Below are 72,089 nucleotides of genomic sequence, written 5' to 3'. Positions count from 1 at the left end.
GAAGTGGGCTTCATCTTTTCCACTGGATGTAAACCTGGAAGGATGTAGCCCCAAGAAGTGTTGGCAGTAATTTGTGGGAACATGAAGGGAAACTTTGTTTAAAAATAGACCTTGGAGCCCCCGGGTGGCTCAGTCGGTTGAACGTCTGATTTTTTATTTCGGTTCAGGTCATGATCTCAGGGTCGTGAAATCGATTCCTGAGTTGGGCTGCACGCTCAGCAGGGAATCTTTCCCTCTCCCCCTGCCCCTCCCCCCACTCTCTCTCTCTAAAATAAGTAAATAAATCTTTTTTAAAAAATAGACCCCTATGAAAGTGCAAATTAAAAAAAAAAAATAGAGAACTTGTATTCTGGTACTGTTTGAGCCCTGTATCAAGCTTCACCTGAAGCCAGACATTCTCTGACATGAACCAATAAATTCTTTGTGCTTAAGTAGTCTGGTACGGACTTTCCACTAAAAGAATCCTAGCTGAAAATGTCTGAATTCATGAATCCAAAGAGCGAATTTTGCACCCTCTAACTCTGGCCAAACTGGCCTTGGTATCACTGACAAGAGCCCCACAGAAACAGGACGTCTGCATGAGACCATGAGATGCTCAGTGTGCATTCCGAATTCCATCTCCGTGCTTCCCCCACGCACGTCACACACACATAGTGGGACTGGGGAAAGGAAACAAGTTATTACCATGCTTACCAAGACTTCCCCTTCCAAGTGAGTGGTCTCATCAAAGCAGTTAACCGGCGAGGGAGGCTGTGGATTTATTTCTTAATGTCAAAAACACTTCCAGTACTCTTTTTTGAAGTTGTGCAGATATAGTTTGCAAAACCCCCGATGAGAACACTGCAGATGGAAATGGCAACAAACCTTCGTTGACCACCCAGTAGGTGTAAGGGGTTATGACAAGCGCTGGGAGATGAGAAACAACCACGAAAACTTCCAGGGCTTCAGAGCATTTATCATTTAGAGGGAAAAAATAAGACAGATGCCCAATCCATCCAAACTTTGCACTCCTGCTGGCTCCTAAGAACAGTTTTCAAGCATTAAGTGGTTTTCTATGCAAACCCTCCCGGCTTTTCTCTCCTCCATCCCATTTTGGATCCTATGTGCTCTGATGAATACCAGTGAGGCACCTCTTTTCTAAGAATAGTCCCTTCCCATGTCTATATGGTCACCATGGAAGTCATCCCAGAAGAATGTGACACCCCCCATTCCCCTGGCAAAGGTTGATGGCCTAGGGCTAGACACCTAGCCAACCTGAGCTGATCACAGAACCCATTGCCCAGCAACAGCCAGCTGGCGCAGAGGCGAGCCCCTGACCCAAGCAGACTTGTCCGAGCCCTTCAGTGGGAGTTTGAGGACAAGGAGGAAAGGAGCCAGGCTTTTTGTGGCTGCCTACATTCTAAGATGTAAAAATAAGAGGGTTTTTGTTTTTTGTTTTTTGGGTTTTTGGTAGTTGTGTTTCTCTTCCTGTGGATCAGAGGAAAAGAAGTTTCATCCTGTGAAAAGAAACGAAGATGAGATATGGTATTTGAGGATTTATCCAAAGGGTCTGGAACCCCTGCTTCCACTAGCTACTGGAGCCCACGTAGCATACCAGGTTTTGAACTGTTTACTATACTCAACTAGCTTACAATAAATTCCTGTTTTTTGTTGAAGCCAGCTGCAGCTGGTTTTCTATCAGCTAGAACAAAGGGTCCTTACAAACCATGTGGCCTGATGGGCCTGATACCTGGTTTCAGTTTAAGTCTGTCCAGCCGGCCAGATTTGGTCCCCTCTCTAATTCCTGCATGTGGACTTTCGTGGTTGTAAGTATTTGTGTCCCCTTCCAACTCGAGCCCTCCAGTCTGTCAACTAGGGCTTCCCCACCCTCATCCCAGCCCGTAAAACACCACCACTTTGATCCTCCTACGAAGGACAGGTGGAGGAGAAGGGGAATAAGACAAGGAATTCCCAAGAAACTACCACACCCAGCCGCAGGTGTGGGCGGCGCTCGAGCCGCGTCTGAGGTGTGCTGGGAGCGCTGAGCAAGGAAAAGGCAAGTCTGGCTGCAAGGCCAGGGGCAGGGCGGGCTATGGCAGAGTTCCTACAGGGACTTAGCCAACCCCTAAAGGCTGAGTGGGATTTTAATAGGTGGAGAAGATTGGGATTATTAGGGGGAAGGCAGTTTGGAAAGAGTATTTCTAGCGAATGGAACAAAATGGGCCAAAAAGTTTGTGGAAAAATGGGTGAGTACAACTTTAATGGAGCTCCAAATAAAAAACCTCCCATCTTGACTCCAGATTTGGGTCCAATTGACTCTGTCCTTCCAAAAAAAAAAAAAAAATTTTTTTTAGGAGAGGAGGACAGTTAATTACACATCTATTGTTTTAAAAAGGGGGGGAAGTTTTTAGGAAATAGAGGAAATGATGAAACCACCTGTAATCCCTCCACCTCCTCAGATACAACCCCAGCTAATATATTTGTATATATGTTTAGCACGTCTTTTTAAATCACCTACACATTTGTATATGTATTGTAAAAGCAGACTTTAATTATTTGTACAGTCTGGCATCCTGGTTTTTTTCACTTTCAATATTTTCTGGAAAGATTATTCATTAAATATATACTACATCATGACTTTCCATCACTGTCCTTTCAATGGCTGCATTGCCTTCTCTGAATGCTTTCAGCACTTCCCTATTAGCAGACACTCAGGATGCTTCCAACTAGGTGTGAGTGTGTGTATGTCAACTTGATTTTATATCAAAACTGTGATGAACAGCTCTTTGTGCATTTGTCTCTTGTTACCTTAAGGTAAATTCCAAGAAGTGGAATTCCTATATTAAAGAATACACGTTTTCAAGTCTCTTGACACCTGCTGTCAGACACACTTGAGAAATGTGCCAATTTACATTCCTACCAACCTGTATGAGATGATCAGTTTTCCCTCAGCCTTTCCAGGCTTTTCAGACCTAGTTTTACTCCTTTCTATCTGCCCAAAAGGGAAAAACTAGATATCATTGTTGTGTAATTTACAGTTACTGCTACACAAATTTGTATATGATTATTGATCATCTGTGTATTTTATTTAAGATTTCACCATTCATGTTCTTTTCACATTTTTTATTTGGATGTCATTCCTCTTTTCCTAGTTGATCCATAAGGATTTTTAAAAATATCTAGAGTATTCATTATCTATGATTCATGTAAGTTGAAAATGTTTGTAATATGTCCTTTGTGTTTTAACTTGATAATGTAGGAAGTTTTGTTATAAGTTCTACAATTTTGTTTGTATTCACACTTGTTTCTTTTATGATTTTCGGTGTTGGTTGGTAAAAAGAATTTCCCTAACCCTAAAGAGCTGAAAACATGTACCTATATTTTCTTCTAGTATTTTTATGATTTAGATATTTACATTTAAGCTTCTAATTTATCTGGAGTGTATAATTTATGTAAGGTGAGAAGTAAGGCTCTAACTTAATTTTTTTCCAAATATTCCAAATTGACACCATTTGTGAAAAATGGAAATGTCACCTTTATTACATATTAATTTTCATGCATAGTTGGATCTGGTTTTAGATAATCTGTTCTATTCTGATGATCTGCCAGCCTAACCCTCTGCCAGTCACAATGTCAAGCATTTTAATCGAGTAGGGCAATTCTCTGCACATAACCTTCCTTTTTCCAAATTTTCTTGGCTATTCTTAAGCATTTATTCTTCCAAAAGCTCTTTGGAATCATTTGTTAAGTTCCCTCCAAATCTCATTGATATCTTTTTTATGTAATTGCCTTAAATTAATAAACTGTGGGATACTGACATCATTATACTACTTTCAGAAGCATAATATATCTTCCCATTTATTCAAGTCCTCTTTCATGCTGCTCACTGAAGTTTTGTCATTTTCTCCATAGAGGTTCTGTACATTTCTTGTTAAAGTTATTTCTGATATTACATACTCAGTTACTATTGTGATCGAGATCTTTTTTCTATTATATTTTATAGCAAGTTCATGCTGGCATATAGCAAGCCATTGATATGTGTGTGTATAATATATATACATACATATTTATATATTTATGCTATTGGATCTGTCTGGTGGGGCAGGAGCCATGGAAGTAACAAACCTCAACCAGGAATAGCCCCCAAGAAAGACAGAATAAGATGTCCTAACTTCTCCTATTTCTCTCCCTGCTGCCATGCCCCCTACTGACCAAACCCAGCTGGAAGCAAAGGAGATGGCAAGGGAGCCTGGGAACTATAGCCTGGAGGATGGGGCATCAGCCCCCAGCCTTATAAAACAGCACAGGGGAAGCCATGGAAGGATCTGAGACAGACCAGGAGTAGATACCTTCTTAGGACTATCAATTCTAAAAATCACATCTGCTCTCAGATAATGAGTGTTTGACTCCGCCATGTTGGAGGCAAGAATGTGCATTGGTTTGAGAACAATATTGAAAGAGGAGGAAAAAGTAGTTTTAATTGGATTACTGAAACAAGTTTATTGCCTGCTGAGGATACTACTCTGAAGGAGAAAACCTACGTGTGGATGTACTGCTATTTTTTTGAAGTAAGCACATTAATGTAGATTTATTTACTATGTAAACTGTGTGTGCTATTCCAACAAGCTCCCAAGGAGTGGAGACGGAAGATGGCTCACTCTCTACAACAACCCAGTCAAATCTTATTTTTCTCCCCTCTGCCTTAGAGCACTGTGCTCGCCTTCCTCGGAGAGAAAAGTGAGGACACGTCTCAGCAGGTGCACCCCTCCTGCCTCCAGGACCAGCCAAATAGGCTAAATAGAATCCCGATAGGAGCAATACTCTAAAAATAAACAAAGACTTGCTAAACACCCACGTGAACTGGTGAACCTGCCATAAGATGTAATTTCAGCTCTGTAACATTAGACTGTCTTAAAATCATCCAGATGTTACCTTGTAAAAAATTCCAAAACTTTTCAGAAGCTTCTTTAGGGATTTCATGTTCATTTCAGCTTTCCTTAGCATCTAGCAGATGCTAAAAGAATGAAATGAAATTGAACCTACTTTTTTTTTTCTTTTTTGGACTGGCAGTGTGATTTTTGTATTGACACTTAGTTCTTATAATAACATCCAAAACGTGTTCTGTTCTTTTTTTTTTTTTTAAGATTTTATTTATTTATTTATCAGAGAGAGAGTGCACAAGCAGGGGGAGCAGAGGGAGAGGAAGAGGGAGAAACAGGCTTCCCGCTGAGCAAGGAGCCCAATGTGGGACTTGATCCCAGGACCGTGAGATCGTGACCTGAGCTGAAGGCAGACACTTAACCAACGGAGCCACCCAGGTGTCCCACGTGTTCTGTTCTTATTGCACTGCCACTGGGACTGCATCAGGTCAGGGTCGATGATGTCGGAGTCTCCCTTGAGAAGTGTGGGGAAGCTGGTGGTGAGAGAGACACAGTGGTTTCTCTTTGGGACCTCTGTGCAGCCAGGTGGAGAGCTGCAGCAGGTGCCCTGGCTCTGACAGGGGGTGGGGAGGCAATCCCAGACCGCCTGCAAACACATGGGCACAGTCCCTTGTCCCCAGCCCCAAGGAACACATGAACCTATTTAAATACAAACAACTGGCAGGCTAACTCTTGAAGCCCTTCCACACTTTACCAACCCACCCTGGTGACAAGTCTCCGTCCCACAGCTTATTTCCTTTGCTTAGTCAATAGCATCGTGGAGGGCAGAGTCTGTGCTCTTTCCATGTTTGTGTTCCCCACACGATCGAACATAGCCTGGCACCAAGCTCAGCCAACATTCATGAAATCAACAAAGAAGCAGATGGATTGGACCTCAACATCCCCATCTATAAAATGGGAGCCTTGAACATCTGCCTTTTAAACAGTCTGTGTGATGGAGCAGTTCCTCTCGGGCTCTCTGCTCGTGGGAGGTGAGAGTGGGGGTTTTCCTTCCTTTTGTGCCACCCACACGTGTCTGTTCCCCTCCCGATGAGTCATCTGGGAGCCAGACACCATTGCTTTTGGACAGAACATGTCAGGTACTTGCTCAGGAACAGCAGGGCCATAAATCTGTGCTGCGTCCCCTGTGGTTACCTAGGGAACACTGGGGCACAGCCAGGAAGAGGGATGCTGCAGACAGAGAGGGCTCTGGCCACTGTCCCAGCCCTCTCGGCGACAGCCCAGCAGGCACTTCCCAGTCTCTAGTCTGGAACCAATGTCCTGTCCCCTGCAGAGAGTAGAGCTGGCCCCAGCCAAGAGGCCCGGAACAGCACCGAGATCCCCCTACCCAATGGTCAAAGAAGCAGAAGGGATCAGTCAGCAAAACGACTGTGACAGGAATCAGAGCAGCTGGAATCCGGTCCCACATCTCAGTCCTTCACTGTTACCCAAGCAATCACACACAGCAGATCCCCCCTTCCATTCTCTGTGGGTGTGAAGATTAAATGAAACAATATATTAAACTGCTTGGCATAAGTCCTGACCACAGCAAACAATTAACAGAGGCAGCTGTAAATTTAATCATCATTATTGCTACTGGTAGTATTAGTGGTAGTATTTTATCCTCACTGTAGTCTCCCAAGTATTATCCCATTTTACAGAGGCAGAAACTGGGTGCAGAAAGATCAAGTGACTCATTCAAAAGTCCTACTAAGAATTGGATCCACTGATAATAGCCAACTAGCTGCTCGAATGCATGGGAATTATTCTTGCGACTCCCGTGGGAATGTGTGAGGACAGATGACATCACTGAGTTCCATTCATGTCCACACCCAGACGGGCACCCTCCCTGTGGTCACATGATGGATGGAGCACCCCCACACCTTACTTCAAAACCGTATCCCCTCATCTCCAAATCCCTTGCCAGAAGGGTCCTTGAGCTCTCTCTGGCTCTGATGGGGTCAGGATCTCCACCCCTACAGCCACAGGGGATGAGCAGCCTGGATCTGGGAGGTGGGGAACTTGGGGGACAACTGTAGGTATAAGGGGAAGTTGAACAGAGGCCAGGGGCCCAAACAAGATACACTAATATATGTGTGCGGGCGTGCATGGGGGGGGGGAGCGTGTGCATGTGTGCATACTTGCACGTGTGTGTGAGTATGTGTGAGTATGAATGTAAAGTCTAGAAAACATTTGCCAAAACATTTACATTGATGTTCTCTCTGGATAATGGAATAAAGGGTTATTTCCTTTTTGTTCTCTGTACCTTTCCATAGCTTTACCAGAGGAACAATTTACTTTGATAATTTTTTTAAAAGCTATTTCCTTCTGTTTAGTGATTAATGCAAATAATATATAGGTATATTAAGTATGTTTCTTTTTAAGAGTCTTGGGCTAGACATGAGAGGACTCAGGCCTGGTTCTGGCTCTGAGTGAGACCATGGTCACATCATTTGTTTGGCCTTGGTTTCCCCATCTGTGAAATGAGGGAAGGGCCACACGACCTCTCCAAGCCCTCAGCTTTGATTCTGAATGCCTCGCTTCTTCTGAATAAGCCCAGCGAGGGAATCAGCTGGGTTCAAGGGGACCAGCTTGAACACAAAGAGAATAATTGTTTCTAAATAGATACCCATTCTGAAAGCAAATGGGTACATTTAGGGAGTTGAAAAAATGTCTTCACAAGTTGAATACACTCCCCAGAGCCCCAAAGAGTGCACCCCTCTTCAGCAGAAACCAGCTAACCTACTCAGCCATGGAAAAGGCTTCCTTCCCCTAGAAGGAAGAATTGACATTACTGAGTGGACCTACTATGTGTCAGACTCAATACAAAGTGCAATGCACACACAGTCTAATTTAAACTTGTAACACTCACTGTTGGTGGGAGTGCAAGTTGGTGCAGCCACTTTGGAGAGCAGTGTGGCAGTTCCTCAGAAAGTTAAAAATAGAGCTACCTTATGACCCAGCAATTGAGCTATTGGGTATTTACTCCAAAATACAGACGTAGGGAAGAAAAGGGCCATATGCATCCCAATGTTCATAGCAGCATTGTCCACAATAGCCAAACTGTGGAAGGAGCCAAGATACCCATCAGCAGACGAATGGATAAAGAAGATGTGGTCCATATATACAATGGAATATTACTCCGCCATAGGAAAGGATAAATACCCAACATTTGCATCAACATGGACGGGACTGGAGGGGATTATGCTAAGTGAAATAAGTCAAGCAGAGAAAGACAATTATCATATGGTCTCACTTATTTGTGAAACAAAAACAATAGCAGGGAGATCGTTAGGAGAAGGAAGGGAAAAATGAAGGGGGGGCGGGGTGGGGGGAACAGAGGGCGAGATGAACCACAAAAGACTATGAACTCCGGGAAACAAACTGAGGGTTTTAGAAATAAAAAATAAAATAAAATAAAAATAACTCATAACACTTGTGGTTACCATCGTTTGCATGACAAATAACTACATACTGAAGATTCTTAAAGTGTTATTTATTGCCACACTGTTCTTAAAGGCTAGTTTATGACCCACCTCCCTATAAAGATCCTTGAGCAGAAGAAATGCTCTTTATTCATCCTGGACCTCACTTCAGACCTACTGGATCAAAATCTCTGTGGCTGGGACCCAGGAATCTGCCTTGTCTAAGCAAAACTTTGCCTGCTCAGTGGCTCCATACTTCTTCCTTCCTAAATCCCTAGGCTTCCCACAGAGCAGCACCAGGAAGGGGTAAAGTGGGCAGTCCCCTAGACCTAGCAAAAGAACATTCTAAAGTTTTCAGGTGACAATAAACGACTGAACTTTTATACCTGGAGCTGGTCCGGCTGTTTTAAGGATAAGTTCTCCAGCTTAACTTGAGAGAAAACAGCTCTAGACGGAATACCGTTTTTTTTTTCTTTTCACTGCTTCATTCAATTGCTGGAATTTAATTGAGAATACGTATTCACTGGAGTTTCTTCCCTGCCCTTTTCCCCACCTTCTCTTCTTCCCCTTCTCATGGATCTGGTCCTTTCCGCAGCATCGGGAGCAGGGGCAGATTCAGATGGGTCCCCCTTCCTGCCCAGCCTTTCTAGGGCACAAATGGTCAGCCCCCGATGTGAGATGTGATGGTTTATAGTCTGTGAGCCTCCTCAGCCCGATACACGAGCAAAATTCCTGTTGAAACTAATTGTACCAGTGGCCAAGAATTACAGGCCAAGAGCCTGTCTCCCTGCCTACTGGACCAAGCTGGTTCCCTTTCCTTCTGCACAGCAAGCTCATGGTGCCAATGGCCTTCCACACCCCATGCCCTGAGCTTACCAGTACCCACTCCGTCTCCGGCTCCAACATTGCTAAGGGTTCTCTAAGGGTTCTCTGCATGAAGAAATACTTCCAGCAAGCCGTGGACTCATCACTTTCAGAAGTTGCATGTCAAAGACCAGATAGATATCTCCTCCTACCTGATAGGATTCTTGTGTTAAAATGAGATGGGGCATGTAAAGCCCATAACACAAGCCTAGCACACAGCAATTTCTCAACAAGTGATAGCGACTGTGGTTTATATGATTGTTATTTTTCCAGCCACTGTTTTTTCAGGGCTATTTGTATCAGAAAAAAACCAAAAAGGAATCAGTTACATCAACTGGCAAGTGAAGAGTTGAAAGTATCACTGAGAGATCAGGTAGGAAAATCTGTGCCGAAATACTCCAGATACTGAGGAATCTGGTGTGTGTTTTTAAGACAATACAAAATATTGACAATAACTAATATTTACTGGGAGCTTTCTAGGTGCCAAAGCCTCACTGAATCCTTATAACGACTTGTTGGGATAAATACTAAATAAAATCCCCATTGTACAGATAAACAGTTGGGAGCTTAAATAAATGAAATAACTTTGCCCAAGGCCACAAAGCTAGGAAGTGGCAGGAACTGGAATTTGATCTGATGTTTAATAAGCTACTTCCTGAGGTCCAGCTGGCATCTCTCATGCTTTTTGGAGGCTATATATATGATTGTGCTCTCTCTCTCTCTCTCTCTCTCTTTCACACACAGTTGGTTGTCATCATGGGATCAGTAACATAACCTCTGCAGTCCTTAAAGACAATTATTGGATCAGGTCTCCCACCCTTCCACTTGGGAGAATTGAGACTCAAGCCTGAGCTCACTTGAGGCTCCAAGGACGAGATAGCATTAGAGATGTAGTGCTTGGATCCAATTCCAGAGAGGGACTCATGTTCGTATTCTGTGTAACACACAGCCCAAAATGACTTCTGCCTCTCTACATCTCTGTCCCCAGCCCACTGAGGTTTGCCCAGAAATTCCTGTAGCTTTGTTGAGTGGTGAGGTCAGCTTGCAGCCAAATTTGGGTCATCTGGGGGATGAAAAGCATCAACTTTGAGTCAAACTGCTTCTGTTCTAATCCCATCTCTGGGCAAACCTAAGCAAGTTTATTGACGTCTCTTATCCTCAGTTTTCTCATCGGTAAATTGGAGCCAACAATGTCTGCCCCAAAAGTTCTGTTTGGAGAATTAAATAAGGTGATGCCTGTGACTTAGCTTGGCACATCTTGGTGCAGAATTGTACTCATAGTTAATTAAAATAGGGCCATGGGAAGAAGCCAATGCTTACCTTTAAACGGAGAGCACTCCAAAGGGCTGGGAGATATTTGGAAACCCCTCTAGAAACTTGCAATTCATACCATGTGGTTAATAGCCATTATAACAGGTGCTCCTGTCTAGAAGTCTCCACAAAATCTTCCCTGTATCCCCTACCCACATGCACTTACCAGAGAAGTCCCACAAAAGTCAAGGAAAAAAACAAAAACAAAAACAAACAAGACTCCTCCTCCTTCTCCCTTCATCTTTTCAGGACTCCTGAGGCAACCTTCCAAATTTGTCGGGTTGGCGTCCAATAAATAGCTGAGAAACCCTGGGCATTTCCTGTCCCGGCATCCTTCAGGGCATGGCAGAGATAGGCAAAGAAAACTGCCTCTTTCTCACACTCCTCCCTCCTTTGCCATGCCCACCGGACCCACAGGGATGCCACATTCTTTCCCAAGCATGCCCACCCTCACCCCAGGGCCCTACGCTGTCATCTCTGTCAGAGAATGGAAATGAAAAGGCAGAAATCGTCCTCTGACATCACTTCCTCGCCTTGCTCCCCAGGGGCCCAGTCTGTCCTCTCCAAAGCTGGGCTCTGATACCAGATACAATTTTTAGATGCCCCCAAGGAAAAAGGTTCCCACCACTTCCTTTAGACCTTTCTGAACTTGGTGGCCATCGCAAGTGAAAAGCCCCCAAAAAAGGTTGGATGGTTTGGTTCAGAGAGCACAGAAAAGGAAGAAGAGGAAGGATGGAGAAATTTGAGACCTATGTCATGTATTTATTTGTTTCCTTATTTAAGTCACATTCATGTTCAATGTCAGACACATTTCTCTATGCATCCTCAGATACACATTCCCGTTATTCATCCCAGACCACGAGCTCCGGGAAGACAGGATAAGGCCAGCATCCACTCACTTTACTCCGTTCAAGTGTTGCCCCATGATGAAAGGGAAAACACTGGATTCCATCTGCTGTCCAAGAGTGAAAGAGGTTACACCGAGACAGGGTTAGTGGGAGAGAGGCTCAGCAAACAAAAATAAGAAGTAACAGGCTGGAGATCAATTGGTCGAGGGGCCCTGCCAGGAACTTGGCACTGAGGAAACTCCTGTAAGGAATTCGGAAAAAGCATGGAGTATAGCAATGTGTCCACAGCGTTCAGTAGATCCTCAGCAAGGTCCAGGACCCAAAAAGTTAAAGAACCAGTGGTAAGGGGCAGCCCTTTTCTTTATGAAATGGGGGGGGGGTAAGATTAATACATGTAAAATCACAGAGGACGTCAATAATAATAACACATGGTTTTGATTGTGTTTTTTATGAGCCAGGTCCCATCCTAAAGGTTACAAACTGTAGGTCCTTTAATTCTCACAACCACCTAGTATGGGCCTTATCTCAAGAAATAGGATGCATGGGGCGCCTGGGTGGCACAGCGGTTAAGCGTCTGCCTTCAGCTCAGGGCGTGATCCCGGCGTTTTGGGATCGAGCCCCACATCAGGCTCCTCCGCTATGAGCCTGCTTCTTCCTCTCCCACTCCCCCTGCTTGTGTTCTCTCTTTCGCTGCCTGTCTCTATCCCTGTCAAATAAATAAATAAAATCTTTAAAAAAAAAAAAGAAAGAAAGAAAGAAATAGGATGCATGATCCACAGGTCTCAGCTGAAAAAAATGGAGGCTGAAAGAGGTTATGGAGCTCGCCCAAGGTTGCACATCTCATCGGCTATCTCTGGGATTCAAACTCAGAGCTTGCCCAGGCTGCACAAACAGAGGCAAAAAACAAAACAAAAAACAGTGGCAAAAAATAGTCATGGGGATGGGGTCAAATCTCTGGGCCTCTAACCCTGGCTCTGTCTTAAGCAAACTCCTTCTCCATTCTGGGCCTTTGTGTTCCCACATGTAAAATAAGAGGGTTGAACTACATCAAGGGTCAACAGACATTTTCTATAAAGTGTCGGAGAGTAAATATTTTAGGTTTTGCAGGGCAGACCGTCCTATTGCCACTCCTCTGTCATTGTAGTGTGACAGTACCCACAGACCAAACATAAGCGAATGAGCGTGGCTGTGTTCCAATAAAACTTTATTTACAAAAATAGGCACGGGCCGGGTTTGTGTCACCGGCTATAGTTTGCTGACCCCTGAACTAGATGATCTCTAGGGTCCTTCTGACTCTGACATCTCAGAAGCGGGTGATCCTGACTATAACAGAAGAGCCCAGAGAGGCCAGTGACTTGAAAGGCAGCTGTAAGGAGCCAACGGCCATAAATTTTGTTTTGTGATGTTGGGCGTGAACCTTTGATGGTGTCAACGAATGTGGCTGGAAAGTGGCAATACACAGGCACCTTGGGAGAGCTTCAGCCCCAGTAAAACCTGCAACAGCTCCCTGCCCTAGGTCTTTGTTATGGACAATGACATCGGTCTTGGGGAGAGCACGGGGCAAACACAGCCACCCACCTCCAAACCAGTTCACGACTTAAAGGCTCTTTCTAGAGAAATCTTGGGACCACCATGGATTCCTGGGCAAAATGATGGGCAAACCCCACAGCCACAAAGGGACAGGCAGAATCATTTGAGAAAACAGCACACACTCCCCATGGCCCTTGGGTCTGCAACACTGCGAGTTGGTGTTGGCAACCTGTTTACCTTGTCCCACCAGAGCTGCTGCTTGGGGCATAGGAAGAAGAGACCAGTTCCTGGGTTCCAGAGTCAGCAGGTTTTCTCACAGTCCATGCTCTGACACCCTGTGCCCTCCCACCCCAGCCCCCAATTCAGGGTTCCCAGGCTCTCCCTGAGCACGCGCTATGAATTCAGCCCCTGGATGACTTGGCAGTTCGTCTTTACCAGTCTGCTGCAAAAAGGAGTGCTACGGAGCTCTCTCTACCTTACCGGGAAATGCTGTGTTACTAGAAGTTCCGGGCCGGGGAACCGCACCAAAGATTGACAAATTGTAAGTACCAGAGAGGACAAGTGTGCCCAGAGGGAGCTGAACTCTCTCAGTCCTGGGATCCTCTGACCTGCTGCCTTTGGAGGCAGGGGAAATGCCTCTGCTGTAGCCAGCGTCCCCTGCCCGGGAGAAAGGGTGCTTCTCATCTCTCCCATCTGGGCTGCCTCAAGGGCAAAAATTCTCCTTCAAGTCCCCAAGACCTCAGTCTGCCTCATGAAGCAGGTGCCTCGCACGTCCAATTCTTTTTTATTTTTAACCCCATTCCCTACGTGCGTTGTATTTCAGCTCCGCCACCCTGCCGCCTTGGGCAACCACTCTGAGACTCAGTTTCCTCATCTGTAAAATGTCAATCATAGTGGCATCCACCTCACAATATTAATACCAGGATTAAATCAGATAATGTATATAAGGCCTTTTGGGCACGATGCCTAGCACCTAGTAAGCCCTTGATAACTCTTGGCTAATACTATTACTATTACTCTGCACTAGGCACTTGACACACATTATCACATTTAATCATCACTTCAGCCCGATCTGAGTTAAGGACTATCATGAACTTCATTTCACAGATGAGGAAACTGGGGCTGAGAGTGGTTAAGTGACTTGCCCAAGGACACACAGCCAATAAATTAGTTCAGCTGGCACATAACCCGGGTCTGTTTGATGCTTGAGTTCACTTTATTATCTTGCCCAAGGTCACATTAATAGCTATTAAGTGAAGGAAGCAGGGGTGTCTGGGGGGCTCAGTCGGGTAAGCATCTGCCTTTGGCTCAGGTCATGATCCTGGGGTCCTGGGATCGAGCCCCTGCATCACTGGGAGCAGGAAGCCTGCTTCTCCCTCTCCCCATGTTGCTCCCCCTTGCTTGTGCTCTCTCGCACTCTCTCTGTCAAATAAATAAATAAAATCTTTTTTTAAAAAATGAGGGAAGCAGAATTAGAATCCAAGTCGGCTCTCAAACCCCCAGCAGACCGAGTGCTGGCCTGGAAGGCAAGGAAGCCTGGCCTAAGGAGTCCCTCTGCAGAACTCTCTCTCCGGGACAGCTTTGCCTTGCCGTCCCCTCCCTGACCTCTGCTTTGCTCAGGACCCTGATCACATTCTGTTTTCTGCTGTAATTTCCTTCAGGACTAACACTGAACCTTCTGCCACCTTTTTTTTTTTTTTTTTTTTTTAATCTCAGTCTGGTACAGAGAGAAGGATGCGAGCTTTGGAGCCAGACAACAATGTTTCGAATACCAATGCTGCTTACTCAGTGAATGAACCTCTCTGGACTTCAGTTTCCTCATTTGTAAAATGAGGAACCTTGCACTGTTGTGAAGATTTGAGTAAGTGCATGGAGTACACAGCACAGGGCGTGGCCCATAGCAGGGATGCTCTGAAGGGCGCTTTACCATCGTCACCCTCTCCCACAGTACCTCGCTCAGCACTAGCTCAGCGCTTGCCTAATTTAACTCATCTTTGACTCACCCACAGCACCTAGCATGGTGCCTTACACGGGGCAGATGTTCCTGTACGTGGCTGGTTGAGAGAGCTAGAGAGGGAATACCGTGCAAAACTGCCTGGTCACAGGTGAGAGCCCTCCTCCCATCAAGTCTCTAAACTGATCTCGGAACCTCTCAGAGCCTTGGTCTCCCCACAGGTCAAACTCAGTGACAGCTTCTCCTAGATGGCTCATGGAAATGGGAGTTTGCAACATCAGAGGTTTCTAATGTAATCAGATGGATAATGAAAAGGTTCTTCTTCCCCAAGCCTGGAGTGAGTCAGAGCTCTATGCTTGGCTTTGCCCCAGGGAGTGCCGAGAAAATGAAATATCTTCTGTATCCTCATGACACCTAAACAAATGGTCAATTCCATGGGTCAAATATCAGCCAGAGGGGTTAAGAGGCATCTCCAGCGAAGGGAGGGGAGGAGCAGGAAGGAAAGGACCATTAGCAAAGGTTGCTTAGTGGGTCCTGGTACCTGACTGCTATTAAGGCTAATACCTGTTTGCCTTATGGTGGGATGTTTGTTTTGCCTTTATGAAAGACACCAGTAAATGACAATGTGTCTGAAATCTACATGGGTTTTGAACCTTTTGATCCAGCTCAATAATCTCTTCCACATTCTGATACCTGAACCAAGCTATGAGTGGCTATCATGGTGGCTTCCTTCTGGGGCAGAGGAAGAAGCACCGCTCTGTGGTCTGGAGAAACGGAGTTTGATAACCAAATCCACACATGACTATCTATGGGAGTTTACCACTTCCCTCTGCCTCCTAGACCACCTCCAAAATGGGAAGATGGGCAAGTGAAGGTTCTGAAAGCTCTGGAAGAGCTAAATCACTATAAACCAGTGAATCTCTTATTTTTGAATTTTCAGATACAACTTAAGCAAATTTAATTGAAATAGGAAAAAAATCTGTTTTCAGGGCTGTCTCTACCACATGTTTCTTAATCTCAGGGAACCCCTTGAAATTATATATATTTTGGGAATCTCTGCATTTTGGTGGAAGAAGATTAAAGCCTTAGATTAAAACCTTAGATAGGTGTGTGATAACCACCTGCCCCCCAAATACATACATAAATGTATTTATATTTTGTATTGTATGTTTATATAATAAAAAAGAGGTCAAGAACCTACCTCTAGGTTGAGGAGTTTAAATGTCAATCATCCTGAATGACTTCCTGGTTCCCCACCCCTGCATATCAGGTTATAGTGATTATCAAGGGCAGACAGTGGGAAGCCTTAGACACAGGCTTCTGGACGAGAGAAAAAAAGGCGTCAAGCTTTACCTGTCAATCTACAGCTGTCACTAGGTTGCTCTGCCACATATCTACTAGCCACATGACCTCAGGAATGTACTAACTCTCTTGGAACTATGGCTTTCTCATCTGTCAATGGACAATGGCTATGCCCCTCTCAAAGCATTGTTGTGAAGAATAAAAGAAAATCAGTAAAAGCTTGCCTCTCAGTAGGAGCTCAGTAAATGTGAGTTCCCTCCTAGCACTAGTCACTCAGGTCCCAAAATTTACTACTTGGAAGACAGCTCCCTCTTCAACAATCAATCCACTCACTTCCTCAAATGTAAATTGGTAGAGTCACTTTGGAAAACAGTGTGGAGCCTCCCCCAAAAATTAAAAATAGAATTACCATATGATCCAACAATTCCACTTTTAGTTATACAGCCAGAGCCAATGAAAATACGATCTCAAAAAGATACCCGCACATCCATGTTCACTGCAGCATTATTCACAAGAGCCAAGATATGGAAACACGTAAGTGTCCATCAGCTGGTGGACGGATAAAAAAGATATAGTATACATATACCATGGAATATTATTCAGTCAAGAGAAAGAAGGAAATCCGGCCACTTGCTACAACATGGATGAAACTTGAGGGCATTATGCTAAGTGAAGTAAGATAGACAGAGAGAAAGAAATACTATATATTATCGCTTATATGTGGAATCTAAAAGCCAAACTCATAGAAACAGAGTTGAGTGGTGGTTGCCAGGGACTGGGAGCAGTGGAATGGGAAGATGTTTGATCAAAGGGTACAAACTTCCAGTTATAAGATGAGTAAGTTCTGGGGGTCTAATGTACAGCATGGTAATTATAGTTAATAATACTGTGTTATATACTTGAAAGTTGCTAAGAGGATAGATCTTAAATGTTCTCACCACAGAAAAGAAATGATATTTATGTGCCATGACGAAGATGTTTGCTAACACTATGATGGTAATCATTTTGCAATATATATCAGATCAGCACTTCGTATACCTTCAACTCACACACTATTATATGTCAGTTAAATCTCAATAAATCTGGGGGAAAAAATCTACCCCCTCCAGTGCTTCCAGGGGAAAAGTGTGACACAGCTGCTCCATGCTCAACTCTGGATAGACCTGCAGTTGGAGTAAGTTCCTAGCTTCTCTCCATGATGGCTGTGTGGACTTGGGTAAAGAGTTAAATTTCACTGTACCTTGTCCCATTCACAAAATGGAAATAATGATGAGAATAGTCCTTCTTTCTTAGGATTATGAGAAAATGCAAAATGTACTTAGTGCGCCGTTTGGGACATAACAAGTGTTGAATAAATGTCAACTAACATAAGGCTCTCTCTCTGCAGCCCTTATCTTCTCTCCTAAGTACCATATGCCCACCTTTGGGAGTGCGTCCCTGTAACTCAATGTCTGACATGAGTATCAGACAGAAAAGGAAAAAAAACAATAAATAATCCAGATTTCACTAGTCCCTTCCCCAGATGCCTGGAGGTCTCTTCCACGGCCACCACCACTGCCGCCCTCAACCCCAGAGAGTCCAGTAGCTTCTTCCTCATTTCTTTCAGGTCTTGACTCAAACATCACTTCGGTGACCTCGCGAGAACCCATTTAAAATTTCAAATACCCCTCCCCACAACACACACACACACACACACACCATTCCATTTCCCCCCTTGCTTTATCTTCTGTTACACCTGCCAGCATAGGACACACTTCATAATTTGCCTGCTTATTTGTTTGTTGTCTGTCTCCTCCCAGTAGAATGTAAGCCCCTGGAAGGCAGGGGTCTTTGTCTCCTTGGTTCAGTTGCTATGCCCCCAGCGCAGGCAGTGGGGACGTTAACAATTTGGTGAATGAATGAGTGAGTGAGTAAACGAATGAATGAAGAGAAGCCTCTGGACTTTGTTAGAGACCAGAGAGGTTTCATAAAGGCGGGAGGCCGGGGGGAATGTCTCAGATCTGACTCCAATCCCTCTCACCTGCCTGACCTTGAGATCCTACTTTTAGGCGCCACACAAGTTGCATATCCCCCTAAATCTGGGTGCTGACTCAGACGCCCCCCATTAGCGGCAAGCAGCCCACGCCACTTTTGAGACCGAAGGGAGACTAGAAGGGGCAAGAATCCCAGCGAGCCACCTCAGGGTGGGGGACCGGGGTCCCCACGCTCAGGTCGCTCCTCCCCCACCCCAGCCCGAGGCTCGAGTTGGTGGGGGGGGGTGGGGGGAGGACGGAGTTGGGGGGGGGCGCGTCCGGCCCCGGGGCTGCCCAGGGTGGCGACGTCGGGGCTGCGGGAGCCTTCGCTGGACCCGCATTGCCCCCTAGTGCCGCGCGGAGTCAGGGCGCCGGGCTCCCCGCCTGATGTCACCGCCGTGCAGTCAGCCCAGAGGCGGCTGGTTGCAAGCAGACCCTCTTCGGCGCTGGCTGGGCTGGGCGCCGCTGCGCGCACCCCAGCCGCGGACCGGCCCGAGCCCGGCGCCCCCCGCCCGCCGCCCCTCCCCCGCCGCTCCCCGCCCGCCCGGCCCGGCGCGCCTGACGTGGACCATTAAACTTGGAGCCGCCGCCTCGGCCCCTCGCTCCGCCGCCTCCCTCTGACAGCCGGCGAGCGGGCGGCTCGGTGCAGGCAGGCAGGAGACGCGCGGCCGGGCCGGGCTGCCCGGGGGAGATGAGTCCGCGCCGGGAGGGCGCCTCCGGGAAGAAGACCGCGGGCGAGGCAAAGTTGCAGGGCAGCTGAGGCACTCGGCCGCAGCCCTTCCAGCCCGCTCAGCCCAGGCTATGGAGGGCCGACTCTAAAATGAATCCCGACCTGGACGCCGGCCACAACACATCAGCACCTGCCCACTGGGGAGAGTTGAAAAATGCCAACTTCACCGGCCCCAACCAGACCTCGAGCAACTCCACACTGCCCCAGCTGGACATCACCAGGGCCATCTCCGTGGGCCTGGTGCTGGGCGCCTTCATCCTCTTTGCCATCGTGGGCAACATCGTCGTCATCTTGTCGGTGGCCTGCAACCGTCACCTGCGGACGCCCACCAACTACTTCATCGTCAACCTGGCCATTGCCGACCTGCTGCTGAGCTTCACCGTGCTGCCCTTCTCGGCCGCCCTGGAGGTGCTCGGCTACTGGGTGCTGGGACGCATCTTCTGTGACATCTGGGCCGCCGTGGACGTCCTGTGCTGCACGGCCTCCATTCTGAGCCTGTGCGCCATCTCCATCGATCGCTACATTGGGGTGCGCTACTCTCTGCAGTACCCCACGCTGGTCACCCGGAGGAAGGCCATCTTGGCGCTCCTCAGTGTCTGGGTCTTGTCCACGGTCATCTCCATCGGGCCTCTCCTCGGGTGGAAGGAGCCGGCGCCCAACGATGACAAGGAATGTGGGGTCACTGAAGAACCCTTCTATGCCCTCTTCTCTTCGCTGGGCTCCTTCTACATCCCTCTGGCGGTCATTCTGGTCATGTACTGTCGTGTCTACATCGTTGCCAAGAGGACCACCAAGAACCTGGAGGCCGGAGTCATGAAAGAGATGTCCAACTCCAAGGAGCTGACTCTGAGGATCCACTCCAAGAACTTTCATGAGGACACCCTCAGCAGTACCAAGGCCAAGGGCCACAACCCCAGGAGTTCCATAGCTGTCAAACTTTTTAAGTTCTCCAGGGAAAAGAAAGCAGCCAAGACCTTGGGCATTGTGGTCGGTATGTTCATCCTGTGCTGGCTACCGTTCTTCATCGCTCTGCCGCTTGGTAAGTTGGGGACTGGCGGAGGGGAACTGCGTGTTTTCAGATCTCGGGTTTGCTGATGACCCTACTGTAAAGTTTGCTGTGGGTTTTGTGTTTTATGCGGTCTGTGTGTGTTTGGAGACTGGAGAATGTTCTGCAAAGGCTTTGCAGACCGGCTAGCTGGCTAAGAACCCACTCAGGTGTTAGTGGAACACACGAAGTAAGGTGCTAGGCACTTGAAATAGAACCACAGGAGGAAAACCTGGTATGTGGAATGACTCATTCAGCAGCGTCAGTTTAATAATTAAAAAGGACCCTGGACGGGACCATCCCAGCAGCGCTATCTCGGTAGTAACGGTGTGCCGGCTGAGGCAGCGTCACTAATGCAGCATACAAAGTGGTTTGTAGTTACCGCAGACGCGGCATTTGGGAGCAGGCAGGCAGCTCGTACGCAGAAAGGCGGTTTTCATTCAGCATTTCCAGGGCTCTTGCAGAGACCCACGCTCCCCATGAGCTTTGCAGAGGCTGCGTTCTCCCCTCCTCCCTTCACCGCTTGCTCTCACCTCAATGCACTCCCTTCGTTAGGAGTTAATAAGAACATTTTAACAGCCGCACCGCCCCGATCAGCCTTTGAGTTATCTAAAGCTTGAGATTTGAAAGAGAACGAAGACAGAGGGTCACATGTTTTCAATTCTTACCCGAAAATGTTCCTAACTCTGGTGATTCATGGAATACCCAGATTTAAATGACAGTGGTCCCTCACCTGAAGGCTGCCAGACACCAAAGCCTGCGGGATGAAATTGAGTTCTTCCTCTCCTACAAATATGTCCATCTTCTTTTGTTTCGTGGTCTTACTAAGTTGTTCAAAAAGCTTCCTGATTTTTCCTAAGAAGACGAGGTCTGGTTAGGAGGTAAAGCTAGAGGAGGGTACCGTGACATGCTGTCCACATGGCTTGGGAAACACTGGTCCCTTCTCTAAGGCACTGATCTGCTGTGGTTTCCTCTCCCATCCCAGGGGACACTCCAGAAAATGAATGGAGGGAGGTGATCATTGCAAAGTCATGTGCCATGATATCAGAAGAGGTAGCAGCTGCTACATGCCATGGACCATATAAGCCTGCAATCACACCCGGGGCTCTGGTGGAACCGAACACAACCAGATCCCTCAAATAACTAAAATTCTGTAGACACACTGCTTTCACCAGAAAAGGGTAAATGGAAAGAAAGCAAATTGACATCAGGAATGTCCATTTTAAAAAGATAAAGAAAAAAGGTGTTTAACCTACTGTCCATGTTGTCATTTCGGAGGCAGGCTTGCAAGTTAATGCCTTTTGGAAATATTTTTAGTGTGTTATGTGGGAAGCGTTTGAAGCTATACCACCACCACCCCCCACCCCCCCCGCCAAGAGTGGTCACATCTCACTGCAGAGAAGCTTTCTTTTTTTCCCAAGGTCTTAGAGTCCTTTTGCAGGCTTGTTGGGTTAAAGTGGGTAACAGTTCACACTGCTTTGGGCTATATAAAGATCATGGTTGTATGTCAAAGTGATTTGGTCTTGGTCATGCATTAGCTGTGGACCTTGGGCAAATGACCACTGTCTATGAACCTCAGTTTCTCCATCTGCAAAATAAGGCCAATTACTGTTTGCTCCATTGGGTTTGCACAAATGCGTGGAAAGGACTTAATGCCGTGTCTGGTGCAGAGCAAAAGCTCAATGAAAGTTAGCTTCGTACTACAAACCAAATCCCAACCTCCCCTCAGCCATAACTGGGTTTCTCCTTCTCTACTCACTGGCCAATCCCACACCTGTTATTAAAAGCTCAGAACTGAGTCTTTCTCCTTTCTTCCTTCTGCCTCTGCCCCTCAGCCTGCAGAGGCTATGACCAGAGCATCCTCAGGAAGCAGGTTGCAGGGAATGGATCAAAGGTGCAAGCTTTCATTTCAGGGGGCAATGGAAACAGGTCCATATAGGTGAAGAGGCACCTACATGCTGAAATGGAAAGAGCACTGCCCTGGGGGGTCAAATACAATAGAGTTCTCATGTGAGCTTTGCCATCAATGAGCTCTGTTACCCCAGGTGCGTTGCTTTACCTCTCTGGACTTCAGAGCTCACTCCAGGGAACAAGGGGGTTGGACTAAATCAAGGGCTCTCAAACTTTAATAAAGATCAGAATCATCTGTGAAACTTGGTAAACATTCAGCTTCTTAGACATAATCCACAGATTCGGTAAATCGGATGGGTCCCAGGAATCCTCATGTTTAACCAGCCCACCAGGTATTCTGAAGAGGTGGTCCACAGACCAGGCTTCGAGAATCACTGGCCAGAGGATCTCTCGGCTCCCTTCGGGCTCCAGCCTTCTGGACACCAACGTTTTAAATGCCGCAGAGCTTAGCCCTTCCCTAGGCACGTGGGGGTGCAGGATGATGTGGCTCCTCTGTGGGTCCCGCTCTTCAGACTCACCCTCGGTTTCTCCTCCCTCACCCTAGCTCCGCTTTTCCTCCCTTTCTGTTCATGACTTTCTGAGACCGTAACCCCCTAACATCTCAGGTCCTTGGTTTCCATGGCCTGCTCTCAGAGCTTGTTTCTCCTCTGCTTGCCATGAAACCTTTCTCAACACCCCTGCCACTGTCTCCTGGAGATCTCCTGAGGTGCTGTCCCTAAGCTACTCTGCCTGCATCCTCTCCCTTGGCTGCCCAAGCCTTGGCAGGTAAGAAATATGGACTCCAGGCCTTGGGTTTGGGATGGACTTTGAAAGGTACTCAAGAGTTTCAGACAGAGAAGGTGCTCAGTTAGCATGTTCTTGATAACTTAGGAAGACCATCCCAGCAAAATGGGGATGTGGGTTTCTACTTCCCCTGAGTTCGAATAACACCCAAACAGCAGGAGTATGATGTAGAACAGTAAGTCTTTTGGAATCTGAACAAGGTTCCAAATTCGAAATTTTCCATGAAATGCTTTTCGCTCGCAAGGAGAGAAAGCAGATCTAGGGGGAGACAGTCATTGGCAAACAGGGAAGTGCAGGTAGGAGGAACTTGCAATTAGCCACAGACTTGCAGTGCCTAGATGGCATGAGATTTCTGTAGCTGTGTTTGTCTTCTCTGTGGGAGAGGAGGGTTGGGATCCCTCCTGGGAAGGAGGGAAAATAGCCAGGCCCTCTGCAGGGTCCTGGTCAGAGGCCCCATTTGTTTTCCTTCCTCCCTTATTTTTATTTTTGGGGAGCAGGGTTGGGCTGCCTGTGGGGCAGGGCCCCTCATCTCCTGTGGAGCTCTCCCCACCTGTAACACCCTCCCTACCTCCTCCCCACCCTTCCCCTGTGGCCTCAGACCAAGTTGGGCCAGGGACCAGCTCTCACTTACTCAGGAGCAGGGATGGACTCCACCAAACAAGACCTCTTTATTCAGCCCCTGGAATTGGGCCATGGAGGGACAGGAAATAATTGGAATATAATACAGCAGCATTTCTACTCAACGGGCCATATGCAGGATGTCCAAGGAATCCTCAGCTGCCAGGCATTAGAGTGAAGGCTAGCTCCCACCCACCTGGGGAAGACCTGGTCAGGGTCTCGAGGAGTGGCTGGGCTGCTGAGGGATGTGCATTGTATTGCAGGGATAGATTGGGGGGTGGGGGGTAGCAGGAAGTGATGGGCAGCCAACTGGTAGCTGGGTTTAGTGCGTTGTTTAGAAAACACTGGAACCTTGCCTCGCTCCAGATCTTTCTTCCGTCTTTTAAAATGCTGAAAGGCACCAGGAAGCCATTATTGAACTAACTGCTTTCCCCTCCAAATAAATGAAGGTCAATTTCAAAGAAACAGTTGTGTTCTCATAGTACTGGGACCAAACAGGAATCCCTTTCTCCGTTGATTTGTTTCTCTAGTCCTCTCATTGGGGCTGATGAATTCCTGCACAGGGGAGGGCGAGGGTCTCAGAAATGACTCAGGACAGAGCCACCCCCACAAATATACACACTAACCCTTCAGCTCTGAGGTTTTGAAACATGGGGATTTGAGGTGCTCACAAAGAAAACAATTGGTTTGAGTGAAGGAGAAATTTTTATACACAGGAAGTCCTTCCTGGAAAAGGAAAGTCCTTCTGAAGGAAAGAAAAGAACCTTTTATGAAATCATTAATAAAGACTTCCTGACACACCTACTACGTGCTACATGGCCTCTGCCTGCAGGATATTTACAGCCTCGTGAGATCGTATTTTTATGAAGCAGGTACTATGTGCCAGACATTCTTCTAGGCTCTTCAGACATTATCTCATTAATCCTCACAGCTACCCTGACAGGGGAGAGTAATTGCTCCCCCTCTAAAGATGGATACGCAGGAGCTCAGAGAGGTTAGTCTTCTTGCCCCAGGTCACACAGCAAGTCAATGATAGAGCCAAGGGCTGAATCCCAGTCTGTCAGGACAGGCACATACCTGTTCCACTGACTGCGGCTAGATGTCTGGCCTTCTTGCTCCCCGGTCCCAGTCTGCTCTCATAGCAAATGGGTATTGTGCTTCTGTTACAAAGCCCTGTCTTTCTTCCACTTCCCGCTTCCCCCTGCAAAAAGACTCACCCAGAAAACATCAGGGAAGGTCATCCACATTCTGGCTCAGGGCTAGATTTGCTCCACGCCTCCGGCACTGTGTAGGATGTGGGTCTCCCGACGCTGGGCCTTCTATCGCCCCAGCCAGAGGAAAAAGTGGAACCTTGTCCTCCATCTGAGAATCTAGCTCTACGTCTCGAATCATGCATTCACTCATTCATTCATTGAATAAGTACGTATTTACTGGATGCCTACTCTGTCCAGGTACTGTGCTGGCGATACAGTGGTGAGCAAAACAGCTGTGTTCCATGTCTTCGTAAGATTTAGTTCTAGTGGGAAACAGATCATTTGAAAGACACATGCACACGAATAAACACAACCACAAACTGTAAATGTGACCTGAAAGTAAAGGGGTGAGATGCTATTAGAAGTAAATATAACAAGAGGCAGCATGTCACAGGGGTCCCTGAGTGACATGCCGTGGAGGAGTTAACCCAGGGAAGGTGGTCGGTAGAAGGAGACGGTCCGGGCAGAAGGAAGGGCCTGCCCGAGAGTCCTGAGGCAGGAGCTGGTGGGGAAGGAGCAAGGCTGGAGGGTAGGGGAGGCCAGGTGCAGGTCAGGGCTGCAGGTGTGGGCAGAGGCCAGGCCATGCAAGGATTTTAGGCCACGTCAAGGACTTAAGATTTTATCTTAAGCTACACTGGCCCCTACTGAGGCATCTGAAGCAGACAAGAGATACCATCTGAGTTATGTCTTGAAACGATGAATTAGGCCTCCGTGTGGAGCACGAGTCCGAGACATGGCAGTTAGGAGGCCACATGCCCAGGGAGAGCTGATGGTAATTTAGACTCGGCTGGGGCGCTGAAGGCAGAGAGAAACGGACAGATTCAAGGATTTGCGGATGGGTTGGTTATATGATTTAGGAGCGTTGGTGAGAACAAGAAATGTGTCTGGAATAACTCTGAAGTTTCTGGGCAATGCAGGTATCATTCGTTGAGATACCAGCAAAACACAGCCAAGAGGATTCCTCCCAGGACCTTCCTCAGACCGCATTCATCAGGGTTCATAGGAAAGCATGCTAGCAGTGGTCTGCCAGACACTCTGATGAGTAGACAGGATGTCCCAACCCAAATGCTGGGCACCGTGACCAACAACTGCCCAGCTATTCATCAGAACTTTCTGGCAGAGGGCTCTTCCCAAAAGCATAGATGCTTGGGCTCCACCACAGACCTGTTGTATCAGAATTTCTCATGAGGGGGTGGAGAACCCTGATTTTTAACAAGTTCCCAGGTGATTCTTATGCTGCCAGCCTAGCCCCAGCCCTCCCCATGCCTGGGAACCCCTGGAATGAACACCCCGTGGAGAGCCAAGAAAACTTGCTTATGCTTCCCCCAGTGTGGCCAGAAGCATCTCCAATCTTTCCCAGTCCCTTGGGCTGGTCCACGTGGAGGAAGGCAGAAAACCCTGGCAGGAAGGAAGGTGAATTCTTTCAACTAGAGCTTCCCCGGAGAAGAGGAAGAGAATGAGCGCTGTAGAAGCCGCTCTTCAATGTACGGGGTCCACTGCTCACCACTGAATGCCACGTATTGCACATAATCCTCACAAACCCCTCTGCAGAGCAAGTGTCATCATCCCTGTGTTTATAGGTGCGGGAGCAAGAGTTCAGAGAGGTTTGGTAACTGGCCCAAGGTCACACAGCTAGTAAATGGTAGAGTCCATCAGACTCCACATTCTGCATTCAGTAAGCATTTGTTATGTCATTCCTGTTGTTACTGCAGGGCTTTCTGAACATTTGTCTGGGGTCTGGTGCCCATGGGCCTAACATTTTTACTGGCTCGTGACCAAATGAGGAAAAAATGAGAAAAAGTCTGTTTTTCCAAATGTATTTTATATAAATGACTGTCCTTTTAATCTAAAGACTATGTCCTTTCTATTTTGGGACACTGAAATAGCATTTCTTTGATGGAATGATGGTAATACGTAGTGATAATAGTCCTGTGTGTATGTGTGTGTTTAATGTCCTACTTGGCAGAATAACAAGTTGTAACCCTATGTGTATCCCCACCAAAAATGTTCTTGAAATTTTGCCGTGAGTCCTGGCATCATAGAAGATCCCACGGTGGTGAGACGCAATAAATATTTGGGAGAGAAAGCAAGAAGTAAAGGAGGGCACAAGGGAGGGAGGGGATAAATAATGAGTTAGCCTCCGCTTTGCAGTGACGTTCAAAGGACTGGGGCAGAAGGGCAGGAGGGGGAGGGATGATGTGTGAAGGGTACGACAGGGGGGGGGGGCATTTGTGGAGGCACTGAATCCTGCTGGGGCAAAACAGGCCACAGAAATGCCGACGGGTGTGGGTGTAGCTGCAGTGCCGTCACAGATGGGCCCGTTCCGATGTGTAATGCAGGAAATGCCTTTACCTGAGTGTGTGTGTGCGGCTCATAAAAATAACTGATGGCCGCTGGGCCACACTGGGAAATTGCTTTCTCCGGTATCTGCAGGATGTTTCCGCAATCACTGTGCTCCCAGACCATGTCTGATAGTAATAATACTAATAGATCCCATTTATGAGGTCTTGCCGTGAGCCAGGCTCACTGTGCTACCCAGGGCTGGGAGATGCGTCTGTACGTTCTCTCATTGACTCCTCTCCAAAGGCTTACGAAGTACGCACTGTTATTGTCCCCATTTTACAGAAAAGGAGACCAGAAGCTCAGAGAGGTTGAGTGATTTGCCTCAGGCTACCCAGCTGATGAGGGATAAAACCTGGATTCGCATCTGGGCAATCAAATCGTGCTAAAGGGTTATCACTGGCAGTACCCTAAGTGTGGAGCTCTGAGCTGCGATTTATGGAACCCTGAGAAGGAGTTGGGGGAACCCAGAGTCTAGTCAGAGAAGGAGGACAGGAAGGGCAAGTGGCAGCCTATCATTCAGTGACCGAGAGGCATCATGTCCTGGCGAGAACATAAAGAAATACAAAAATAATCGGGTCTTTCCCCTAGCAAGGTAACTCAAAATTTCTCTTTTATTATGGATACTTCCGACGTTCTGCAGCCTCTCAACTTATGATTGATGATTTTGCATACTTTTTTAAGACTTTTATAGAATTTGGGGGCACCTGGGTGGCTCCGTGGTTAAGCCTCCGACTCTTGATTTCAGCTCAGGTCATGATCTTGGGGTCAGGAGATTGAGGCCTACGTCAGGCTCCACGCTCAACACGGAGTCTGCTTATCCCTCTCCCTGTGCTCCCCCTAGTGTTCTCCCTCTCTCAAATAAGTAAATTTTTTTAAAAAAAGATTTTTTTTAATCAAATTTGGGAAAAACATAAAACTTGGAAGACTTTTTCACAGTTTAGTTGGGTTCCTGGCTGGATCTATTTCAGACCGTGATTCACCTGTGCCACCCAGATACATGTGGTCCCCGCACCACAGGACTTATCATATCACGACTCAGCCTCTGGCCCTACCTCTCGATGTCACAAGTCCAGGTGAGTCAGCATCAGGAACAAGAGAGTATTTCTAGAAGTTATTTTCCCACCTTGCAGTAACTGGCTAGTGATGACCAAGCTATACGGGAAGAAAAGTCTGCAAACTGCGCATATATATTGAATAGAACCCAAATGAACTATATCTCAACTCTTAGTAGCTTCCAAAAATGCTCGCGGCCCCTTTACTAACACCCATGTGAGGGGAAGTGTGATAGAGGGAAGTTGACAGTGACCTAATCAATTGCATTTAATAGATCCTGCTTTTGAAAACGTTACAAAATCATACAACTATGAGGAAAATTCCTGGGGTCCCTCCCAGGGCCTTAGAGTTCCCATAACGAGAGGATCTGTGGGACGCCTAGGTGGCTCCGTTGGCTAAGCAACCAACATTTGATTTCAGCTCAGGTCATGATCTTGGGGTCCTGGGATGGAGCCCCATATGGGGCTCTGTTCTCAGTAGGGAGTCTGCTTCTCTTTCTCTCTCTTTCTCTCTCTCTGTCCCCCCAAAATAAATAAGTAAATTTTAAAAAGAGGGAGAGAGAGAAGGAACGCTGAGACTAGGCAGGTGCCCTTCATCTATGCCCAAGCACGGCAGGGATGGCTCTCCCTAGCAGCCTGGTGACTGATCGACTTACCTCTCTCCTCCACAAACTGTGAATGTCTTATAAGGAGTGACCACATCTTTCCTCTCTGCCTAACACGGGTGTTCACAGAAGCTAACTGAACGAGTACATCAGCAACACTGCGAGTTTAGCAGGAAAATTAGGAGCATACTATCAGTCGGATAGAATTAGTTGTCGTTTCCCAAACACACTTTGCATCTCCCTTCCCCTGTGCATTTGCTCAGACTGTTTCTCTACTGGATATGCTCCTTCTGTACCCTCTGAATATCCCAATCCTGCCTACCTGTAAAACCCCGGTTCTGTGGACGCCTCTCTCACAGAAGCTTTCTTGGTTCCCATGCCTTTCCTGGCAGCGATCCCTCCCTCTACCCTGTGTCTATGAGGCCCACGCCGTCTGTCCACAGGCATCAGGATGATGTGCAGCTCGTGGGCAGCACTGTCAGGCTGTGGACCTCTGGAGGACAGGGTCCAGGTTTGACTCATCTCATCCTCCACGCCTAAAGACGTGTACCTAATAGACTCTCAGTGAAAATACCAATTGCAGCTATGATTCAGACAGTGCATTCCAGGCCTTACCTACCATTTTCCCATCACACAGGTATTAGGGTCTTGCCCATTTTATAAATAAGGAAATGGGCTTAGAGCCGTTAAATGACTTCGTTCATTTCCAGAAACGATCACAGGCACATTGAGAGGAGACTGTCATGACTGCTTCTTGTAAAACCAAATACCAAGAGGGGCGGGTCATGGGGCCAATGAAGAAAGATGGGATAAGTGAAGACCAGAGTGGACACAGGCAGAAGCTTGAAAATTGGACAGCATCTTCATTCTTTATTAAAAGTTACCATTCCACCCACTCCAGGGGGAGACCTTGTTCAATCAACCCCATTTTCCCTCACCTTAGCGGCCCTTGTCAAGTTCCTCTCACCTCTTGGGAGGATATGGCCAGACTCGGTCCCCGTGGAAGAAGTGGAGGAGGAGACAATTCTGGGGACTTTATAGCAGGGCCAGATTAAGACCTGTAGAGAGGCCCAAGGTAATGAGTAGTGAACGCTTCTCCCACCTCTAACTGAAATTCTAAATTAAAATACATACATGTACACACACGCACACACATATGAAGCCTTAAAATAAATGTTAGACCCACAACATTCTAGTTTATTCCATGAAGACTACTTTGATTTCTTTAATATCAAAGTACTTCCCAAAAAAGTGGAGATGTCGCAGGTTTGCTGAAGCTCTAAAGACTCACTGGGTCTGCTTCTCTGGTAATACCACATTGCTTTACGATGAAGTGACCAGACATCCTCGCCTCCATTATGTCTGTTACCAAAACATGATTATAGTTATTATTATTATTATTATCACAACCTCTGGGGGGCCTGAGTGGCTCAGTCATTAAGCGTCTGCCTTCGGCTCAGGTCATGATCTCAGGGTCCTGGGATCGAGCCCCACATCGGGCTCCCTGCTTGGTGAGCCTGCTTCTCCCTCTGCCTGCTCCCCCTGCTTGTGCTCTCTCTCTGTCAAATAAATAAAAATAAAATCTTAAAAAATTAATAACCCCTCTTACTCTCAAAATAAATGTATCACTCAAACTTTGCGTGCTACAAGTAGCTCCCCGTTCGAAACCCCAGAGTAAGAGTGTTTGCAGAGAAGTGTGCAACTGTGCCTCCGGATCCCTGGGGAGCCCGCGGTGCGGGAGAAGAGAGAACCTGGCGCCCATAGCCTCGCCCATCTGGAGAGAGATGAAGAATGAGAATGAAGTGAACAATGAGTTCAGGAGGAAAGATGCAACTTCTTTGCGGGCAAGAGGAGTCACTGTAAATGTTGATTGGAAATGTGTAGATCTTCATTCAGCTAACTTACCCTGGTTACACAAGTGTTGGAGGCAGGGTCTGAAACCGTGGCTGCCTGACCTTAAATACTTAGTAAATGAAGGAATGGATCCATCTCACCCAAGAGAAGTGGTGTGATCTGAAGGGCGTGTGTTCTGGAATGCAGAGACAAGACAAAGGGTAGGCTGAAATAATAAGATTCGGGGAACAGAGGACAGAGTAAGCTGTGTCCGAAGGACTCCTAAGGCTGGAATATCTGTAGGGGGAGCGGCATCTTCACTCCATCCATCACCCCCACTCCTGGCATGACAGAGCGTGAGTCAACCCGGGTAGAGTGCTCATTGGCAGGCCTGTGTTCCCAGGACTCTTGTCAAGAATACATCTGACCACACCCACCAGCAGCACATCTGAGCCCCCCGGGAGCCCTCAAGCACCCCTCTGGTAGGAGCACACAAATTGTGCTATAAGTTTGCATCAAGGAACAGTTCCGGCCAAAAGGTTCAGAAACAGAATATTCTAGCACACACACGGGAACCATTCCTCGCAGAGCCCCATTTAACTTTTTTCAGGGGTATCTGCTCACAGCGTCTTGCTCCCCTGAAGCCGGGATGCATTTGGGGCTTGGCTTTACATGAGTTTTGAAATTCTTCTTTAAGATAGTTTCTTGCCAGGCTGACGTGCATTGCTCAGAGGCTGAGCTCAGCACCCTGGCTATGCCCCAAAAGGAGGTTAAAATGGGACCAAGGGCAAGCCGGGCTTACTGTCATTCGCAGGCATGGGCCCCAGGGCTCACACCACCAGCACAGCCGGGCAGAGATCCAGGGAGGCAGCTGGTGGGGGGAAGGAAGTTCCACCAACTGGAACAACAACAACAAAATTACATCTCCAATTTATATATTCAGGCCATAAATCGCCCCCTGGCATCAAAAGAAAGTGGTAGGGCCCCTCTCCCTGCTTCCAAGTACACCCTCCTCGCCTCCATTTGTTACTTCTTGTCCCGAGCCCTTCAGAAATTACCTGAACACAAGGGTTCTTGGGCTTTCTTGCTGCCTGGGCCCCTTTGACAACCTGGGGAAGCCCCTTCTACTATGGACACATAAAATAAGAGACAAGATTGCGAAGAAAACCAGTTGTGTTGAAATGGTCATTCCAATGTTGAAAAAAACAAATTTATGATAGAATAAAAAATGTTCTTTATTAACGTATTAAATAAACAAGATCTAGCAGCAAGTCAAATAACCACTATAATTTTGAAGTAGTGACAAGTGCAAATATTTCAAGATATCTGCAACAAATGTAATGTGATATCATAAATCTGATTTCTATTGGTGACAAATCCTGCTAATTCTACTATGGTTTGCTGCTCACATTCCTACTAAAGGAAATGCTAACTTTCAGCCAAAGGTTAGTTTAAAAATAAAAGAAGTGATTTTTCCCATCCAAGTTCACAGACCCCAGCCCACAGCCCCAGAATAAGAACCCTGACACATGACATTATAAAGATGTTCTTCAGGATGTGAAGTTCTCTGTACATTTTTCTTCCAAACAATGTGGTCTTAAGACCACAGGGAACTTGGAACGTGCCATCATGCTTTGTAACTATTTTACATAACTACTCGTAACCACTCTTTATCAGCTAACTTCTTTATTAAAAAATAACACAGAGACCCCAGGGTGCCTCAGTCAGTTAAACGTCTGCCTTCGGCTCAGGTCATGATCCCAGGATCCTGGGATCGAGTCCTGCATTGGGCTCCTTGCTCAGCAGGGAGCCTGCTTCTCCCTCTGCCTGCCACTCCCCCTGCTTGTGCTCTCTCTCTCTGACAAACGAAAAATTAAACCTTTTAAAAAATAAGGCATAAACTTTTAAATCAGAAAGAAGAAAAAAAAAAGCAGTGAACAAAATTCGTCTGCCCTCACCAGACCCAGGTCTGCCCATATCCTGGACCCTCAGTCTTTTTCCCAGGAGCAAACACTATTACCCCAGGATGTGTATGCTTCCAGAAATATTCTACTTATTTGTAAGCATACATAGGTATATGTGTATATGTCCATATATTTGAATGTGTATGTGTATATGTGCATTTCTACCCTGCTTACCTTTTTTTTTTTTAAGATTTTATTTATTTATTTATTTGTCAGAGGGAGAGCACACAAGCAAGGGGAGTGGCAAGCAGAGGGGGGAGCAGACTCCTTGCTGAACAAGGAGCCCAATGCGGGGCTCCATCCCAGAACCTGGAATCATGACCTGAGCCAAAAGCAGACGCTTCACCGACTGAGCCACCCAGGCATGCCCTGTTTACCTTTACAAATGGTATCATTTTGTAAAAATTATCAGATAGTGAAGGTTCTGTTTTACACTCAACAGGGCGTCTCGGACATAGTTCTATGTCAATGTATAGAGTTACTGCTTTCCTTTTCATGGCTGTATCATAATCCATTTTATGGAGTATCCCATTGTACTTACCAGTTTCCCCATTGACATTTAGGTTATGTTTGGCCTTTTACTACTACAAACACTGTTGCAATGAATATTTTCTTATATATGTCTATACCCACGTGTTCAGGATAAATTCCTAGAAATGGAATTGCCGGGGCAAGGAATGTTTGGTGTTTTAGGTTTAGCCTGATTATGTTCAATTTTACATAAATAAGAAATTTAAAATACAGTAAAACGTGAAGTGTCATTAAAACAAATAGTTTACGGGCGCCAGAGTGTCTCAGTTGGTCAAGTGTTTCGGGCTCCGCCCTCAGCAGGGACTCTGCTTCTCTCCTTTTCCCTCTCCCTGTTCCCCTCCCTCCCACTCGTGTGTGTGTGTGTGTGTGTGTGTGTGTGTGTGTGTATACACATACTATTATGTGATCATCAGCTCTAGAACACTTAAAAATTACTTTGTCCCCTTTCTCTGTGGAATACAGCCCTGCCCACCGCCCCAGTTCAAAAATATGTTGTCAAGTTGTTTGTTGATTTTTGGTTTTACATGTTTTTTCAAAATGAGAAGAATTTTGTCACTCTTGGTAGTGAAAAATAATTTAGACACAACAGCAAGATATAAAAAAGAAAGCAAACGTCATCCATAATCCTTCTCTATATAATCATGTTTTAATATTTTTTGTATGGAACTTTCCAGAATTTTCCATATGAGTGTGTGTGTGTGTGTGTGTGTGTGTGTGTGTGTATACACAAATTGGATCACCTAGTGCTTTTTTCACTAAGCTTCAAGGGTTGACTTCTTGCCATTTCAATAAATCTGAATCTTTTCATTTTTTCATTTATTTTTCATGTGTTTTAATGCTGCATTGCATTCCATAATGGAAAGTACCATAATGTATTTAACCAATCCACTTATGACAATCCATTTATGTAAGGAGGTGAGACACATGCAAAGTATCACATTCACAAAGTATAGAGTGAGAAGTATGTATGTCCCTCTCACTTCACTGGCCCACAGCCATCTGCTTCCCCTTGCTGGAGGCAGCTGTTGTCAATTTCCTGCATAGCCATTCAGAGATAGTCTATGAAATATATTTGTATGTTCTTTTTAATGGAAATCACATACTAAAAACACTATTTGGCACTTTGGGTTTTTTCACTAAATAACATATCTTGGAGATCTTCTGACTTCAATATAAGTACAGCAACCTCATCCTTTTTTAAAGCTGCGTAGTACTCCATTGCGCTTTTTTTTTTTTTGCCCTAGTAGGCCTCTATGGAAGGACATTTAGGTTGTTTCATAATTTTTGTTATCACAAACAACACTATAGTAAATATTCTTGTACACTCTTCATTATTTTCTACATCATCTATGAGACAAAATCCTGGAAGTGGATTATTCTGAGGAAATTTTTACATTTTTATAGATATTGCCAAATCATCCTCCGTAGAGATTGTACCAATTTGCATTTCCATAACTGATATTGGAGAGTGCCCACACATTCGCCAACAGTGTGTCATCAAGCTTTCTGATCTCTGCCACCTTGATAGGGGAAATTTGGGGGAAATGAGGCTACGCATTTTTTGTGTGTTTACAATAATCCATCTTCTCTTAATGTACCTTTATTTTGAGATTGCAGCCGTGACAAATATTCTTCTATATCCGTTTTTCCTTTAGGATCTTTTTGCACCTGCCCTAAGGGTTTTCTTAGGATAAAGTCCACTTCGAATGGCTAGAACAAAAAGGTACATTCAGGTAAACGCATCAAACATACATCACCAAATTACCCCCTGGGAAGGGCATAGCAATTTCCACTCCCACTAAGTGTGTTTCAGCACAGCTAAAGAGACCACTTTTTACACTGATAGCTTCTCACTGCCAGTGAAGAAGTTTCAGGCATCCGCGTGACAAGTCAGCTTCCCCTCAGAGGTGATAAGATAGCTTGAAAGCTTCAAATCCTTCCAGCTAATTTGGTGTCAGCTTCCCGAGTTCAGGGCTAGCAAGCTGCCCTCTTGGAATGCAACACCCCATCCATCCGGGGAGCCAGAGCAGGCAGCGGCCTTGGAATGTGTGTTATCTTACCCAGGATGTGAGAACAAAAAGCAGTCACCCACGGTGTGTAAACGGATTTGATCTTTCGCAAGACTGCCAGGCCCACCACTGTCCACATCAGTGGTTCGAGGCTCCAGGGCTTCTGATTTAAAGCTATAACAATATAAAAGAAAACTCTGCCCTCCACCCTCCAGGAAAACAGTTGAGTTTGAGGCATTTGGAGGATGAGTTCATAAGGAAGGATTCCTCTGGGCACCCGAACTTGCCCCACCCCACCATGGGGGCCCGTGCAGAGCCAGGGAATGCAGTGGACAGTCTATATTTAGACCAGAGCGTGGCAAATGCACCACATTTTAGTAGCAAAATTCAAGTTGGCTCTGGAAGATGCCAGCCTCATGAACTGAAAATTGAATTGAGCACTGTTCAAGAAGCGAGGAGATGGCCTGTTGAGCAGATTCGGCTGGGATAGGAGGCTTTTCGAGAGGCAGTCAACGGGCCCTGGTCAGCCAGGGGTGAAATTTAATACTGACCTTGAACTGCTGATCTGGAAGGAGACACAGGGTTATTTTCAGACTGTACTAAATCTAGAGGTGTTGGAACCAGCATCTAGGACAGGGCAGGGACGGGACGAACTTTGACCCACTGCCACAGGGCCAGAGATCAAGGAGAAGCTAAGCCAGGTGCCTGGGACCAGCCAGGGATCCTCAGAAGCTGACCAGGAAAACCTTTCCTGCCACCTGTCTTCTGCTGCTGCCATCTCACCCCCTCATCCAGTGGAGAGGGCTGGCACCTTCCCTTCTCTGGGACAGCCTCCTGGTCCTTTGTGACTTCCTGTTTGAGTGGCAGCTTATCTACTAGAAAGAACAGGGACGTTGAAATCAGACAAATCCAGGTCTGGAGTCCCAGCTCTGTGGCTCATCTCTCTAAGCCTGAATTAATTCATCTGTAAAAAGTGACCAAAGTCAACCGCCCATAGGATTGTAAGTGAGGAATTAATAAGGAAAGATAAAAAGGACTCAGCTGGGTGCCAAACACTAGTAAATATTGCATAAACATCAGCTTTTAACGTATGTGAGGGCTCTAACACTATCCACTTTGAAGGAGATATTTAATAAGGTCCTGTCAATATTGCCATGATTATGACGAATTCTACAAAGGAGCTAGGCCTTTTGGGGAAACAAAATTACAGTTGATTCCTTCACATTAGAAGGCTGGGGGATCCCTCTGTTAAGAAAGAGGAAAAGAACAAAAAACTGAGTAAATAGAGTGCCAAGTGTGATGGTCACATGCTCAGAAAATATCAGAAGATATTTACATTTCTACTCGTGTTTCGCTCTTTTTAAAATTATTTTGATATTTAATTATGAGATACCTCAGTCATTCCAGAAAGTACAAAAAATAATTTAAGAGAGACACCCATGACTCCTCCACCCAGATTTAACAAATGTTAACATGTTGCTGAATTGGCTATGTATCTTTTTTCTTCTTTTAAGAAATAAAATGTTACAAATACATCTAAAAGCCCCAACTCATCTCCTGGTTCACCTCTCTCCTCAGAAGCAACCACCGGAATGCGTATATGATTAAGTAGACTCCCCTCCCTACACTTCCTTAAGTGTGCGCTCTAAGAAACAGGAAGAGTCTTCAAGACTGAGGCTTTGGATTATGTCAGTCCTGAGTTCAAATTCTGTTCCTGCCCCTTTACTAGCTGTGTGGGCTTTGGCAAATTGCTTGACCTCTCTGTTCCTCCTTTCCACTCTAAAATGGGACAAATGACACATCCTCCACTGGGTCCTTGTGAGGACGAAATAAGATTACTCATGTAAAGCAATGGTTCTTTACCAACGACGATTCCCCACTCCCTCCCGCCCCCCCACGGGGCATTTGGCGATGCCAGGAGACATTTTTGATGGTCACAACTAGAGTGTGTTACTGGCATCTAGTGGGAGAGGCCAGGGGTACAGCTAAGCATCCTACACTGCCCAGGACAGCAAACTGGCCCCGGATATCAGTAGTGCTGAAGTAGAGAAACCGTCATGTAAAAGCATGCTGTCATTTTATAAGGGCTCAAAAAACATTTGTTTAATGAACATAATGAACATAGCAAATCAGATTTTTTTATTTATAAAACATTATGCTGGATGCTTTCACATATATTATCTCACTGGTATCCAGTGAGATGACCCTTGTTGGTAAAAGAATGATGGAAGGCAAGCACCCTTGCTTCTGCATGTCTGAGAATATCTGTCCTGTTAAACCAGTGATAAGCTTTTTTTTAAATGTAAATTTTGAGGCTAATAGATGAATTCAAAGTTGTTACTTAGAGCCTAACCCCTCCTTGCTCTCTGTGAAGAACAAATTGTATCAGCACATTCCGCCACAAAATCGGTTCATTTAAACCACAAATATCCCTTCAACCTAAGCAGGCTCAGAGACTGGCATGGCAAAAAATAAATAAGGCATCGTCATTGAGTGCACATTCCTGGCCCTTGTTTGCAAGGACTGGCTCTCAATGGCAAACACACACACACACACGCACACACACACACACACACACACACACACACAGAAGCAGGGTAAAAACAAGGGGAAGAGCTCTGCTTCTCTGCTTCATCCCAGACTCTGGAGGACTCAGAATATTATGCTTGTGGCCATCCCAGGGATTGGAGCGACCATCTGTATTGGTCAGAGAGCACCCACTATGATCGACCTTATCCAGTGAGTTTCCAAGTGTGGTCCCCAGTCCAGCAGCACCAGCAGTGCCCAGGAATTTGTTAAAGATGACAGTTCTTGGCCCCCACCCCAGACCTACTGAATCAGAGACTGGGGTTGCAGGTGACAGGATGGGGGGGGGGGGTTTCTGAGCCAGCAGGTGTTTCTGGTGTGCACTCAAGTTTAAGAACCACGAACCTAATAACGCTGGATCCCCCCCCTTCCCTGGAGGTCCGTTTCCTGTTCCCCATGGCCCTCCCACCATAGCCACACAGCTCATCAGTTTAGAAGTGGAGGAGCGGCTACTTACTGGCACTTTCCTTGGGCTGGACGCCTGACATGCAGCCTGTAACTTTCACAACGGGAATATGAGGAAGACACCAGTATCCCTTTTTCTAGATGAGAAAATCGTGGCTGAGAGAGCTTAAACAGCTTGCCCAGGTTCCTACCTACAGAAGCTGGCAGTGGTCTCTGTGTCTGTGTCAGCCTGAGGCCAGTCCCATGCTCTTAATGATGCCAGCACACTGCCAATGATGACAAAGGCAGACGGAACCCAGGCACGTCAGCCCCACCAGGGTCCAATGGTGAGCCCCGCCAGGTTTGTTTTCAGTGCCGCTCTGTCACTTGTCCTGGGGTTTACCTGCACACAGATAATACTCCTCCACCCCCCAAGTGCTTAATGTAACCCCCACTGTGCTGATACTGCCCCCTAGAGGCTAAGGCTCCCCACACTGCCACCCTCTCCAAGCCTTTGCCTGCTGTCCTGGGATTTCAAATCCCCATTCTCCCCCTTACTAGCTGTGCAACGTTGACACTGACTCAACCTCTCTGTGCTCCTCTTTCTTGTCTATAGATCAGTTATAATAATGCATTCATATCAAGGTCTTAAGAGGATTAAATAGGGGATAATAAATGTGGAAGTACCTAGCCCAGTGCCTGGTGCATAGTAGAAACTAACTCTTGGTTTCCCCATCCTGTTCTACACAGCAACTATCAAAACTACTCACTCCCAGGACTGATTTTCTTGAGTCTCATTTATTGGTCAATTAGCTAATATTATAAGCTAATCTTCGGTAAGATGTTAATTAATCCATAATAATGGCTTTCTGTGTTTCCACAATACCATTGGCAATTTCAAGGAGGGGCCCTTAGTCCTCAAAATTTTCCCATCTGGGAGTGATTAACAGTGGAAATATTAGGAAATATGGAAGGTCAATGGGGACCTCCTTCATATCACTCCAATGTAACTCCAGTGTGCAGGGAATCCCAGAGAAATGGGAAATTGGGTAAAAAAGGGAAATATGCCTTCAAGGTTGCATCTGGCTTTGAAGAAAACACAAAATCAACCACAAGCATCTGAATATCAGGATAGGTGGGAACCATGCAAAAAAGAACCGAAATCAAAGACTAATGGGTCATTTGCCAACATTTAATACAATTGCTCGGGATCTGCGTAGTTGAATGTAATAAAGCTTCATTAAAAAGTAGTTATAACAACTAATAAGACCTTAATTAAATTAGCTTTAACTGGGCAAGCTGCTTGTGAGGTCCTAATTAGGTTATTTGCTTCCATTGGCCTAGTCTGCAAACAAAAGAAGATTCTGTTATATCTTCAGTGATGCCTAGAAAGCCAGATCTCTGGCCTCATGCAGGAAACACTAAGAGGCTCTAAAATCCAGGGGTAGCCAGTCTCTAAGTCTCTCAGTTCTCCCAAAATCATGGTGTGTAGCCACAGCGAAATCCCTTAATAGGGCCCACTACTTTTAGGAGCCAGTTTTTAAAGATGGAAAGGGCATTGAAACACAGAAATTCCAACAATTTCATTTATCAGAAGAGGAAACTGGGAAGCGATTTGTTCCAGGTGCCCTGGCAAGGAGCTAGGTCCCGTGCCCCCCACCATGGTCTAGAAGAGACACCGATCTCAAGCTGCTGCTACAGACTTTTATTGGGGGAGGGAGACAGAGACAAAATGTGCTGGATTCTCAGAGGCTCCTATCACAGGAGCCGCGTGTGTGTGTGTGTGTGTGTGTGTGTGTGTGTGTGTGTGTTGAGAGGAATTCAGTCCCAGGTAAATTGCAGACCTGCTTACAGCGTGGGTGGAGCTCTCTCCAAAGGAGCCACAATGACCTCCCTTAAACACAGATCCAGTCACGCCAGGACCCTGCTGAGCTTTTGCCCCGGAGGTAACTTCTCAGTTCCTGCATGTGGCAGCAAGGTCTCTCCCCCACCGGGCTCCAGCCTCCCCCCGTGTCAAGACTGAGCTTTGTGCTCCACAAACACAATCCCAGCTCTGCCCCTCCCAAGCTGTGCAACCTTGGGCAAATTACTTAGTCTCCCTCAGCTTTCACTCTCTGCCTATAAAAAACAGGAATGACATTTTACTTCTCTCGTCAGGTGAATAGGAGAATTCGATGACACTAAAGCCGATAAGCCACACATGACCCATGCGATTACCCTTCCACCCAAACAGGAGCAGTCCCCCCTCCCTGAACACGCCCAGCTTACCCCTATTTTATGCCTTTGCATATGCTGTTCCCTCTGCCTGCAACACCCCTCCCCTTCTCCTATGTGTCATACCTTCTTTCAATTCCAATGTCCGGCTCAAATGTCACTTCCCCTTCGCAGATTTCCACAACTCCCCAGGCAGAGGCTCCCCCTCTCCAGGGCTTTCTCTGCTCTTGATACCGCCTCCCCCCACCCCGCCCCCGTCAGCACCTGGTCCCCCTGGGCTGGAATGGGTTTTTTATCCAGCTTCCCCAGGAGACCGACCCCAAAGAGCACGGGCCTAGCGCGCAGTGAGAACGCAGTAAGAGAAGGAAGTCTTCTCACAGGAACTGTGAGGAGGAAGACTGGTTCCAATGGCACTTCTATTCCCTGTCCCCAAAGCTGAAATAAAAACAAATTCTGTGTCGAGACAAACACACACACACACACACACACACACACACCCAAGATATTAACAGTAGTTGCCTGTGGTCATTTTTATTTTCTTCTCATGCTTCTCTACAGTGAGTATGTATTCCTCTTGTACTAAGAAACAAAACAATAAAGCCAGTGCTTTAAACTGAGTGAGCTGAAAGCATAAAGGAGCTACACAAAGTGTCAATTTCCCAAACACGTCCCTGAAAAAGTTGGGAGTTACCTGAATTTCAATGTGGTGCAGTTCTAATTGAAGGCATCATAGCCTCCGAATTTATCCTCTGTAATGTCTGTGGCAGGAGCTAGTTTGGGGCCATGAGATGCAGACCAGCAGGCACGTCACTTTCCCGGTAAATCAAGGCAACTATTTTGGGAACTGTGAGTTTTTAGGGACAGGAGAGATTAAATTAAGTTCTCTGCTGACCAACACAGCAGCCACTGGCCACGTGGGGCAAATCAAATTTAAATTTATTAAAATTAATAAAATTACAAATTCAGGTCCCCCGTCGGAGTAGTCACATCTCAAGGGTTCAGTAGCCGCCCGGGTCTGGTGGCTCCCACGTGGGACAGCTCAGATTCGGAACATCTTCATCCCTACGGCAAGTCCTGAGTTAGTATGGTTCTCGGCTTGCTCCACACATGGTCGATGATTTCTCAAGTTAATCAGTACATCCATTTGCCCCAGGAATATGTTCCTTCTTGTTTAAAAAATATATATTCGTGGCAATGTAAAATGATGCAGCGACTTTGGGAAACAGTTTGCAGTTCCTCAACAAGTTAAACTCAGAGCTGCCCTATGACCTGGCAATCCCACTCCTGATATAGCCCCAAGAGAACTGAAAACATATGCTCACCCAAAAACTTGTACCCAACTGTTGACAGAAGCATCGTTCGTAATAGCCCCAAGGTGGAAATAAACCAAATGTCCATTAGCTGAGAAATGGGTAAACAAATTCCACGTATACATACAATGGAATATTATTTGGCGCCCCCCAAAAAAGTGCTGACTCATGCTACCACATGGAGGAAGCTTGAAAAGAATATGAGAAGGAAAGAAGCCAAACCAAAGGGTCCTATATTGAATGATTCCACCAAATGAAATGTCCAGAACAGGCAAATCCACAGAAAGAAAAAAGTAAATTAGTGGTTGCTAGAAGCTGAGGCGAGGAGGGATGGTAGTGATTGCTAATGGGTACTGGGTTTCTTTCGAGAGTGATGAAAATGTTCTGGAATTAGATAGTGGTGATGCTTGTACAACTCCCCGAACACACTAAAAACCACTAATTGTACACTATAAGACAGTGAATTTTATGATATGTGATATGTCTCAGTTAAACTGTTATTTAAAAATGGGTTGCCTGGGTGGTGCAGTCGGTTAAGCCTCTGACTCTTGATTTTGGCTCAGGTCATGATCTCAGGGTCGTGAGATTGAGCCCCGGGTCGGTCTCTGCACTGTGTAAGGAGCCTGCTCAAGATTCCCTCTCCCCTTCTCCCTGTGCCCCTCCCCTGCTCACACTCACTCTCTCTCTCTAAAAAAAGAGAGAGAGGAAAAAAAGAGTTATTTAGAAAAATATATCCTTATTGGGAAACAACCTAAACGGCTATGTAAAGGCAAGTGAAAAAATTAACCCTGACATATCTGTGCAGTAGACTTCGATGCAAGAGTTAGAAAGAATAAATTAAATGTGTATACTAATTAAGAAATATCTTCCAAACAAATTGTTCAGGGAAGAGGGAAGAAAGTTTCATAATGTTGCATATAGTATGAAATGTTGCATATAATATAAAATGTAAAAATACAAAAATTCCAAACATTCTATTTTCTATGAGTATATATGTATGAAAATGCATAGAAAAAAAAAACTGGAAGGTTATGCACCAAAGAGATAAGAAGAACTTCCTCTGAAGGAGGAGCTCAGAATTAGAGGTAATGGTCAAAAGGTATATTCTTAATTTTTACAAAGAAAAAGCATTCAGTATTATGTGTGTAACTAATAATTTTAAAGCCCTCTTTATTGAAATAAAAGCATAAATTATTTCTGTGGGGGAGAACGAGACATAAAATAAAGAGCAAATTTCAAAGAAAAACACTATCGAAGTATAATCAAATACTTTGTTAATTGAGCTCTTCTTTTCCCCCTGCCGGGGAGAACAAACAGCTTTTAAACTTTGCCTCGCCCTGAAAATACCCACACAGGGCTACTCCCTCTGGTTTCCCTGACCAAAGAGTCCCAGACCTAAAGGTCCCTGACTCCCTAGCTCAACTTGATTAAAAGTTGTTAGTTGGATGCCTTCCTCTCTGGGTCACCTCTCATCATCTCTCAGGAACCAGATCTAGCTAGGTAATGCCTTGAAATTCTTTCCTGCTTCCTGTAGCCTGGGCCCCCACAGAGATGACTGAGGATGCTGCAGGTGACCTAGTTAGGGGATTTTTTTTTCCCAGGGGTTGGGGAAAAGAAGAGATTTGCTTTTCATTTGATTTTTCCCCCATTCTTTTCAATCCTTTCTTCCCTAGATCATAAGAAGAAAAAAAAAGATAAAATGAAAACACAATGGAACACTTTCTCATTCTGCAGTCAAAATTCTGTGATGATTTTCTTCTAATCACTATATTATTACCTGGGTGGCTGACTTCCTACCACAATTGCCTCTCATTTTCATTCTTTCTCTCTCTCTCTGACTCTTGCTCCCCGATTTTATTTTTCTGGGTTCTCTCTTCCTTGCAAATCGGTAGCTTTTATCATTCAGCGCGGTTCTTCACCCAAGATCTGCCCATTTATTCACATCAGCATCTTAAGGAGACCACTTTTACCTTTGTGAACTTCTTAAAGCACAGAGGTCCTGTTCCCTCTGAACCTTTTGAACAGGTTTTGGGTGGTTTTTTGTTTGTTTGTTTGTTTGTTTTTACAAAACACTTCTAAAGATGCCAGTTTCCTTGGGATGCCCCATTTGTCCCCGTGGAGAGGTCTGGCAATCTGCTTTCTCACCAGCCACCGTCTCCTGGCCTGAGTGTTGTGCTCCTGTGTTTTCATTTCTCACGTAACTGACCATAGGCAGGGTCCTGCATGCTGCTCATTCTTCTAGATACAAATTCCACCTGCCCTGTCTTTTGAAGGATGATCAAAGTAACACAAGGTCTCTATTACTCAGCCAATGATCGCACAGCACACAGAGAATCACTAACAGCCAAAGAAACATCAGAACAATGTTGGGAGAGCTGGTCTATCAACATGCCTTATTACAATTTCACCCAAGTGCCCCTCACAAAGGATGATTTTTTTGCTCAGGATAACTAATTCAGACGCCTCCAGGGGCTGTAAGATTGACAAAGCCTTGCAATTAGCACCCAGGGGGCACAACCACCATTTGTACAACGTGCCAGGCACTGAGCTAAATGCTTCACATACTTTCTCTCCTATCACCTTTACAACAACCCGAGGAGTGGGAGGAGAGGCTTATTAGTAGCCTAATTTTACAGATGTGAAATCGAAGGTCAGAGATCGAGAGGCTTATCACAATCACACAGCCAGATTCTATTAAGTAACTACTCGGTGTCAGGCACTTGTAAGCAGTGTAGATACAAAAGTGAACAAGACAACAAAGTCCCCACCTTCCTGAGCCTCCCAGCTTTGGGGGTACACACGGACACATAGCACATATACAAAGGAACCATAGGGTATCAAGTCATTGCAAGGACCATGGAGGGAATAAAATGAGGTGGTGTGTGCTAGAGAGGGACAGGCGGTGAAGATCAGGAGAAAGTCCAAGAACACTGGGAGGGAGGGCGGGCTGGTGAAGGCCCTGGATGGAAAGCTGAGTGAGACCGGAAGGAGCCAGTCCTGCAGGGATCTGGGGGGAAGCACTGCAGGGAGCAGGGATAGGAAATGCAGAGGCCCTGATGTAAAAATGTGTTTGGTGTGTTGAGCAGGAACAATGGCAGCCAGAATGCTGGGGTGAAGAGAGAGAGCAGGAGAAAGGTGATAGGGGATGCCTGATAGAAGGATAGCATGGACATTTGGTAAGGTCTTGTAGGTCATGATAAAGAGCTCAGAGGGGTGCCTGGGTGGCTCAGTCATTTAAGCGTCTGCCTTCGAATCAGGTCATGACCCTAGGATCCTGGGATAGAGCCCTGCATCGGGCTTCTTGCTCAGTGGGGAGCCTGCATCTCCCTCTCCCTCTGCCCCTCCCCCCTACTGGTGCTCTCTCACTCCCTTGCTCTCAAATAAATAAAATCTAAAAAAAAAAAAAAAAAAAAAAAAAAGAAGAGCTCAGAATTTTCAATAGATGCAATAGAAAGCCACTGAAGGGTTTTGGAAAGGGAAGTAACATAATTAGGTTTGTGTTTTTTGAAGACTTGGGTGGATAAACAGAGTGGATTGTAGAGGCTCAGGAGTGGAGGCACGGATGCCATTGGGAAGGCTGTAGCAGTGGTCCAGGAGAGAGGTGAAGGCAGCTTGAGAGTGTGCTCTGTTCTTACACATGAAAATCTAGACCAGGAGCATGGGGGTGGCTCAGTCAGCTAAGCAGCTGACTCTTGATTCTGGCTCAGGTTGTGATATCAGGGTCCTGGGATCAAGCCCCACATCAGGCTCCACACTCAGCAGGGAGTCTGCTTTAGGATTCTCTGTCTCTCTCTCCTTCTGCCTCTCCCCTGGAGTGCTCTCTCTCTCTCTCAAATAAATAAATCTAGAAAGAAAGAAAGAAAGAAAGAAAGAAAGAAAGAAAGAAAGAAAGAAAGAAAGAAAGAAGCCTAGACCATCTAAGAACACGTGTCATCTAGGATTTACAGTGGGTTTCCCACCTTCCTCAATAGGTTGACTTGAGACATCTTGAGGCCTTGTCCCATCTCATACTGAACGTGTGCCAAGGGTGCATCACTTACTTTTCTTTACACGTTGTAACGACGTGTGATACTCACACAGAAAACTCACCGGTCATAAGGGTAATATCCTCTCTGCTGTTACAAGATGACCACATCCGTGTAAGCAGCACCCAGAACAAGAAAGAAAAGATTACCCACACCCTCACCCAGGGGCTCCCCACGTGCTCCCTTCCAGTCACGGGCTGGCATTCCACGTGTGTTTTGCCAGAATGACAATTTTCACAGTCTGGCTTAACCCGTGACCCCCTTTATCTAAACCGAAAGTCGCATGCCCTCTGCAATTAGAGATTCATATACCACCAGCCAAGATTCCCACTTCATATTTTGTGTTGTGTATTATGAACACAACCCTGTGAACAGGGTTTCACATAAAATATTAGAGTATAATATTGAATATGCTTTTTTCAAACTTAACATAAATTCCCAGTCCCACATTCTGTTAAGCCCCCTCTTAAGAATCACATGGTTCAAATTCTGGAAAGACCGCCAGTTGCCTTGTCAAAAAGAACAGTCTGGAAGTCCAGGAGCACAGCAGGCCTAGCATACAGGAGTTTGTCCTACAGAACGAAGACGTGATTTCAGGGCTTCGTTCAGGCGACAGGACACTGACCAAGAACTAGTATCTACTGAGCACTCATTACGTCCCGGCCACCGAGCCCAGGCTTCAATATGTTATCTTATTTAACCTGCCCAACCCTATGAAGATGGCAGCATTGTCTCCACTGTATAACTAAGAGAACCAAAGCTTGGGAAAGTGAAATGATTGCCCCACGTTCTCAGGGCTGAAAAGTGACAAGAGCTGAGCTTTTCTGTCTGCTCCTGTATTCCACACTCATTTCATTCTGCCACAGCAGCCTCTTTCTTGTTTTCCTTCCTTTGATCTGTACTAAATAAATTGAAAATGCTGGTCTCAACACTCGGTTGCTGCAATAAGCCTCATTTCTTCTAATGGTTTCCTTTTTACATTCCTTCTTAATACATTGACTTTCAAATTAACAGTGAAGCTATTCGTAAGTGAAATGGGAACCCTGGCTATTACTTTGCTTCTTTCCAGAAAGCAAGGGCTCTTTAAGCCTGATCAAGTTTAATGCTTGCTGTAAATCCAGGAAAGAAATGAATGAGCGCAATTTACATCTCCCAACCCAGAGCCTGGCCACGCGTGGGACATGGGAGCCACATTGCGTCACCATATCATCCATTATTGAAAGGGAGCTGACAATTAACAAAGCAATCTAGATTAACCATGTTAACATCTCTGGGAAGCGATTCACGTTCTCTGGCTTTCTGGAAGCTCTTCCAAGATCAAGCTGTCCCTGGGTTCTTCGGCTTTGCGTCATGAAGGGAATTGATTTGATCAATTTACATTGCGGTTGCCTAATTAGTAAGCACGGCCACACCTGCCCGTCGGTTTCACAGAGATTGAACTTGGGATCCTCTCTGCAGACTAATTTTCGTAGCTGAAAGTCGCTGTACCTTTCATCCTCAATCCATACCAAGTTCTCCAGAGTTAATCATAACAGGACTTTAGCCCAGAACCAGACGCAGGTTTTCCAAGTCCAGAGAGCTGGGCCTAGGGGTCCTGCATGACAAGGCAGACTGTTCTGGGAGAACGACTCTGGTTCAGTGGGCCAAGTGTCACCCTTCACAAAGCACGCTCACGCTCGCCCTGTCCTTTGAGTTGCCCCTCTCTCAAGAAAGAAAGAAGGTACAACTTTCATTTCAGACCTGAAGAAAGGAACCCTCACAGGAATGACTACTCAAGGTCACAGTTTCTCAACTCAGTTTAGTCATCCTTTTTTTTAAAAAAGTTACTTTCAGGGGCGCCTGGGTGGCTCAGTCAGTTAAGCGTCTGCCTTGGCTCAGGTCATGATCCCAGGGCCCTGGGATTGAGCCCATGTTGGACTTCCTGCCCAGCAGGGAGTCTGCTTCTCTCTCTCCATCTGCCCCAACCCACCGCTCATTCTCTCTCTCAAATAAAATCTTTTTTTTGAAAGTTATTTTTATTGAGGTTAGTTTTGTCTTTATCACAAGAAGTCATAATGCTAGTGTAGAAAATTTAGAAGACATAAAAAACTAAAAAGAAGACAATAAAAAGCCACCCTTCCAACATAATCATTGAAATATTTAATGCGTACTTTTTCAGCCACTTTTCTATGGGTATAATACATACTATTTTGCAAACTGCTTTGTCTTCTGATATATTATGAACATTTTTCCAATGACACCCACTAATTTAATCTTTACTAGTTGAGTTGTATGAATCATGAAACCAGTCACTTATGTTGGATATTTGGGGTTGTTTCTAATTTCCATTTACGGTATATAATGTGACAATAAAATCCTTGTCTCTAAATAATAATCACTGATATTTATTGTGTCTTGGGCATTGTACTAGTATTTTACGTGTATTACTATCTAGATGGATAAATAACATTACCTTCATTTTACAGATGAGTAAACTGAGGTCCAGAGAGCTTAAGTCACTTGCCCACAGTGGCATACACAATGACTCCAGAGCCAGTGCCGTTAACCATTAAGATCAATTTCTAGAACTGTAATTTCAAGGTAACTAAAGACATAAAATTGTAAGATCTCTGCATCCTATCACCCAAGTGCCCTCCGGCAGGCATACCGCAGTTAATCCTCCCACCATCAGAGTCTAAATGCCCATCTGCTTGCCTGGTCGCCAACACAGGGCACTATTAACTTTTACTGTTCATTAGAGAAATGGAGCCCACACTCCTTACAGTTGATCTGTGCTCTTTAGAGCATGCATGCAACCCAGCTCCTGACGGAAACATCGATTTGCTTTAAATCAATGGTTCTTATCCTTTTCTTGATACATGGAACCCTTTGAGAATCTGACCGAATTTATGAAGCAGCTACACAGAAAATGCACATGTGCCCGTCAAATAACCACTTATTTTACAGGGCTGCATGGACACCATTAAGAACTGCTGTGCTTCCTAGAGGACTGATACAACTGCAACATTGAAACTACAACTAACCACGGGACGAGCAGACCCAGTCAAATGCTGGTTGACCAGGCTGTTCTTTTTAACCATCCAGCAGCCTACAGAGCCGGATCAGAAGAGGCGGCAGCAAGATGCCCAGGCACGACACTTTGCCACGCTGGGGGTGGAGGCAGGGACCCCGGTCAAGACTCTTTCCCGAGGTCACGCTGTCCTCCAGCAAAGCAGGGAGAGCACAGAGCAGATGCGTGGGCCAGCCCCAGCCAGCCTCCACCATGCACTTCACAGCCTCCAAGGATCGAGCACGGGCACCTGCTGCAAAACGGGCTTCTTCACAGGCTGCCATGTTTCCTGATCTCCCCCCCTGCACCTTTATGGTTTGGAAAGCTTCGTCCCAGATCAGTCAAACCACCAACCCTACCCGACGGCTCCTGTCACAAGCAGCAGATGAGGACAAGAGGGGAGGAGACCTGAAGGCCAGGGCCTTGCCCGTGCATCTGCTGGGAATGCCGCTTTGCCAGGCAGGCTTTTCCGGGAGCCCTCCTTGGCCTGAGCACATGCTTCTAGAAGTAACGGGACCATTTTTCATAATGATCCATTGAGTTCAGTGACATCTTCCTAATTGGTCCCAGCCTAGAAGGAAGGAGGTGGGCAGAGGAATTAGCGCCCTTAAGTGAATTGCCCCATTGGGGTGACCCCGTGGAAAATTTAGCTCCATCTGAATGGACAGGTCGGGGTGTCAAACCATGTGAGATACACACGGAGAACGCAGGCTGCTTCTCAACCTAGCACCTGAGCTGGCCTGGCCTTGCCGCCAGCCGTGGCCAGCTTTGGGGTCTCACTTTGCACAAGACCACCACATCTTTGTCAGAAATATTGGTCGGAGTCCTGATGGAAAAAGGGGCTGTTCTGCCTTTTACAGCTTCCTTCCATCTTTTGAATTCTGTTTATTTTTCTCCAACCTATGAAAACTTTGCCCTAGTCTCTCACTTTTGCTCCTGGCATTGCCCCCCTGCAGATGACGGAAGAATCTGTTTAAACATCCCTTCTTCCCCACCTTCTTGGGCCCCTGGGACTGACTGACTTCTTATAAGGCCAGGAGATGGCAGAAGGATGACTTTTCAATTCTAAATAATTACAGTTCCTCCTGGATTTGGCAGAGAAGATGAGTCATCTGAAAACTAGTCTATTCACACCCAAACATGGCTCTTCTGTTTCCCCCTGCACCCCACACGCCCCTGCGGAATCTGCTCCACTTTTTAAAATGTTCTTCTCGTCCTTGGTTTCTTGGTGGCCTGCCTCACAAAGTCAAAACAGCAGATGAGCGGAGAGCAAGTGCTTGTGGGTTGCAATAAAACTCTACTATCTCGTGGTTCTGAGACTCTGAGCAAATTACTTCAGCCTCAATTTCAACACCTGGAAGATAGGGACAGTAGCTGTACCTCCCACATTGAGTTGTTTTGGCTACTGAATGAACTAACGCACATCAGGGGTTAGACGCAGCGCTTGCCTTGGTAGGTGGAAACTGCTGTGGTCATTGTTGTCGTTAAATTCGGATCACCACCATCTTCTGTCTTTTCTTTGGAACCATCATAAAGATTGAGTCCATTTCTAACTATCGTGAGAGTCAGCAGGCATTCTCCACCTTCCCTGTGACCAGGACACTGGGTAGGAAGTCGGGCCTCTTCTCAAGGACTAAACACCCTTAAGTTACAAGCTCTCTAAAACACACGTGTTACTAACATAACATAATAAAAAATTATTATTAAAAATAAAAAAAATAAAATAAAATAAAACACACGTGCTTCACGGCCATTGCAACCTCACTGCACTCCTCCTTGCCTTTCCAGTTCCTGGCTCCTCCAAACTTGTGAGGAGGGAATTGTTTTTTGCAGGAAAGTTCTCTGAAAGTAGCAAAGTCAAATAACACCTCCTTCCCGAACCATCACCCACACACATCTCTCCGTGCCTCCACATACCCAGCGCCTCCCAGTTTTCTTCCAGGCACCCTCACACTGAATGTTCCAGGGAAATAACGAGTCTCCGGTCTGTGGGAATCATCACTGATGAAGCAGAAAGATCAGTCGCTCTGGTGTCAGGCCTACAAGTGAATCCCGTCTCCTCCAGTCTGTAATCTTGAGCAATTTCCTAAGTCACTCTAAGCCATAGTTTTTCATCCATAAAATGGGCACCTCGTGGCTTGGGGGGACTGAATAAAATCATCGTTGAAATCTCCTTGCTTCTCCAGTCAATGTTAATCTCCTGGATTAAGTTCTCAGCCAGCTCCAGGTACCTGGGAAGTGCTCAGTAGACTTGCTATGAAATGGAGCAAAGCAGGGGCCGTAATCTACAGACCTACATCAGATGGAACGGAGTGCTGATTCACATGGGAAGAGATGGAGAAAATTGTATTTTCTGAAAATCTAGATTTTCTGGGAGGAAAGGAACTGTCTTTGGGAAATATCTTAATTAGAGCTGAGGGTGGAAAGTGAAACCCATCTCCCTCTATCACCGTCCCTAAATGTCCCCTCCCCGCTGCCCTCCACAAAGCTCATATCAAACCAACTGCAAGACAGAAAAGAAAAGCTCACTTTAAGAACGAAAGAAAAGAAAAAGCAAAGAATTTGGAACTCTTGGAGCAATCTGGGAGGAGAGGAGCTGTCATGGGAGGGGCGAGGAGGGGAGCAGGGAGCCAGCATGAAGTATTGCTTCAAAGGGTTGATGCAAGTGATTTTCCTCTTGTGGGATGATTGCCTCGAGGTAGGATAAGCAGAGCAGGCTCTCAAGGGCTCTGGAGCCCAAGAAGCAGGAGAGGCTGGAATGAAGTTAGTCCTCCTGCCCTGTGCTAGGAATCCAGAGACTTTGAGTGAGGATTCTGGACTTGACTAGGTTAAGGAAAAGCAACACTCAAGATAATCCCACCTCGCTTTCAAGGAGCAGGAAGTCTCCCAGCTGACATCTGGGCTACACATATATAAACAGCACAAGCTGTAAATTTTTTTTAATGATTTTTTATTATATAGTGTTAGTCACCATACAGTACATCCCTGGATTCTGATGTAAAGTTCGATGCTTCATTAGATGTGTATAACACCCAGTGCACCATACAAGTCGTAAATATTGAACCCATCCAGTCCTGTCTTCATGGAAATTCCCAGAAAACCTTCTCATGTGGCCTCAGCAAACCCAGCCAGCTCTCTGTCCTTTAGGCACTTCTACCTGGAAATTTTCCTAGCAGCGAGGGGCCTTTCAGCTCTGAGAAAGGGCTGGAATTTCAGGGTCATTTTGCGGCATGCCTGTGAACCTAGATTCAGAAGCAAGATAAAATCCCCTTTCGCAAAAATCTGGAGAGTGGCATGCATTCGGCAGCAAAGACTAATAATTTTATTATACAATATTCACGAGGCTAGCAATGTGCCTAGCTCTCGAGATGTGCAAAGGCAGGAGAGGGGCTCTGGCTCTGGAGAAAAGACAGGACAGCCTAGAGACAGCGGAGAAGCATCACCACTCATTCTGTGGTTGAGAAGCTCTGAAGGCGGCAGGCCCCTGCAGGGAAGACCATGCAAGTGGAAAAGAGACACAGTGCTGTCCATGGGTCCCAGGCCCAACGTGAGTTTGGAAATAGGGAACAGTTTTGATTACCACCAGTCAAAGGACAGAACAGAGGGATGAGTCACAGAGAGGAAGGCAGGGAAGTTGGCAGACAGCTGCTGAGGGAAGGGATGAAAGGCCTCATAAGGAGACTAATGGCCTAAGTGGCCCAATCTCGCCATTTCACCGTCTGATTCCCCAAGGCCAGTAATTGTCCCTGTTCTCTCATGGAGCCTTTCATCCAAACACACCAAGCCTCTCCGCCAAGCGGCAGGCTCACATGTGCCTCGGAAGGAAGGAGCAAGTGTGCACGGGCTGTTTGTTCTGGGCTCAGAGACCCTCTGTCTGCAGGCTTCTGTCCCTACCTTCTCCCCTCATTTTCATTCCAACTCTAAAACCAAGTGAACCCAAAGCTTGGAATCTGAGAAGGAGGGGGCCTGGTAGCCCCCTCACTGCATGTGTGAAGAACTGGGAGCCCAGAAAGGTGATGATCTGACAGCTACTCCCCATACTTTGGCCCTTTCCTTCCCCTATATGCTCAACCTTTCTCTCTCCCTCCCGCTCCCTCCGCCTCCCCCTCCCCCCCATCTCTCCGGCTCTGTCTCTTTCATGACAAAAGCAATGTTTGTTCATTGCAAAAATAATTCTGAATACAAAGCGAAAGTCTTCCTGTAAACCTATCCTTTAGAAATAACCGCTAAGAACAATTTGGTGTATGTTCACCCAGATTGTTTTTTCTGTGAACACGCTAATGCACACTCACCATACACACACACACATACACTCACACTCACACACACTGTTTCTTTATAAAAATCAGATCACAGAAGGCATTGTTTTCCCAAACTTGCTTCTTTCTAGTTAATTCTGTCATGGATATCATCCCTTGTAGACTTAGCTCACCATTTTAATAATGTGTCATTTTCCATCGTGTGATGATACATGGCTCATTTCACAGTCCACTGTTGTTAAAAAGTTAGGTAATTTCCTATTTGGGGGTGACATTACTGCAGTTCCTTGTACTCTTATCTCTCCTCTCTTTTAAGAGTTCTTCTGTAAGATAAATTCCTGGACATAGAATACTTAGATCAAAAGCTATTCTCATTTTAGCTTTTTTAGACAATGCCAATTTTCCACCCAAAATCTACACTCCCACCCAGAATATACGAAGATGTCTGTTTTCCCACACTTTTGCCAAATTGAGCATAAGCAATATTTTAATATATTCCAAACTAATAGTCCTGAAATATTTTGCAGCTGTTTAATTTACATTATTTATTTTGTAAAGGAATTTTACTATGTTTTCACTAATTCGCTGGCTGTCTGTAGTACTAATTTTTTGTTATTTGCTTATCCATAATGATTTGCTTTGTTTTCCACTGAGTTATTTTTTCTGAGATTGATTTGAAAGAGAGTGTCTTGGAAATATTACTCCTTTTACTACTGTTTGAATTACAAATATTTCTCTCAATTCTTCCTTTAACTTTGTTTTCAAAGTTTGTAACCTTATCAAAATGTCTAGGCGAACTCATCAATGCCTTTCTTTACAGATCCTGAACTTCTGTCATGCTTAAAAAGTCCTTTCTTATTTCAGAATTTCCAAAATATTCACTTACATCTTCTAATATTTTAATAATTCTTATACTTAAAATCTTGGGTGCATCTGGGTTTATTTTGATTAAGGAATAAAGTAGGAATCCGGTTTTATTTGTTTCTAACTAGCCAGCCTGGTGTCCCAACACTGCCTACAGAATCATCTCTTCTTTCCCATAAAAATTGAAATGGCATATAAAATTCTCATGGATATTTGGCTCTCTTTCTAAACTATATAATTTCATTGATCTATCTGCCTTTTCTTGCACTTTCTGGTCTGGTAACCTTTCTAAAGATTTTATTTGAGATAGAGAGAGAGCATGAGCAGGGGGAGGGGCAGAGGGTGAGAGAGAAGCAGACTCCCTGCTGAGCAGGGAGCCTGATGTGGGGCTCAGTCCCAGGACCCTGGGAGCATGACCTTAGCCAAAGGCAGACGCTTAACCGACTGAGCCACCCAGGCACCCCTGGTATTTTTTTACTTACTGTGATTTTATGATAGGTTTTAATATCTGTAGGAATATGTTTACCAATACCATCTTCCCAATACCACCATTCTTTATTTATTTCAATCGACCTGGTGATTTTTTTCATGGTTATTCTTCCACATTCCATATTCTTCTATATATTTGGATCATTTAGTGCCCCCCCAAAAAAACAAACAAAAGCCCTCCTGTTGGCATTTTAATGAGGTTGTCTCGAATTTACAGATTAACCTGGGGAGAGCTGAAGTTCTCTTGAATAGAGACTTTTGGCACTAAAGCAAGCTATGTCTCTCCATTTATACCTGTCTCCTTTTTATGCCCCTTTATAAAGCTTTATAACTTCCTTCACATAGGTCCCACTAATACTCAGTTTCTAAAAGCATTCTTCAGGGAACTTGCTATTTCCAGTGAGGTCAAAGCATGGAACACACTCAGTTCGGCATCAAAGATGGGCTCTTAAGTGCTGTGGAAACCACCGCATCCCATCTGCTCTCAACTCTGGGCCTACACCAGGAGGTAGCTTCCCTCCTGGAAGATGTAATGTGCCAATCAGTTGATCAGTGGGTAATCGATGGCACTGACCACATGCCCAGTGCTGTGCTAGAGGTATAGGACCGAGACCCATCTTCAAGCAGCTTTGACGCTGCCTAAGCAGACGAGGGGCACATCCCTTAAGAATGGCATCCCATATTAATCTATGTGCTGCAGACTCAGTTCTGATGGGAAATAAAGAAGAGGCCAGGAGCAGTCGGAGAAGGTTCCAGGAAGAAGATGGGAACTGAATTGGGTGTTGGCATGTGGTTACCACTTAAAGAAAGAAAGAAAAGGAAGGAAGCAAGGTATAAGCAAGGGGATCGCTCCTAAACCATTTATTCAGCACCTCCTGTGAACCTGAAACTGGCCTAGGCACATGAAGAGGAGGTTATATGCTCAACAAATGTTTTACACATTCGCTGTAAGGCAAGTGCAGTGTTAGGTGATAGAGAAACCAAGACGAGTAATAGACTTGAGGATCTTGTAAATAAGGGAGACAGACTCTCAGCTAAGTCCAGCAATTGTTATGATAGAAATCTGTGCAGCGAACAGCAAAGACTCTTAATCTGGTGATGGTATACCTCCTGGGTACCCATGGATGGGATTCAGTGGGCCTGTGAGCCTTTCAAATGACAGTACTAAGTTATCTGCATAACTAGCATTGGCAGGTTAAGAACCACTAGTGTAAAGTGACATAAAACTCTTGGTTTCTAGATCCTGGCATCTTAATGGCCAGATAAAACAGATGTAAAGACACCATGACAAATAACAAGTAAACAGTTCTAGACTTCCCCCACCCAAGAGGTGTTCTAAGAGTTCAGAGGCAATACCCAGCTTAGGACCAGACAGATTTGGGTCTGAACCCCAGCTCTGCCATTTACTGGCTGTGTGACCTTGGGTGAGTTCCATTCCCTTGGAGACTCGGTTTCCACATCTGTCTTTGAGAATTGAGAATTAGAGAACTCCCCTCTCCTCCTGCCTGTTGCGAGGGTGAAATTAGGCAAGGTGTGCGGGTCACCTGGGTCTTAGCAGGTCTTCGTGGACTGTTCATTCCCTCCTCTTGCTTTTACACTTCCGAGGAGGCCACGCAGCGTGGAGCTATGCGTAGGAAGATTCTCAGCCAGGCCTGGAAAGGATGGAGAGGAGGAGGGGAGCGTGAAAGGCATCTCAGACCAGCGGACAGTGTGAATAAAGGGAAAGGAGCCGGAAAAGCCAACTCATGTTGTGAAGATTCGGTCCATTGCAGCCAAGTTGAGAAGGTCTTAAATTCCAGCCTCAGCAGTTTGAACTTTATCCTATAAACTATAGGAGCCGCTGGAGGGTTTGGGGCAAGAGTGTCAACCTCATGGTGAGGTGGCTCTCAGCCCAGCTGCTGCTCATCCATAAATCCCAAGATACCCAGGAAAACAATTTTAAAATAAAATTGTAACATGAGCTAAGACAATGCTTTTCACCTCGGGACCTGGTTAAAAAAGCAGATCCTGATTCACTGGATCACTGCGGGTCTGCATTTGTAACATGTGCCCGTGAACCTGACTTTGAGTAGCCAGGGGCTAACTGGATCACTGCGGGTCTGCATTTGTAACATGCGCCCGTGAACCTGACTTTGAGTAGCCAGGGGCTAACATATTTCAGTTTTATGATTTGTATTACTGTTATCATTCCTGTAACACATGCTGGCTGAGTGCCTGTCATGTGTCAGGCACTGTGCTAGGCCCTAGGGAAAGAGAAAAATCAGACATGAGCTCTCTTTTTTAGAAGCTCACAGTCTAATCAGAGGAGATGAGGCATAGCCCTCAGCCACTGTAATTCAAGGTAGAAAGGGATAAATGCCGTATTTTGGGTTCAGATAAAGTGCTTTGACAACTCAGCAAAGAGAGAGATTGTTCCCAGTTGAGGGAGAAATTGCCTGGTGCTTAAGGAAATGAATAGAAGCTTCTTTTTCTTATTATTAAACAATGAGTAAGAACCCAGACTTCAAAGTTGGATTTTAATCCTCACTAGACATGTGACTTTGTTAATCTCTTAAACCTCAGCTGCTTCACCTGTAAATGAGATACAGTAACAGCAAGGCTGCCGGAAGGATTGCATGAGCAAATGTGTGTAAACCTAGTACCTGATACCTGGTTCCTAGGTCATTGTAAATGGTGGCTCTGGTGACTATTATTAGTCTCATCGTTTGCTTTAAAACTTAGCATGGGTCTGTTGGCCCCAAAGATATTGTATTTGTTGGACAACTTTATGATCTTTTTCCAGGGTTAAGTGGCAAATGAAAATGGAAAACCTCAAAGGGAATTTCCAAATCCAAGGAAACCTCCTTTGTAAAACTGGTGCTGAAAGAATTAGCAACTATTTCAAATTTTTTGAGTTTTTGTTGCGCCAAACTGTTTCAGCTGGGGAGGCTTGGCTTGGCTGTAGGTATAGCTAAATGCTCCTAACAAGAGCCATGTTGAAAAGGAGTTCCACTCGATTTACAAGCTGATCAAAATGGTTTTACCACCCACTGGCTTCCCTGAGGTCATCAGCATGTCTGAAGCTGTGAAATAAGTCAAATCAAATCTGTAATCATGGAGTCCTGGAATCTCAGTGCCCAGGGGACATTACAAGCCACCCAGCCCCTGGTGGACCTGATACATGCTGCATTAGGTCCCCATGCCTTGGGGCACCTCCAAGGCCACCTGTTGGTCATTCCTCCAACCAATGTTTAATGAAGGCCTGTGGATGTAGGAATACGTAAAAATAAAAAGGGCTCCCCTTTTCTACCCTGCAGGAAGGAGATAAGGGCAGGGTGCCCTTGGGCACCCCAGGAACTAACAAAGGAGGCTACTGGGCTTAACAACAAAAGTTCTCGTTTCACACCTCTTTCTTCCTATTACCTGTGGGGGACCTTGGGCAAGTGTCACCTCCACCTGGACCTCCAGTTCTTTTTTTTTTTTTTTTTTAAGATTTTATTTATTTATTCATTCGAGAGAGATAGAGACAGCCAGCAAGAGAGGGAACACAAGCAGGGGGAATGGGAGAGGAAGAAGCAGGCTCATAGCGGAAGAGCCTGATGTGGGGCTCGATCCCATAACGCCGGGATCACACCCTGAGCCGAAGGCAGACGCTTAACCGCAGTGCCACCCAGGTGCTCCGGGACCTCCAGTTCTTTATCTAAAAGTAGGGTAATCTCACTTTGCTCATAGCCTATTGTGGGAATTAAATGAAATAGAGTCTAGGAAAGTTGGCTGACACATAACAAGGACCCAATAAGCACAGTATTTTTTGGTTTACTTATTTTTTAAATAATATTCACTGGATTTTTCCCAATTACAAAAGTAATTCATGTTTATGGAGAAAATTTTGGAAAACACTGAAAAGCACACAGAGGGGAAATTCACCCATGATTCTACCACCCATGGATAAACACTATTGACGTCTCCTTCCATGTGTATCCTACAGTCCTTTATCCACATCCACATGCATATTTTGTCTCCCCATGTACTATATTGGTGGTGATTGACAGCTTCTGTCAAAGGCGGCCTGGATTCAAATTCTAACTCTGTCACCCACTGGCTCTGTGACATCCAGCAACTCACCTTCCATTCCCAAGTGTAACGGTCATGGTCTCCAGGGGGCGCGTGCAGGTTGGCCACAGTCACCTAGAAGTGCTGTAGACTACCGTGTGGAATGGCGCCCCCTAGCGCTGCGCCCGGCACAGCCATGCTGGGCTGCTGCAGAACACTGGCAGTTGAAAGAAAACAAAGCTTAAGCATTTATTTACCCGGTGATTGGCACAGAGTAAGAGCTTGTCAAATGGTAGCTACTATTCCACAAAGACACCCTGTGGTTTTGAAGACGAGGCTCACAGAGGGTTGAGACCTTGTGTTCACTGCTCTGATTTGTTGAATGGCATTTTAAGGATGACCCACTGGGACCACATCCAGCCAAGAAATACTTCTCCCTGAGCTGATCCTGCTCAGCCTTGGTTTTTGAGCCTTACACTTCCCAATCCCTCTAAATCGCCCTTGCGCTCAGGCAGGCAAAACCCAAATGGCGTGGGCGGGCTCACTGCCCATCTGCTACCCTGTCTGTCCCCTCCTCCAGCTCTACTTCCTACACTCCCCACCCAGGTAGAAGTGTCCCGACGACGTGTTGTCCCATTGGATCAGCTTAAAAGCCTTCAGCAGGAGGCCACCAGGAGGCATCAGAGTAGAGCCACCGAGTTTCCCGGGGCTGCTCCTAGACAGCTCCTCAAACTCACTATGGATTTGAGTTGGTGTGCAGGATAGCTTGAAATGACAGCGAGAGATGGCACAAGAAACTGGATCACACACTCAGTCGATCAGTTGGTCGTTGAGCAAATATTTATTCAGCAGCTACCACATGCCTCGGGCTGGGTTCTCCCGTGAGAAAATTTTTCCCTGTTCACTTTTCTTCCAGTCCCTTGAGTTCCTCAAAGTGGAATTCCTCTTAGTTTAGCAAGGAGTTAATACCCTGCAATCCCAGCTAATCTCCCTTTGGAAAAAATCAGGCCCACCACTATCTAGAGCAATCCAGAGATACTAATATCATTTTTCATCATATTTTTCTCTACTATGACACTCTATTTATAACAAGTGGTGCCGATTTAAAAATAATGACAGAAAGCTTCCGAAAAATTTTTCAGTTTAGACATCAAAAGTGAGTTGATCTACAGAAAAACATTAGGCAACCAGCGCTGAGGGAGCCCCAGACTTGAGACAGATTCTTCCCCAGAGAAGCGAGTGAGCATTGCATGCAATTTCGGCATGTTGGAGAACCATTTGTGCCCATCCTTGGGCCTGTGTTGGGCGGAGCAGTAGGGTGGGAGTCCCCACACTCGGTCAGCACAGGGGACCTTTGCAGCAGTTAATACAGCGTTATATTATATTTATATATAATATATATAATATATAATTATATATATTATATAAATTATATATATAATATATAATATATTCCTCGCCTTTGCAGCAGTTAATGCATCCATGTTATATATATAATTATATATATAATATATATATAATATATAATATATTCCTCGCCTTTGCAGCAGTTAATGCAGCGTTAACAGCAGCACCGGTAGTAATAGCAGTGGCCGAGTTTGAAGCCATCAGAATAGCTGGACTTATTGGGTGCTTTCCACATGCCTGGCACTTACGAAGCCCAAGTTCATCTCCTCTACACAGAAAAGAACTATCACTGTCCCCATTCTCCAGGAACCTGAGCCTCACCGAGCTCAAGCAGCTTCTCCAAGGCCACACAGCTGGGAAGCCAGAGTTTGCACGTGAACCCAGATCTACCTACTTCCGACATCCGAGCAGGTCCTTAACCACTGACCTGTACTGCCTCAATAAAAGTCTGTTATCGAATGAATGATGCTTGAACATGTTCTGCCAGTGGTTCTGCTAGTCACCAGCTGAGTGACCTTGAGCAAGACCCTCACCCTCACTGAGCTTCCATTAAGGAAAGTTTCCCAGCCCTGTCAAGTCAGGATTCTAAGATGCAGGGCAAGGAGCATCGCTGCATTTCATGAGCAGGAGAAGTGGAGCTAGACTCCAGGACGTGCCCCACGACCTGGTGGCCGTGTCAAAAACGCTGACACAGCCCTGACCTAAAGCAGAGACAGCAGGCTTCCAGGAACCCGCACTTCCTTTTGATATTTGCTTCCCTCTCCGCAGGGCTTTTTGGGCCCCCAAAGGTCTGTTTGGGTGCCCAGGAGAAAAGATCCCTGTCACTGACCCTCTTTCACACCAGAGAGGCTCAGCAGCTTCCCTAATGACAGCTTCTTGGCTGCATCCGGACCAGCCGGTATAGCCAACAGGACCCCTCAGCTCCGGTATCTTCTGTGCGGCCTGGGGGTGGGTGGGTGGAGAGAAGGGGCAGAAATATGCTTTGAATCCCAGAGGCCGCTGGTCCAGCCCTTGACACATACTGCCCCTCTGTGGTGGGTCTAGAGAATAGGGCACGTCTCAGCAAGGACGGGCAGGCCTTTCATCTCTGGCTTCATGGAGACTGAATATTAAGGCTGGAGAGAACCCAGATCAAACCCATCAACTAAAGGAGGGCAAGTGAGGCCCAGAAAGGCAAAGCAACTTGCTCAGAATGATGCATCGAGTTACCAAACATAGGTCCCACATACAGATTTCCTGTGATTAGATTTCCAGCCCAATCGGTGATGGACAAGAATAAGAATTATTTGGTTGGCGCGCTTGGGTGGCGCAGTCGGTTAAGCATCTGACCCTTGATTTGGGCTCAGGTCGTAGTCTCCGGCTCATGAGATCGAGCCCCGAGTCTGGCTCCGCTCTCAGTGCGGAGACTCCGTCAGATTCTCTCTCCCTTTCCCTCTGCCCCTCCCACTCGTGCTCTGTCTCTCCCTCTCTAAAATAAAAAAAAAATAAATCTTAAAAAAAAAGAATTTGGTTAATTAGTATTAATGCAACGTCGTTGTGTGGCAGGCTCCTGGTACCCTGAGTGCTAATAAGGACTTTATGTGTTTTATCTTCTTAATTCTCAAAATAACCCAGAGGCAAGGTACCATTATTAGCCCCATTTTACTGATGAGAAAACTGAGACTCAGAGACACTGTGAAACTGGACCAATGTCACTTGGCTGCTGGTAAGAGAGCCTGGATTCTATCCTAAGGAGTCCAATTCTAATGAGGAAAGACACTCCCTATCAGAAGTCACTGAGGGCTTGCTCAGGGCGGGCATGCAATACCAGGGTCTGCAGGAGGACAAAGTAAAACAGAAGGCAAAGCGAACGAGAGGGCAAAGTCACTATTCAGCTTTCAGACAAGCGAGGATGAAAAACTGACCAAAGCCAGAGTTGCAGAGTTGTAGGGAAAATATCACAATCATACACAGTCAATGGGAAGGAAAATTGGTACAACTGGTTCAGAGGGCAATCTGGCCAGCTGTCAGTCCTTAAATGTGCCCCAGACTCAGTGATTCCTCATGTAGGAGTTTATCCTACAGAAACATTCAAACATGCAAAAAGCAAAATGCATAAGGTTTTTCATCACTACAGTTTGTAACAGCCAATATCAGAAATCACTACTTGACTATCATTAGAAAAAAGTTAAGTTTGGAGAAAGTCAAACTAGTATATATCCAGACAGATGAATGTCCTGACTTGGGGAAATGTCTTATATAAATATGTGTGTGTGTGTGTGTGTGTGTGTGTGTGTGTGTGTATATACACATATATATAAACATATATATATGTGAAGATTTATTTATTTACTTTAGAGAGAGAGAATATGCGAGCACATGGGAGGGAGGGGCAGAGGGAGAGGGAGAGAAAATCCCAAGCAGACTCTACTCTGAACGCAGAGCCTGATGTGAGGCTTGATCTCATAACCCTGAGATCACTACCTGAGCTGAAACCAAGAGTCAGACACTTAACCGACTGCACCACCCAGGCACCCCTGTCTTATACATATTCTAAGTGAAGAAAGAAATTTGGGGAAAGGTACATGTATGACCCCATTTAAACAAATCTAAAAGAATAAAAATAAAACTGTGAATGGAGAAGAATTTTTACTTTATATTATATAGAATTTTTTGTAATGTGATTTTTTTAAGTCAGTATATCTCGCTTTTTTATTTTAAGTAAGTGAGGTGGTTGCTGTTTTTTTTTTAAGATTTTATTTTTTTATTTTTTTTTTAAGATTTTGTTTGTTTATTTGACAGAGAGAGACAGCAAGAGAGGGAACACAAGCAGGGGGAGTGGGAGAGGAAGAAGCAGGCTTCCCACCCAGCAGGGAGCCCAATGCGGGGCTCAATCCCAGGACCCTGGGATCATGACCTGAGCCAAAGGCAGATGCTTAATGGCTAAGCCACCCAGGCGCCCCAAGACTGTATTTTTTAAAATAATCTCTCCACCCAATGTGGGGCTCAAACTGACAACTCTAAGATCAAGCATCGCATGCTCTACCGACTGAGCCAGCCAGGTGCCCCAAGTAAGGTTTTTTAGTAGACTATTTTTAGAGCAGTTTTGTATTCACACCCAAATTGACAGGAAGGTACTGAGATTTCCCATACACCCGCTGCCCCCACACAGGCGCAGCCTCCACCATCATCACCAGCCCCTACCAGAGTAGCACATTTGTTACAATGGATGAACCTCATTGACACGTTATTGTCCCCCGAAGTCTGGTTTACATTAGGGTTCACTCTTGGTGTTATACGTGCTATGGATTTGGACAAATGTACAATGACATGTATCCACCATTATAACATCATACAGAGTAGTTTCACTGCCCTAAAAATCCTCTGTGATCCCTCTACTCATCACTCCATCTGTTATTTTTAAATAAAAATATGCAAATCTGGAGAGGGAAAGAAAAGAAATGAAGAGGTAGTTCTTGCCCAGAAGGAATTTAAAGTCTGAGCGATGCGCAAGGACTCAGACAGCCCTGGGACGGCTTTACAGCTTGAACAGGCACACAGTAAAGTAACAGAATAACAGGCGATTGTATACCTCCTGTGGAATACAGAATAAAGAAGTCGGTGTGAGTTGGGAGGGGTTCATCAGAGCAGAGTTCCTGGAGAAGGCTCCTGACTGGGCCAGGATATAAAGTATTTTTTGGAAAAATGGCCACTATTTATTATTTATTATCCCCCTGTCAAGTATTTTACATGGATATTTTCATGTGTTCAAAATAACCCAATGGAACAGATACTATCGCAATTTATGGATGAGAAAATGGAGTCTGAGAAGGCCAATTAACTTTTCTTAAGTCATACATCCAGTGCACAAAAAAAGGGATTCAAAACTAGGTCTGAGTGATCCCACACCCTGTGTTCAAGCCACAGGATCACGCTGCCTAAATTGGCAGAAGGGTGACAAAGGCAGGCAAAGAATGGAGAGCAGAGAATGACCTTCTTCTCAGAGGAACAAGTAGCTCAGGGAGCCCAAACTCACAATGTGGCTATAAATAAATGCTATGAAAAAAGTCAGCAGCATCCCCTTACTTTTGGCTGAATACTTCTCAGGGCCATAGTCCTTGAAGAATACTTTGTAAGAAAATAAAGGCAAAGATCCGGCCCATCTTTATCCTTGATAAGGGGCTTCCAGTATGACGGAGGTGAAGAAGAACCAGAAAGAAGTGCCTCGTGGGCCTAGGGGGACAGAGTAACATTTATGCCGCTATCATGATGGCATCTGTGTTCTGTTGCAATGACCTATTAACGCATCTGCCTCCCTGCTTGTGTGTGTGCTGCCCTGTGGCAGAGGCCACACCCCAAGTCATCTCTGTGTCCCCACTGCCTGGCCTCATGCCTGGCACTTAGCAGGAACTCAGTATTTGTGGAATGAATGAATGAGCAAAAGAATGAGTGTATAAAAATGTAAACGGCTATTGCTATCATATGTTGGTGTCCCAATCCCTAAAATGCGATTGTCAATAGTACCTTCATCAAAGGACAGTTAAATGGGCTGATGGTATAAAGGGTTTAGCACAAGACCTGTACAGAGCACACACACAATATAAACAGTGGTTCTGAAGAATATTAGCCATTAGCATTATTGTCGTTTGTGTATCCTTTAAAAGCCAGTCCCTAAGGATGTGTTCCCAGGAAGCCATTTATATTTTACTATCATATTCAATGGGATTGGCAAGCAAAGCTACAAGTTTGTTTTCAGCAAGCTCTCCTACTCTTGATCTCCTCACTTTTGCATGGCTGTCTATGCATCCCCAGCCCCGGACCCTAAGTGTCCTCATTAGGGCGGTGTGCCTGCCCGTCCACACACTCCTCAGCATTTACCCTCCAGGGTAATGCACAAGGTTTCCTAGCTTTTCCGCCTTCTCTCCACTTCTCCCAAAATTATTCTCCAGTTTTGCATTTGTCAAGGCCAGTGCCTCTGCCCTTCAGACTCAATGACAGAAACAAGAACATCGCCATGGACAGAGACAACTCATCCGGTCATGGGTACTAGGTGCTCATATGCCAAATGTGCACGTCGGCTGGGGCCTCCCATACAGCGTCTTAATCCAAAAGAGTTATCTGGGTGGGTGGGATGAAAACCTAATGGTGCCAGCCTTGTCACAAATCAGACCACGAAGTGGCACCCTCATCTGCCTCCCCTAAAGCAAACCAGGAACCTAGCCCACTCCCACGTTTCCCCCTGAGTTGGGCAAAGAATCCATGTAGCTGGATGCCTGGCTGGCTCAGGCCCTACAGCATGCACTTCTTGATCTCAGGGTCGTGAGTTTGAGCCCCACATTGGGTTTAGAGATTACTCAAATAAACTGAAAGAAAGAGAGAAAGAAAGAAAGAAAGAAAGAAAGAAAGAAAGAAAGAAGAAAGAAAGAGAGAGAGAAAGAAAGAGAGAACGAAAGAGAGAACGAAAGAAAGAAGAAAGAAAGAAAGAAAGAAAGAAAGAAAGAAAGAAAGAAAGAAAGAAAGAAAAGAAAGAGTACCTGTATAATTAGCACTTACATACAGGTATGAGTAGTCCTCTTTTTTTTTTTTTAAGAGTTTATTTAAAAGGGGCAGGGGTAGAGGGAGAAGGAAAGAGAGACTCTCAAGCAGACTCCATGCTGAGCATGAAGCCCAACATGGGGCTTGATCTCAAGATCCTGAGATCATGACCAGAGCCGAAATCAAGAGTCAGACGCTTAACTGACTGAGCCACCCAGGCGCCCCTGGATAACACTCTTTCTAAGTTTAAACCCTTGCCTGGCTTAGCCCTGCACCAGGAGCCCAGGAACGTGGTTTGAAATAACAAAAAAAGGAGGGAAGGAAGGAAGGAAGGGAAGGAAGGAGGGAGGGGAGGGAGGTCCTGTAAAGTATAATTGCATTTATCAAAACATTTAAAGATGTATATACAACAGAAAAAAAAAATCTGAAGGTATATGCACCAAATGTGATTTCTTTGCATTGGGGAGTTATGTGTGCTTTCAAAATATCTTTTTATTTTTGCTTTTTTATATTTTCTTATTTTTCCACAAAGGGTATTATAAATAGCACTGAAAAAACATATTTTGTATTCAAACAGAATTTAGTTTAAATCCTAGCTATACTACCAACATGCTGTGTATCCTGGGGCAAGTCATTTAGCCTCTCCAAGTCTTAGTTGCCTTGCATTTAAAATGGAAATTGTTTTTAATTTAATATTGCCATAAAATATTTTTGGCTCTGAAATTAGAGGGGTGAGTTAATCATGTTTCTCCATCATAACACCTCATTGTAAAGCCTCTCTCTTATTTTATTGATTTATTTCCTTTCATTCCCATTTCCCTCTGCCTACACCCTTAGGCAGCAATTTTGTGTTTGACATTATTTGAAGTGTTTTTGCAAAATGTGTGTGGTTGTTTGGTGTGTTACTTAAATAATATTATGTCATAAATCTCCATTCTGTTTCCTATTTGTTCATAAAGAATGTTTTTAAAATCTTTCCATATTGCTATATGGACATGCCATCCAGGGCTCTAAGTGTGACACAATGGCTGTGCTAGGCATCTACCCCACTCTACTTTTCCATAATTCCCAGTGAGGGACATCTAGGTTCTCTCCAGTTCTCTGTCACCATAAGCAACACTGCTCTGAGTATATTCATTCATATCCCTTATGGACCTGTGTGAAAATTCTTTGAGATCTATGCCCTGGAGCAGAAGTGCTGGGTCAAGAGGTCTGCATACATACTTAATGAGACCAGGTGGTGCCAGTCTTCAGTAGCCCTTCACAGCCTGTGTCCCCACCACCAGCCGTGCAGAAAGCTCCCCCTGTTCCCATAACCCTGCCTACACTTAGCACTCTCCAGCTTCCTGTTTTTGCCCGCTGAGCAGATATGTTGTATCTCTTTGCGGCTTTCATTGTAGTTTACTTGACCCCCTAATATTTTGAGCATCTTGGCTTATGTTCATTAGCCCTGAGGTTTCCTGCTCTGTAAATTGCCTGTTCATTTTCTTTGCCCACATTTCTACTGGGAATGCTCTTTTTCTTGTTGATTTGCAGGAGTTCCTTATACATTCTAAATATCGATCCCTTGACTGCCTTAAACATTGAAATATCTTCTCCCATCCTTGCCCCAGAGTTCATCTTTCTGAAGTGTTAAGTCGTTTTTCTTTCACCCTTGGATCAAAAAGATTGTCCTTTACATTGTCTTCTTTTACCTTTAAAGTTTTACCCTTCCCATTTAGGTCCTTAATACTTTTCATATTTATTATGGAAATAAATTGGCGTCAGGTTCAAGACCTTTCTGTAGGACAAAATAATAGAGCTAAGCGCCTAGCCCAATGCTTCCGACCTAAGAGCTGTGCCAACGCAGGTGACGATTATTATCTCTGGGTTAGAAAGCGGGAAGCGCTGCCCTGGGAAATCGAGAGAAATGGGAGCTTAGGGGCTAGTTAGCTAGACCAGGAAAGGTTTTAGGGGTGAAGCGGAAGTTATCAAGATTGGCCCTAAGAAGCAATGCCGGATTCGCTCACTTTGAGCTGGAAAGGCGAGCCCTCCAGGCAGAGAAGGCGGCCGGGGCAAAGACGTGGCGGCGGCGTTTAGGCGGAGCGCGCGGAGGAGAGGGCCTGATACTCACGAACCGCTGTCTGTCTTTCCGCCCCTGTGCCCTCCCCACCCCTCCCCCTGCAGGCTCCCTGTTCTCCACCCTGAAGCCCCCCGACGCCGTGTTCAAGGTGGTGTTCTGGCTGGGCTACTTCAACAGCTGCCTCAACCCCATCATCTACCCGTGCTCCAGCAAGGAGTTCAAGCGCGCCTTCGTGCGCATCCTCGGGTGCCAGTGCCGCGGCCGCCGCCGCCGCCGCCGTCGCCGTCGCCTGGGCGGCTGCGCCTACACCTACCGGCCGTGGACGCGCGGCGGCTCGCTGGAGCGCTCGCAGTCGCGCAAGGACTCGCTGGACGACAGCGGCAGCTGCCTCAGCGGCAGCCAGCGGACCCTGCCCTCGGCGTCGCCGAGCCCGGGCTACCTGGGCCGCGGCGCGCCGCCGCCCGTCGAGCTGTGCGCCTTCCCCGAGTGGAAGGCGCCCGGCGCGCTCCTGAGCCTGCCCGCGCCCGAGCACCCCGGTCGCCGCGGCCGCCACGACTCGGGCCCGCTCTTCACCTTCAAGCTCCTGACCGAGCCCGAGAGCCCCGGGGACGACGGCGGCGCCAGCAACGGCGGCTGCGAGGCCGCGACCGACGTGGCCAACGGGCAGCCGGGCTTCAAAACCAACATGCCCCTGGCGCCCGGGCAGTTTTAGGGCCCCCGGGGGAGGAAACCATCGTGGGGGGAGGGCGGGCGGCGGGGGGGGAGGGGGCGTCGGCGCCCGGAGACGCGGGCCCGGGTTGGGGAACCGGGGGGGAGGGGGGCGGGGAGAGGGGCAGCTGCTTTTCTGGCAGGGGCATGGGTGCCAGGTACAGCGCGGAGAGCTGGGCCGAGCATGCTGAGAGCCTGGGGGACCCGACGCCGGCCGGGATTTCCGTCTCTCTCTCTGTACATATCCAAAAGTGTCCCTCTGTACATGTATTTAACCGTGGGTACACGTGCGTGTGTCTGTGCGGTGTCCGTGTGGTCTGCATGTGTGCGTGTGTGGCGCCGCCCGCGCGGGGGCAGAGCGAGTGTGCGCCCGGGAGGCAGCGGGGGCGCTGTTTGTCTCGTGACTTCGTACCTCTCAAGCCCCTCCTTGTACTTCACTGAATGAGGGCACTGGGGTGGGTTGGAAACCAATCGAACATTAAAGGTCATTTCTCCTGTGCGCCTTTGAGCAGTTTGTGAACGGGGCGGTGGGCAGGATCTGGAGTCTCCTCTTCCTTCCCCTTCAGGTTTGTCCCCGTCAGTCCCATCGGTCCCTTGGGCAATAGTTGTGATGGAGCCCATTGGCCCCATTTCAACCCTTGCCTAACTGCCCTCCAAGGCTAAACATATCTGACCCTGTGGCTCAAAGTGAGCTCTGGTGCCTGCTTTGGACCCTTAGCCCTATCTGATCCTCCTGCTGTGGTCAACACTGGGCAACTCTGGCCTGGTCCTAGCTGGTCCCAATCCTAGCTGGCACTCTGTGGCCAGGGCGGTAGGTGGGCCTGTCACTTGAGAGGGAATGGGACTCAGGCAGAGAGACGGCTTGGTTCCTCCTTTCACTTCCTCCCTGCATCCCTAGGCCAAACACTCCATTGTTTACCTATGTCCACCAGCCAGATAAAGAAATCCAGACTAAAGAATTTTTTGGGTAAGATATGGATCCATGTGACCAAGCAACATACATGAGCACAAAAAGCCTCATAAGCTCTGCTAACTGAGGAACCTACCTGGGAAAGAATCACTGAGGAAAGTCACACAGAGAGGTGGCGCATACGTGGGAGAAGGTAACTTCATTGATTCACTGTGTGACTTCAGGAAAGTTGCATTCCCTTTATGGATCTTGGTTTCCCATCTGTGTAATGATGGCATTGATTCTAAGTTCTTTTCTGTCTCTAAAAGCCTCCAGTTTGCTAAAATAATAGTAATAATAATAATAAATAATATAGGATGGGGAACAAAATGGAGCATTTTTCTTCCCTGAAATGCAAAAAAAGCAAGACAGGAACACACCCACCTACTCCCTTTCTCTTCCCACTTTGCTTTTTCTTTGCTGAGATTCATACTTTTTCAAACGGCAGGAGACTTTTCTAATAATGTTAGTGCATCAATCATTTATTCTATAGGTGATTGAATAGAAAATGTTTAGTGAAAAGGAGCAATAGTTCATGTAGGGGTATCAGGCATGGTTGCATCCAGGAGCTTAAACAAGATTGTCAGCTTGCTCAGAAGGCTCTGACTCTTTCATTTAGCTTTCATCTTTTAGCTCTGCTTATCTTTCCTCATTTCCTTTCTGCAAATAAGCTTTTTCACACCATTCTTACAACTTGAAACCCCCCAAAAGGAGAAATATCTCCCACCAGTTCTGACAAAAAAAGAAAGGAAGGGAAGTCCTGAGAAGCTAGATGTCCTATATCAGAGACCCCTTTGAGACTCTGATGAAAGCTGTACATTCTCCTTCCAGAAAAAAAAAATGCAGTATATAAATAATATTTTTATACAGTTTCAAATGACTCATCCCTGTTTAAGATCCCATGAACCAAGCATGATACCCCAGGTGCACAGGCTATTTGAGCTAAACTGGATTTTCAGAATTATCTAGGCCAATCCCCTCATCGTTACAGATAGGGAGACTGAGGTAAATAACTTGACTAAGTGACTCTAAACTAGGACTAGGACCCCAGTCTGTTGCCTCCCTGTCCAGTACCTTTTACACTCCCTTGTGCTTCCATGTTGAGGTTGAGTACATCCTCCAACAGAGAGCGGGTGTCTTCCTACCTTGATACAGATAACAGTTCTGGGAAAAGAAGAGCCCTAACCCAATTTCCAGGGAAGAAGGAACAGTTTGGAGCAGCTCTCTGAAAACATTTTGTTAGCAACACAGATCTTTCAAAGAGGCCTTACACAGACTCCTGACATAATCGTGGCTCAGAGTGAAGAAGGAAAAGGACAACTGAGCCTCAATCCCTTGATTGCCCTCCTCCTCAGGCCCTCCCTCTGGCCTGCCCCAAGCACCCAAGGGTTCCACAGAATGAGGTTTGAAAATCACAGATTTAGTGCAAGCACGTGGGACTTGGAGTCAGTAGGACCTGGGTTCAACCCTTGGTGCTGTTCACCTTGAGCAATTCACCCCCTGCCTCTTCCGGTCTGTTTTCCCATCTATTAAACGGACATGATCATCATAGCCTATCAGGAAGCCCAAAGGATTCAATGAGATCGTTGTGGTATAAACACCGAAGTGTGGCTCTCGGCACAGGTGCAAGTTGTAATTTGGACCATAGATCTCTGAAGCCACAGGCACCAAAGGCATTTCCTGAGCCGCTCGGTTCTGATGACCTCACACATCATTGGTGTTTGGAGGCCACTCAGGAGACACAGGAAGGCTGCGGCAGCCTCCTGCCTTTTTCCAGAAGGAAGGTGGACAAGCAGTGGCGCACATCCACATGGGGTGCTGGGTTCCAGATCCGACCCCAGTCAGAGTCTGCATTATGCTGCCTCTTCAGGTTACCTCACTGTGGTCAGGCCGAGAGAGGGCCCGAAATTCAAGAGCCCTTGGGCAAAACAAGTCCTCTCTACTCTTACCTCCCCACTGGCAGCAAAGCAGTCCTACTGAATCCTCTCCAGCCACCCAAACTCTCCTGGGCCATTGTCACCACTGAGACACGCACAGGAATACATCTGCCAACCAAAGTAAAGAGGCAAGTGGCTTGGCAAGATGGGGTAATAGGTAATCCTCCAGATCTGGGTTCAAAGCCCACCTCTGCCATTTAGTCGCTCTGTGACCTTGAAGAGCTCATGTTACCAGCCTAAACCTCAGTTTCCTTAACTATAAACTAGAGATAATAACAATACCTACCTCAGGCAGATCAAATGAGTTCATGTATAAATCAGCACCACGTCAGTCACTTGGAAACATCTGATGAGCGATAGCTATTAGCAGAGGTATTAACTATTCGACCTTTAATTTGAAGTATGAAGTTTAGAAAACCTGAATACGTGGACAAAGAAAACAAATTCGGTGTCATTCACCAGAGTCCAGGGTTTTAGGACTCAGTGTCCACCGTGAAGAAGAAAGACAAGTTTATAACAGAGGAAAAGAATTTTGTGTCCTACAGCATGAAGAAACACGTTACTCAAAGAGGAGATCGCCCAAATTTGAAAGGAAAAATGAAATTTAATAGAAGCTGTAGAACATTCCAGGGTGACAAAGGCGGAATGGGTGCGCGAAGGAAGGCTGGATGTCTTAGGGCTTGTGCATCCTGTCATGGGGAGAAGGGGGCGGGGAGGGGCTTGTGGAGGACACAGAGCTGCTCTGAGCACGCACCTGGGTTCAAGGCTCAGCTCTACGACCTGATCCAGGTGCCTTGGCCTCCCTGCGGCCAATTCCCTTGCATGTAAATTGAGAATATGGTGAGCACGCACCCCACAAATTGGGGATGAAACAGAACATGAAAGAGCTTGGCCCAGAGTAGGCATTATTTTTAGTACTCGTGGGTGATGTTATATATCCCCCATTCCAGCTGTTCTCACCTTTTCCCTCATCGGCAGCTCCTTGAAGAATCTGATGAAAACTAGAAAGAAGTGAGTGTAACAGCCCAACTTTCACCTACAATTCATGCCCTCCAAATCTTCCAACAGATACATGAAACCCAGGTTATAAACTTCTCAACAGATTTGACTCCCTCAAAAGACAGAAGTAGTCAAACCCAGAGAGAGGTACACACAGAGAGAAGAAGGTCTTCTACCCAGCCTTTCCGGAGCTCAGCCTGGATGAGAGGTGGGCAGGCACCGGGCAATGCCATTGGAGTGTATAACTGGAGTCAGGGACCCAGCACCTTCCTCACGTGGTGAGACCCCATCTTCCGTCTGGAGCTTGGCGGTGACGGTTAAGAGCCCTGGGTTCTTGGAAAGGGGTTGGATAGCACTTGGGCAAAGCACTGAGCATCACTCCTCCCGATGAAGAATAGGCCTTGTCCTGGCTGCCGTCAGTCAGCCTCTTGGTGACAAGGAGTAGAACAGCAACCACTCCTCACCACAGATTCGGGGTTA

The 72,089-nt window shown here is 46.1% G+C and overlaps 1 protein-coding gene across 1 annotated transcript; it reads left to right on the top strand.

The window, feature by feature from the left end:
• Nucleotides 1-18,817: 18,817 nt before the first annotated feature.
• On the top strand, nt 18,818-67,728 carry ADRA1B (adrenoceptor alpha 1B). The gene is made up of 2 exons (XM_008692717.2): nt 18,818-19,913; nt 67,121-67,728. The coding sequence occupies exons 1-2, from the start codon at nt 18,965-18,967 to the stop codon at nt 67,726-67,728; spliced, it is 1,557 nt and encodes a 518-aa protein (XP_008690939.2). The 5' UTR covers nt 18,818-18,964.
• Nucleotides 67,729-72,089: the final 4,361 nt, after the last annotated feature.

This window comes from Ursus maritimus, unplaced genomic scaffold, assembly GCF_017311325.1.
Source record: "Ursus maritimus isolate PB19 unplaced genomic scaffold, ASM1731132v1 scaffold_15, whole genome shotgun sequence".
NCBI lineage: Eukaryota > Metazoa > Chordata > Mammalia > Carnivora > Ursidae > Ursus > Ursus maritimus.
The sequence above is the reverse complement of the archived record's forward strand: the minus strand, read 5'-3'. Positions and strand labels throughout refer to the sequence as shown.

What these genes read in the sequence shown, in the direction of transcription:
- ADRA1B (XM_008692717.2), top strand. Translation starts at nt 18,965, where the DNA reads ATGAATCCCGACCTGGACGCCGGCCACAACACATCAGCACCTGCCCAC. An exon ending in CTTCATCGCTCTGCCGCTTG is followed by an intron (nt 19,914 to 67,120) that starts GTAAGTTGGGGA and finishes CTCCCCCTGCAG; the next exon opens with GCTCCCTGTTCTCCACCCTG.